This window comes from Haliotis rufescens, unplaced genomic scaffold (assembly GCF_023055435.1).
Source record: "Haliotis rufescens isolate VD_foot unplaced genomic scaffold, xgHalRufe1.0.p SCAF_4, whole genome shotgun sequence".
In the NCBI taxonomy this organism is placed as follows: Eukaryota; Metazoa; Mollusca; class Gastropoda; order Lepetellida; family Haliotidae; genus Haliotis; species Haliotis rufescens.
The window spans coordinates 450,899-522,987 of NW_025964112.1; the positions used below are offsets into that span (position 1 = coordinate 450,899).

General features: G+C 40.0%; 1 protein-coding gene and 2 long non-coding RNA genes across 3 annotated transcripts in view; 1 reads left to right on the plus strand and 2 right to left on the minus strand.

The window, feature by feature from the left end:
* Positions 1 to 1,055: 1,055 nt before the first annotated feature.
* LOC124150349 lies at positions 1,056 to 15,361 on the plus strand. The gene is made up of 2 exons (XR_006863244.2): positions 1,056 to 1,271; positions 10,638 to 15,361. It is a non-coding gene; the product is annotated as an uncharacterized LOC124150349 (long non-coding RNA).
* A 29,079-nt stretch (positions 15,362 to 44,440) lies between these two features.
* On the minus strand, positions 44,441 to 66,112 carry LOC124150364. Its single transcript, XM_048382408.1, has 9 exons — positions 66,054 to 66,112; positions 63,917 to 63,999; positions 63,484 to 63,600; positions 61,836 to 61,889; positions 58,993 to 59,211; positions 48,211 to 48,316; positions 46,924 to 47,099; positions 46,396 to 46,713; positions 44,441 to 45,156 (listed from the first exon to the last, which is right to left on the minus strand). Exons 2-9 carry the CDS (start codon positions 63,990 to 63,992, stop codon positions 44,498 to 44,500), a joined length of 1,725 nt encoding a protein of 574 aa, XP_048238365.1. The 5' UTR covers positions 63,993 to 63,999; positions 66,054 to 66,112; the 3' UTR covers positions 44,441 to 44,497.
* A 2,610-nt stretch (positions 66,113 to 68,722) lies between these two features.
* Positions 68,723 to 72,089, minus strand: part of LOC124150325 — an 8,056-nt gene continuing 4,689 nt past the window's right edge. Inside the window, exons 3-5 of the long non-coding RNA XR_006863237.2 lie at positions 71,446 to 71,621; positions 70,195 to 70,541; positions 68,723 to 69,592 (exon numbers count right to left, since the gene is read on the minus strand). This is a non-coding gene — a long non-coding RNA (uncharacterized LOC124150325). The remainder of the gene's footprint in view (positions 69,593 to 70,194; positions 70,542 to 71,445; positions 71,622 to 72,089) is intronic.

The following is a 72,089-nucleotide window of genomic DNA, read 5'->3' on the forward strand; positions in this document are numbered from 1 at the left end:
TCTGAGTGAGGTATTCATGTTTAACTGAGGCATGGTATCTCAGTGTGCTAGCACTATAAATCGGCATCAGTCCGGATAAGTATAAGCAGCCACATACACACACGTGCATGCACGTCGCTATATAAGTGAAATAATCTTGCACGCGACGTTAAACCCCATTTTACCCCACCTCACCTCCACTGTCAGCAAACCTCAATATCTTCTTCCATACGTCCTCAAACCCTCAAGTAATGTATAAAGTATGTCAAACATTAAATATGAACTTTAAATTAATAAATTAAATTAAATTGAAAGTTAAATTTTAAATTTTAAATGTCCTTTTATCTTGTCTTTAAAGTTACAAAATATAAATAATGCGATGCAATCATACCATAAGTCAATAAGGTTAATACAACAGCATATTATTCCAAAAACATTTGTAGATGTTCTTCCATTCTATTAACCTATTCTGATTCGATACAATTAAAACATATCAAATACATGACAACATATCTCCGAACTTGAGACGGGAAAGATCAACAATAATACCTGCTCAATACGGCCGTTATCATTGCCTCTAAAATGTTACTCATTATCACATTAGCGAATCATTTAATTTAAATAATGATTAAACGTAATTAAAAGTACAATTATATATAGTTTTATATTGATAGACAACGTAAAGCTTCAAAATGTTGGCTTTCCGGTTTAACAGAGTTCGTAGTTTAACTGGGATTCAACTGTCACTCCTCATGTTACAGTGTAAATGTCAAGCACCATCACCTGATCCCCAAACCGTAAAGCGTTCACTGAGAAATTAATGCCAGAGTAACAAAACGCCGTCAAAACATTAGATATTAAACTTGATTAATCTGCTATAAAATCCATTCCACTCCATACATGAGACTATTACTCCATTATTAAATATCAAAATGGAATATTGAAGACGTCGAGAGCTAACTAAATTTAAGCAGTGGACATCGAAGACATGTGAGTACGTGCAGTAACGAGAGATGCCACGACAAAATCCATACTCTAGGATGCTAGGAAGTGACAAGGGACGGACCTGGCGCAGACACAGCCTCTGCATCACGCCTATGAAGCTACCAAGTGACTGCAGCTAGCACGTGAACCAAGGGCGCGTTCTCTGTGTGGCATGACCAATATCGCTGCTACTGGTGGCTTGGGAGGCGACAGAGTGTCCACCTGTTCTGGACATATGACATGATGCTGCGGTCGTTGTTGTACTGTTGGTTCCTTTATTAGGGCATTCTTGGAGTAGGATTCTAAAGGTATGTATACAGTCATGGTGCTTCATGCCTCGGAGATTTGTGTGTCGTAAACAGTATTTCTGTTTTAGATTTCCTTCTGTTGCTATTATTGGTATTCTTTAAATGACAGATTTATATCAAGTAATGTGATCGTGGACATACTAAGAATTTCAGGATCTAGGAGCTGTGTCATTGGTGTCTGTGGCTATTTTGTCGTGTCGTTATTTCCACTGAAACTTTGCGGATTAAGTATATCAGATAGTGCCAATGCTGTATTTAGATGATTCTTCATTGGGATATCTGTATTACTTTTTACAACAATACATTGTTCACAAATACTCGTAAAATGCAGCAAACTTTATCCATGACATGTACATATGTTGTGTTTCTACAACGTTTAATATTCTTGCTAATATATGTTAATGAACGTAAGTTTATTTCTTGTCTGACGGTTTGTTTCTTGTGGTATAGCTTCATACGCCACCCGTTTCGTATTTGAATTAAAAAGTATATGTCATGCCAGATTTGCATAAAGACATACAAATATTTAGCTCACAAATGTGCAGTATTGTTTAAGTCAATCGGATAATTGTCTTTCATGACAGTGGTGTTTGTTCATACATCTGGTATGTTAATGGGGAACTATATTTTCGGAAGAGCGTTTGTCTTCCATGACGTCTTACTTTCAACCGCTGGATGGTGCTGAATATTCATCTCAAGTAAATATTAAACGTCCAGATAATTACTAGTCTATATTTACCGCCGAAACAGATTGGAAAAGCTGCAGTTATATAAGACAAAAGGAAAAGAGAGTAACCTCTGGGTGTGGAGAACTAACCAGCATGTGCTTGTATACCGGAGATCTGAACACATGATGTTCATTCAGAACACACCAAGTCAAACAGAGAACTGACGATGGTTCGTAACTGATGCAATCAATTCGGGTAGCAACGGAATGACATATGTGTCTACTGAAATAATGCTCCAAAGTTAGTATTGGGTACAAAAGATTTGTAGTTGATACAATGTTCTTTTGCATCGGAGGGTCATTTGATGCATTGTAGTTGTTACTGAGAGAGCAGCAATATGAAGAAGATCTGTAATGAAAATAGTTGAAAATATTTCACCGTGCTGTTAGTGTCCAATTCTCCAAATCCGGTCAATGTTTATCGGCCCTTAATTACTCAGGTTAAGATCAAATTATGTTTGGATAAATACAAACGACAGAACTATTTCAGTAATCACAGGAAATCTCTGAAAGCAGAGTCCATGGCCCGATTCCGACTACATCGAGAGCACATGCATATCTTGCTCACGGGTACAATGTAGATACACAAGTATGATCACAGTTCAATAGGGGCCGCTTGTTATCTACGTTGCAATAACGTCTCATGCCTTATGTATATATCATGTTGCAACCATTGTTGAATATTTACAAACCTACTTGCCTCTGATAACAGAGTAACTCAATGTTATCAGTCATTGTCATTCTTACGTGATATGACAATAAATATTTGTAAAAACAAATGCATAATAAACACATTAAAACAACCAAAGACTTAGATTACACAGTGATCGGAGGTACCACTGAACGATAAAACAATTCATTACACATCGTGTGTTATGCATATATACATTTTTATCTGATCACTGATAGACATTGCACATTTTGAGCTTCCGCTGTAAGCAGAAAGACGTTGCAGTACATTGTGTATATGCGTAGTATATAACTCGAGACAGCGAAGCGCCATATGGATAGGACAGTTATATGCTTAGACGGTGTATGAATCATTTTAGAAGGAAATTGAACTTGAGATGGACGATGAAGAAGGACACTCGGTTACTTGTACAACACCTATGTTGAATCTTTCCCTTTCAGGTCTTTATCACAATGCATCTAAGCCGTGTGACTTTACTTTATTTACTTGTGACGTGATGAGGCTTGATAATAGAGACATGTAGCCACCCCGACCATGTAGAACACAAACATTTCACTCATGGTGAAACATGTTTCCCATACCACGTGCAAGACGAAAGATTGTAGGCTCTCGGCATTGCGGAAGTTAGGTACATTTCTGGACAATAACATATAGACAAATATGATGTAGACATTTTAAACCTAGATGAGTTGCATAGCTTACATCTGTAGAAAAGGAGACAACGATAAATCATGCCTGTGGACAATTAGGGAATGAAATAGCGAGACTGCTAGGCTAAGCCTATGTTGAGCAGATGGCTTTGGACGTGAACAGTGTTGACATCTGTCCAGTTATATATGTCATGAGATATTGTTTTCGTCAAGTAAAGTTTAAATGGCTGTTTTAGTGACTCACAAATCGCCACGGAACGTATTTATAGTTAGGTGACAAAATAGGTTAGCCCATTTCACATCGGCATTACCATTAAAATCTTTTCAGCAATTTGGAGTCAAGTGCCGCTGCTGCCCTTCGACATCCGCTAGTAGAATTTCATGTCAGTCAGAGGAGGACGGTCGTTTAACCGCGCGACGAATCAATGAAGTCACATCATCCGACGTGGTTTTCACATGAAAGAGATTGTCCCAATCTTCACCATAATGAATACTGACTTCTTTGACGTACATGCATTTGGAATTGTAGCTTACAGAAGAAGCGTTGGTGCAGTGCCATGGTCATATCGAGCAATCTAACTTAGAACCATTCGATACCTTAATAAGATGACATTCTCCCCAGGGAACATCATATGCAAATGCAAGTTTTTTTTAGAAAAAGCTTTTTCCAGTGTTGACGCTAGAAGGTAGAGGCTTGATATTTCTCGGATAAACGAGACACTTTTATACAGCAGCGCTGTGGCTGCATGCATTTTTTTGGTTATCAGAAATACTCATCCCATCCTTCTTTGGGGATATTAATGATTATATTGACTTTTTTGTGCATTAGATGGCCATCATACTGCGAGGGAATATTAACGCTTGTGGCACGGTGTGAAGAAACTGCCGTGTCAATGCATGGAAGGAGGATTACATGCAGATTGCAGACAGAATTAACTACCTCACCTCCTACACCGGAGATAAACTAAAACAATTATTTCATGAAATATAGGAACCACTGTTCAAAAACACACAACCGAATCCCTTTATCTCGAACGAGAAGTGATTGTAATAAACGTCGACATGTCAGGATTAGAATACAGTAAATCATGGACCATGTCAGTCAGTGTTTAACATTTCTGAAATTACAAAACTTTGAGACGAATGTACATCAACTTACAACAATTAAAAGTATTTGGGTAAAATAAGCAGCGTCCAGATATCCGTACATAGTTATTGCAACATTCAAAACAATATAACACGTCAACGTGAGGGAATAATCAGTTAAACAGCCTTAAAAATATTGTTCATAAATACCAGGGAGAGGGCATTCTAAGTTGGAAGAACTTGTCCCCCAATCCCGTTCACTCCTTGTGAATAAATATTTTTAAATCAAAAAGAGATTCCATTAGGCATAAATGTCAAAACATTGGTGGAAATTTTGCGAAAGGATTACTGAAGATCAGTGATCATACCACATGGTCAGGAAAAGGGAAAGCATGTAAATCGACATTTTATGGAGAAATACATAGTCGTTGCAGTCGGAACAAATAAATGCATTCGAGACATAACGTATTGCACGAATAGTTCTAAATGTAAATACTTTTAATCAAGTACATTAAACATGACATAGCACAACATGCGTTCCATGACACTGAGAGATAATCAAGTGCATTAAACATGACATAGCACAACATGCGTTCCATGACACTGAGAGATAATCAAGTGCATTAAACATGACATAGCACAACATGCGTTCCATGACACTGAGAAATAATCAAGTACATTAAACATGACATAGCACAACATGCGTTCCATGACACTGAGAAATAATCAAGTACATTAAACATGATAAAGCACAACATGCGTTCCATGACACTGAGAGATAATCAAGTGCATTAAACATGACATAGCACAACATGCGTTCCATGACACTGAGAGAAAATCAAGTACATTAAACATGACATAGCACAACATGCGTTCCATGACACTGAGAGATAATCAAGTACATTAAACATGACATAGCACAACATGCGTTCCATGACACTGAGAGATAATCAAGTACATTAAACATGACATAGCACAACATGCGTTCCATGACACTGAGAGATAATCAAGTACATTAAACATGACATAGCACAACATGCGTTCCATGACACTGAGAGATAATCAAGTACATTAAACATGACATAGCACCACACGCGTTCCATGACACTGAGAGATAATCAAGTACATTTAACATGACATAGCAAAACATGCGTTCCATGACACACAGAGATAATCAAGTACATTAAACATGACATAGCACAACATGCGTTCCATGACACTGAGAGATAATCAAGTGCATTAAACATGACATAGCACAACATGCGTTCCATGACACTGAGAGATAATCAAGTACATTAAACATGACATAGCACAACATGCGTTCCATGACACTGAGAGATAATCAAGTACATTAAACATGACATAGCACAACATAAGTCCATGACACTGAGAGATAATCAAGTACATTAAACATGACATAGCACAACATGCGTTCCATGACACTGAGAGATAATCAAGTACATTAAACATGACATAGCACAACATGCGTTCCATGACACTGAGAGATAATCAAGTGCATTAAACATGACATAGCACAACATGCGTTCCATGACACTGAGAGATAATCAAGTGCATTAAACATGACATAGCACAACATGCGTTCCATGACACTGAGAGATAATCAAGTACATTAAACATGACATAGCACAACATGCGTTCCATGACACTGAGAGATAATCAAGTACATTAAACATGACATAGCACAACATGCGTTCCATGACACTGAGAGATAATCAAGTATATTAAACATGACATAGCACAACATGCGTTCCATGACACACAGAGATAATCAAGTACATTAAACATGACATAGCACAACATGCGTTCCATGACACTGAGAGATAATCAAGTACATTAAACATGACAAAGCACAACATGCGTTCCATGACACTGAGAGATAATCAAGCACATGTAAGTGGAGAAGTCAGGTGAATGTGCTTTCCTTCAAAGATGGGTACAGTGTTGGTCCAGTGAATTAATCGTGTCAAGTTGCTGTGCAGTGTTACGTCCCTTGTCATGCCAGGATCCGTTGATCGCGAGCTTTAAATTCCGGATTTGCCCCGATAACGATCTTTTGTCTATTCATTACATTCCCGTGCTCGTGGGATGGAACAACGTTGTCAACACCAATGACCATTTTTGTCTTAAAACGACGCAAACGATAGGCTTCTGTTTCATTTCACAATGGTTTTGACCGCCTCCGTTATCTAGTGGTAGATTGCCCGCCTGGAGAGCGGAAGGTCCGGGGTTCGATCCTCGGCCGCATCATACCAAAAGACGTTAAGATGTGGTTCTTCTTATTACCCTGCCTGGCGTTCGACATTTTAGGGGCTAAAACAATGACTGGTCGGCTCGGAGTCATTATACTGTGTCTGCGTGGGGTATTCATGTTAAACTGCGGCATGGTATCTCAGTGAGATAGCGCTATAGATCGGCATCAGCAGCTACACACGCACACTCTCTCTCTCTCTCTCTCTCACACACACACACACACACACACGTACACACACACACACTCTCTCTCTCTCTCTTTCACACACACACACGCACACACACACACACACTCTCTCTCTCTCTCACACACACACACGTACACACACACACACTCTCTCTCTCTTTCACACACACACACGCACGCACACACACACACACACACACTCTCTCTCTCTCTCTCACACACACACACACGTACACACACACACACACTCTCTCTCTCTCTCACACACACACACACACACACACACACACACACACACAATTGCGTATATATTGCGTATAAATGCAATAATCTCGGACGCGACGTTAAACCCCATTTCACCTTACCTCCAACAGAGGCAATATTATTCAATATGTTGCCTGAAGGACTAAAATAATAGTGTTATATTGTATATACATATGTCGTTGGATTATCTGGTCAAGACTGGACCGCCGCCATATAGCTGGAATATTGCTGAAAATGGCGTTAAACAACAAACAAACAAACAATACATATGCCTCTGCGTGTATGCATGTGTAGAAACCTGAATATTTCATAATGCGTTAAAACTGCAAAATACTTAATAACCTTTGATATACCTACGTTACAACTATACAAACAATGGCAGTGCTTTTTTTTCACGTTATAGGAAAACCCTAAATATTCTGACAAGGGTGTGGAGGGTGATGAGTTAGAAAACTACCAACAATCACAATATATATAAACAGAAACCTACATATTTACATGGGAAGGACATTTCAGAATATTCTGCGCAAGGGTGTGAAGTGAGTCTAGTTGGATATACACACTATTCAGAATCTCGTTACAGGGAACTGAGGGCGTTGACTTCTTATCTGCCGTGCAGGACAGGTGTACCAAAACGTGTTCACCTGATATAAAAAAAACACTGGAAAATAATGTACAAGTTAAAATAGGGACTTGCATCTGACAATAGTTCTGTCGACCGCTTCATGGATCGTTTGCATGTCAATAATAATACTATTTTACGTTCCTGGCTACCGATGAGCTAAGTAAATCTACTCATTTTAGTCGAGGTCTAGACGTAATAAGTGACTTGTGTCAAACTGAGACTTTCTCCCTGGGTTATCATGGTTAGGGTAATCAGATCCTGCCAGATTCAGATCATCCTGAAATGTGAGCTCAGACAGACAGTAGATTCACAGTGGATATTGAATGACTTGGATTACATTAGCTGTGACTGCAAAGTGTACCCGCTGGAGTCTAATGTTATCTTGCAACTTCCAACGCGAAATAGGCTGGTCTCAAATGGCAACCTATTACGTACACAACCCGAACAAACATGAACGATGTATAGCTGTGTTACCTCACATTCATACAGGCATGCTTAATATGGCGCTCAAACAACTATGACATACGTTTATGCGTGATCACTTAACGCTGTTTTTTTCTGTATTTTCCCCCAAAACACCAGACATTTTTTGTGTATGTTGTATCCAGTGCAGCAAGTGATGTGTTGTACTAGCAAGTTTACATCTCGTTGTATTAAATGTATTTTCCTAAACATACAGAACTTGGATACTTCTCCAAATTTAAAATGTTAAGCGTCTGTTATAAAATGATATTATAAAAAAGAATTGGTAATACTGACCAGGCGAGTACACTTACAATGGTTGTTTAAGGCTATTTTCCTAGAAGCTGTACATCCATAGACACATAGAAATATATGACGTCAACGCCAGACAAGAACAAGTCTCGATTATTCGCCGAATCAATTGGGCAGAAAAAAGCAAAGCAGCGGTGAAAATATATAAAAGTCTAGGTAAGTCACGCTCAAACTAAACCAAGTCTAGTTCCCTTGGTTCCCCATAAAAACAACAGAAGAGGAAAAATTCTTAGGAAAAAAATACAATTATTTTAAAGAAATGTTTTCAAAGACTAAGCGTTCTCCTACAGCCATGGCTGCCGTGACCGTTTGCTCTGTGACCAATTTATATCGGCCTTGACCGTTTAACCTGTGGTCAGTTTATCGGCCTGAACATAACTTCAATTGTAATATCGATATATTGAGTTCCTGTGACATTCGACAGGACATATCATGCTGAGCTGATAATAACTGCCAGTGGCAATGACTGCACTTAACAATGTTATTATAAATGTAATATCAGATGCTGGGTATTTATGATTCTGATTCTGAATCTTCGGCACTGATCCTAATTACATTGCCATACAGTCAACCCAACGTATGTCACTTTACTTACTGTCCCCCCTCTGCAACATAGCCAACACATCAAAATTGGGAAAATCAGGTGAGCGCACTTTTATTTGATCATGATGGTCATAACACCTCATTTTCCAGCCTATTAACGATGGATGGCACTATTGGTTTCACATAAATCGCTTAAAGGACATGGTTTGGGAACTATTCAAAATTGTTAAAACAGTTATAGAAGTTATGTCTGGAATAGTCTGCCGAATGAGCTCCGTAAATAAGAGCTACAGAACTTCAGGCATATCGATGAATTGATACTGTTGGTGTAAGAGCCATTTCCCTACCACTGATTTACCAAGCTGAACGGGATATGACAGAGACTAGTGAAACAGCCTAATCTGTTTCATATCTATATCTACATGTGACGATTTAGAGTTACACAAACCTATGCAAGACTATGAAAAGAGAGATGCCCTCAACATTCCAAAAGTCAACTTTCCCTTCATGTCGAGCAATATTCCAAAAGTCAACTTTCCCTTCATGTCGAGCTATATTCCAAAAGTCAACTTTCCCTTCATGTCGAGCTATATTCCAAAAGTCAACTTTCCCTTCATGTCGAGCAATATTCCAAAAGTCAACTTTCCCTTCATGTCGAGCAATATTCCAAAAGTCAACTTTCCCTTCATGTCGAGCAATATTCCAAAAGTCAACTTTCCCTACATGCTGAGCAATATTCCAAAAGTCAACTTTCCCCTCATGTCGAGCAATATTCCAAAAGTCAACTTTCCCTTCATGTCGAGCTATATTCCAAAAGTCAACTTTCCCATCATGTCGAGCAATATTCCAAAAGTCAACTTTCCCTTCATGTCGAGCAATATTCCAAAAGTCAACTTTCCCTTCATGTCGAGCAATATTCCAAAAGTCAACTTTCCCTTCATGCTGAGCAATATTCCAAAAGTCAACTTTCCCTTCATGTCGAGCAATATTCCAAAAGTCAACTTTCCCTTCATGTCGAGCAATATTCCAAAAGTCAACTTTCCCTTCATGTCGAGCAATATTCCAAAAGTCAACTTTCCCTTCATGTCGAGCAATATTCCAAAAGTCAACTTTCCCTTCATGTCGAGCAATATTCCAAAAGTCAGCTTTCCCTTCATGTCGAGCAATATTCCAAAAGTCAACTTTCCCTTCATGTCGAGCAACATTCCAAAAGTCAACTTTCCCTTCATGTCGAGCAATATTCCAAAAAGTTTTATAGTAGTTTCTTAGGGGACATACAGGCACAAGTGACAAGGATAATGTCCGATGCAATTCAATTTTGACCAGTACCTCATGTTCTCATGTAGTATTGTTTTCAGGTGACCAAACAACTCGCCCGTGTATTTGTTTGCGATGTGTTTGTGACGTGTGCCCACCTTTTCATCCGGTATCATCACTTTTCCACAAACGCATGCTGAAACGTTCTCTTATGATTATGGTAATAACATTGCGGCTGTTATTTACATCCTAAACTGACCTCTTCTACAATACGTCGATTGTACTTTTCAGGGTTTGCCTCCAGTCAACATGACTACCACTAATTTCCAATGATCTTCATAAGACCTACCGAGATGCTGTGCTACTCAGCTCCCACTGCTCATGATGTGGAATTGGCGACCGGTAGAAAGAAATCCTTCAGGACAAAGTCAGGCGATCAGAAGTTCATATTTGAGGAGGATTCTGGAAAAGTTATTATCAGCCAACCGGACGGGAGAGCGCTGCATCAAGAATCCCCGAACAAACCAAGGAATTACATAGGTTTAGCAGTGGTAGTGCTGATATGTTTTAATCCCCCGTTCGGCATCATTGCCATTCTTTTCTCAGTGAAATCAAACAAAGACTTTCTGAACGGAAGATTCGTCACTTCGAGGAGGAAGGGCAAAGCATCATGTGTGTTCAGTGTGATTGGAATTGTGTCCACTTTAACAACTATTTTCACTGTTATCTTTTGGCCAGCGTTCGCTAATGCTAAGGATGGCACATGATACCAACGTTGAGAAACCATTTGTAAACAAACTGTACACCGAGGAAGATGCTTGTGTTCAAATAAAAGCAATCGTGGTTGTGAATTCTAAATCAAAGATTGTGATTTGCAAGAGAGGATTATTTTAAGATGGATTGAAGGACGTTCGTGGGCGATAACCAAATCTCAAAATACGTCCGTGTATGACTTTTTCATGCTCAAAATGTTTACATGTATATTTTCTGTGTGATCAATGTTTTACCTTTCTGCCGGTCATCAAAAGTAAACACGTGACTAAGAAGCGGGTAAACGGGGAATATTTTCTTTCAGTGTGGGTACTCAAGTATTTTTAACGAAGATGCTGAATGTATGCAGCTAAGCTGTCATTGTATGCATTTCAAACGACGTCGTTGTTCCCCATCATTCATTCCATATTGGCGTTTTCGCTCCTTGTCAAGTTTAATCCTACTGCCAGTGTTTCCCGTCCCCCCTCTGTGATGTGATGTGGTGCACTGCTTACAGAAAGCCATTGTTTATAATCCTTTTTGAGTTGTGTTGTGTAATCCTGCAGTTAACCAACCTATTTGTTGTTGGGCTTCCATCAGTGTGCGAGTCTGAAATGCTGTTTGTAATCCCGCCTTCTCATTCCCATGCACAGCTGGTTATTGACGCACATCACTCAGGTTGCTGTTAAAGTGTGTTACAGAGAAATTGCCCACTCAAAATTATAACCGCAGGTGGCCAAATCGCCTGATGCATCGCATTGAACTTTGTTGAACATGAAAGCAAATGTTATCTGAAGTGTACTGAGAAAACAATATGTGAAATGCTGGACTTAACCGTAGATAACATCTACGTGACCTTTTGGGGATACGACATTTAGACAACAAGCAGGCAACGCTGAGGGCACCAATAGTGCACCAATAGTGCACCCCTCCTCTTCTGGTTCTTTATGCACACGAATCGGAATTTCAGTATCAAAAAGAAGGGAATTTGACCAAGATGCTTAACTTAAGCTAAACACATATCGATAATCTGATACCGTTTCAATAATGGCCAAATAGCCAATTCCTTTTCATTGATCTGCCCACCTGAACTAGATATATAAGAGACCAGTGGTACAGCTTCATCCATTTGATATTTATACCAATGTATGACGATCCTTAGTGACAACAAATATTCACAAGACTGTATAACAAGAGGGATTACTTCAACTTTCCAATATTCAACTTTCATACCGAGCGATAGTCTAGCAGGTCTTTCCTCATGTGTCTACACAACTGTGTTCACAACTTTTGAGGTACATTTGAGCAAGCTCAAGATTTTAAAGAGCGTTTTTCTCAAAAGTTGCTTGATCAGGGTAACAACATCCAAGGCCTTACTTTTTTTGGTAGACATGTGAAGGACATTTCAAAATTGTCCCCCTAAAATAGATCGAACTTGTGATACGCCACTCATTATTTTGGGTTGTGATTGTGTGTCTCAAAACCACTGCCTCGTGACAACACGTGCTGTGAGTCATGCCCCCATTATGGCTTCTCATAGTCTTAATTGTGTTTTCTGTCTCACCTAGGCCTCAAAATAGCAATGAATGTGTTGAAGCCTGAATGCAATTATTAATGTTGTGCTCGAAACACAAGATATCCGTAGCCTGAGCTTGAACATAGCTTGATTTGATTACCATATTCAAGCTAAAATCGGTTGGTTTTAACAATATATTGTGAAATGAATGGGAATGTGGGCTACAATCTTAGTGTTGTAAAAACGTTGTTAAAAGGGACGGGATCTCTGTGCCTGAGTACTTTTATTGATAAGTATTCTAGTACTTGTCTTTCTCAAGTAACCACGTGCCATTCGGCTTGACCCAATAATAGCTAAATATTAAATTTAATCAATACTTACCAAGTATTAGTATTTTCTGCATATTAATGACCAGGCAGTTTCAGCTATGACATTATCCATTGCATGACGTCAAGGCATTCATAGCACTTCAGATTGACGACACGTACATGTCACAACAAAGGGAGCGCCATGGAAACTACTGATTTCTTTGGTATTTTAAAATGTTGATGTACTCAAGAGCGTACGCAAATCTGAAAACATATCTCCCGAGAGCCGTATTTAATAAACCCTCTTCAGCTGTTCCACATTATCATCTATTACAAATAAGATGCAACAAATCGAATATGTATATACTCTTTTATGTCTTGCATACGCCTTTGTAATTTCAACTTAAGCTGTGATAAATATCAAAGTCATTTTTTCGTTTCTATTTGGGTCGAGATGTCTGTATATGTTTATACTCCAAGATACAAATTTTTGCTAAAAAGCTGGAGTGATATGACCCGTTCCACATGCATATGGAACAATGTTTCGTGGATTTAGAATTCACAAATCGGAAGAAAGACAGCACGTTTGTAGCAATGCTATGTTTTTAGGTATAAAAGCCTAATGTTGCCACTTTGAGTATATTTATCGGGTTTTTTTCAATTATTTAATATGCTCTTTGGAAATTCGATTTTTTAAAAAATAAACATGAAATAACGAGAAACTTTTTGAAATAACAAGCAAATAATCAAAGTGACGATAAAAAATTCGAAATTTCGAGATTTTGAAAATTATTTATTGGGTCAATTTACTTACCTTTACTATGGTGACATGTAGTGTTAAACCCGTTGCAATGATTAGACAGTGAATCATAAACACATGGTTATGATAAAATAGGAATCCAAAATGGTGATGATGTAAAGGTTTTGGTGACTTACATTTGTCACTACATCAAGGATAGTTTAACATATCGGAGTTTATTTCTTAGAATCGTCCTGATTTGTGTTGAAAATTGTCAATGTTGTGGACATATGCTGTATTTAGCTCACAGCTTTAGAGCAAGACGTCACTTCCTGGCTTCTAGATTTGTGTACACAGTTATAGTTGTATTTGCTGCAACAACTTATAAGTGCTATTTTAGAAGCCGAAGTAACAATGAAGGCACAGCCGTAGTAACAATGCTGACACAGCATTTCACCTTCTTTATTCTGTCAATACGACGTTTCTTCACAGATGCTCGTACCTTTATCAAGGAAGTAATTACTCGCTTCATACATGCACTAGCATATGTACTTTCTAAGTTGACACCTATTGTATTGTATTAAGTACAATGGTCGCACCATTCTCTGGATATTTAGCAGATACAAATGTAGACATTTTTCAATAGTTTTTATTAATCATCTAAATGACAATTTATATCTTTAAATCATTGTCAAACGCTGTGTTTAATCTAGGAATTCCCTACTGAGTGTAAGCTGTTCATATAATTATACATTTTTGACAAATACATCAATCACCATGTAAGTTCGTTATTTGAAGTGCACATGGGTATAAGAGTTATTTAAACTACTGGTCATGTCCTCTGTTACCCTGCGTTCATGTTCAACGTCATACAAGTATTTGTCCACGTATGGTGCTTTTCACATGACAGATCGTGTCCCGACATACATATTTTAGATTCAAGATAAATAATATATTGTCAACAGGTACTCATATATACTTCAGAATATTTATCCAATGTTATTTTATAATTTTATAAATAAATTGTATGGATATATTTATATATATAAATATATATATATATATCTCGCAGAAAACACATCATATGAACCTCTACAAAAGGCTTCTAAGTATATCGTCATCAAAATATATATGTACCTTTAGTTCTTCAAGTGGCATGAGGGGCGGTGGCACAGCGTATTGGTTAAAGCATTAGCCTGTAACGCCTAGGGCACGGGTTCGATTCCACACATAAGTATTCTTCTTCTGGAAATTCTTCTTTCCATGATATTTATTCAATGGTTCGAGGATAAGGAAGAAGTTGTGAAACAGTAACTGGAATTATATATATTCATTGACAAAATAACGTTGTAAAGTCACACAAAAAATGTGAAAAACAATTAATCTACCGAACCAGTAATGTGAGGTTTGGCTTTGACCAATGGGATCTGTTTAGGCACTTATTCGAGACTGATTATTCTCTAGCCTTGACGTGTTATATGAATGGAAAGCCCTTTGAATGGGAAAAAGTGGAATAAATTAATCAACATATGGTTAGTGCAGTTTGATTCTGTACTTCAGACTGTGTGACTTTCTGCCTTCACAATCTTCCAGTTCATCTTTCTATTGGTATGAAAAAATCCCTTATATTTTATAACATGAATCACCGGGCTATTTTGTATTGTATTATCATTTGTATTATGAATAAACCATATAAAGCACACACACAGGGTCATTGTCTTATGTTAAAGGTTTTATTGGGATTACTTCGGGCACGGGTGGCACAGCCGTCTAAGGCGCCGCAATTCGCAATTCAGAGTTGCTTCCCTTGGGTACGCAAGAAACCAATGATTGTGGGGTCGAACCCCAGTTCCCCCGATTATGTTTCTAGGTTTGTCAGCACCATATGCGTGCCTATTGGTTTCACTACAGTGGTAAACGTCTGCGACCTGCATCGGCTTCCTACCTTATTAAGCTGACATGCCGTGATGTAACTCGAATACTCTTAAATCGGCCTTAAACTCAACTCACTCACCCGCATACACATGCATGCGTGCATGCACAGATACATACATACATCTGAAAGTATTGAATCGATATAGAACTGAGCCGATGTGTATCAACTTGAGCCAATTGTTGCGCATCTTGATGTTGCCGACTCAAGTGTAAAACAACGTTTATTGTCAATCCCAAATTGTTCACATCCATCTTAAGTATTTCTAATTGTACAACCATAAAACTGTTGAGTTCATAGGACACGAAACATATGCTTCATCCGCTGTTTACAATCACGGGAGGGCGGTGGGGTAGCATAGTGGTTAAAGCGTTCGCTCGTCACGCTGAAAACCCGGGTTCGATTCCCCACATGAGCACAATGTGTGAAGCCCATTTCTGGTGTCGATGGCATATTACTAACATCGACGTAAAACCAGACCCATTCACTTCAATCACAGGAATTTTTTTTGTCACGTTGTGAGTACAACCTTTAAATGATCATGTTTTTTCGGCCGTGAAAACATTTATGTGCTTCATAACGAATACATGACACTAAGCCCCTGATGCTGAGCTGGAGTAGGACTGAAGTTAACATGCTAATGTAAGTTGCTTGGAAAAAAATATATGTTCATAAACGCGCTTTTACAAAATGATAAGTAAGTCAGCTGTGCCTTTTCTATACTAAGCATGGGTATTCTAACAATATGTTCTTGCAACTCTACAGCAGTATGGTATATATAATTTTTACCAATGTTTTATACGCCATATGCAGAAATATTCCAGCAATTTCACTGCAGCTTGTAGATAATGGAGTTTGGGCCATACAAACCATTAGTTGACATAGCAGCCCAAGTCAATCAAGTCAATCAAGTCATCAACGCCGCCTACCCGATTCAATTTAGTTGCATCTTCCGACAAGCAGAGGAGGACCATCTTAATCCGGGTGCCAGTGCCACATTGGTTCAGGGAGTCGACAGAACCCATTATGTCCCGTTCTCTTTCAGTGAGACACATGTGATGTTTCTTATTAGCTATACATTGCTTTTGCATGAATACCCTTACCAGAAGGTCATACATGGCGTCGTCGCAGTTAGAAGGAAAGCTTTCAAAGACAGCTGAAGACCCGGGAAACCGTAAATGACTATTCACGGGAACGATCTAGCCATTTGCTAAGCAGGAGTCGATTTCCGTGCCTAATAAGAGAAATGTATGGGCATTTAGCGCTGTTATATAACATACAATAACTGATGGATATGTGTCCAGACAGCCACACGAACTCATTTACCTCATGCTAACATACTGATACGCACAGCAGACAGATACATTCGTGCTGTATAGCCACCACGCTTTATAATAACCCTTTTCTTTTACCTTCCAGGACGAATTCTGAATCATCAGCACTTTGTGACTTTGGAATGTGCTATTCTGTTGAAGGTGAGGTGAGGTGAAATTGGGTTTAAAGATGATTGCACTTATATCGCGACGTGCATGCACGTGTGTGTGTGTGGCTGCTTGTACTAGTCCGGACTGATGCCGATTTATAGTGCTAGCTCACTGAGATACCATGCCGCAGTTTAACATGAATACCCCACACAGACACAGTATACTGACTCCGAGCCGACCAGTCTTTGTTTTATCCCCTTAATGTCGAGCGCCAGACAGGGTAACAACAAGTACCATCTTTTAACGTCTTTTGGTATGACGCGGCCGGGGATCGAACCCCGGACCTTCCGCTCTCCGGGCGGACGCTCTACCACAAGACCACGGAGGCGGCTTATTCTGTTGAAGAGACATCAAGTCAGGTGTTGTCACATTAATAGATTAGGAGAAAGAATGATTAAAAGTTTCGAAATGTGTAAAGTAAACTGTTCCCTTATAATCCGAGTAAGGACGGTTAAATCGAAAATAACTTTTCTAAAAAGTTAATTAATAATTAATATAAAAGGAACTAAAGTAGCCGATAACTAACAAAATATACAGTAGCTTGCTGGTGGCAAAGGCGGTCCCCAGACAACCTATATTTGCCCTACAACCTCCGCAAGAGCCAATTCAATTACACCAATGCTACAGACCCCCTGTCACGTACGCGTCGTGTTGCCCCAGCTGCATCTCCCGCGACGGCGACGGCGACGGCGACACCAGAACCACGAGTTGTCCTGCAGAACGGATTATGGCGTGTCTCCTCGTTAATATATTGTCAGCAGTGCCCTACCACACAGAGACAGAGATACATCTGAGGCTGCCTAGACGTGTCTAGACAGGGTTTACACAACTCAGTGATCTTCTTGTCAGAAGGATTGATTTAGTTAGTCGGTAATATCACTTATATAACCCATCACATCGTCTACCACTTTGATCATTGTCGCTCAGGTTGCGAGAAGAACAATATACAACCTCATTTGCGTTATGTATCAAACAGCGTGATGTAGAATATCATATCTAAAAACACAATTAGGTGTTGTCTACTTCCTGTGTTCTTGCCCGGGTTCCGGTGTACAAAACTGGCTTACCGCTACGACTGTCGTAAGTCTGTGGTGAGGTATGGAAGTTACGCTCACCTTAGCGCTAAGATCGCTTTGTACAGCGGTACCCTGGCTGAAGCATTATGGTTTCCGTATCCTGGATCGGGGTTGTAGACGTAAATACATTGCCAGTACACAAGAAACTTGTATTTGATCAAAACATGTGTGTGTGTGTGAAGATTTTGTCCCCTAAAATGATTGCAAAATTAATTAATTATTCTTCAGACTTGTACATAAAGAAATTGCCTGCTACAAAAATGTCACAGGTTCAACAAATGGGTTTGTAGCCAAATGTCAAATGGTGTGTCTTTTATTTGGAACAGTTAGCTAATTGATGTTAGTTTCCTATTTGTTTTATTCCCTAATGTCAGATAACTTGCGGATTCCCAGGTGTCCAATTGAAATGTCAAATGTATTTATTTGTTTCCAATTTACTGACGTATATCGTAACGATGTCCCAAAACATAAAAAAATGTTAAAAAGTTTGATATTTACTTAAAACTTGTACATCTAGTCTAAACAACAGACAAAAGACATCTCTCACTGAACCTATTGGTATAATTTATTGACATGTTTGCTTCATGGTGAGGGAGTAGACATGTTTCTTATGCGGGTAAAATGGTCTTTAAAACTGATACAAAGCAAGCCTTTTTGCTTTAAGTTCAAATTGATGAAATATAACAGCACTTAAGTCCAAAAATATAATTTGAAGTGCATTCTAACTCACCACTTTCATGTCAATATTGAATACTGACTTGGACGACTTGCTTGTATTTCACAGCTGCTTTTAATTATCAGAAATGAGGTCAAAACAGGAAAATCACATCGAGTGGCAGGGCAACAATCAACGCCTCGGTCTGCGGACCTCCCTGTCCACGTGCTAGTCTGTAAATACACGAGACAGGACAGAAAGACAGCCCAGTATTGATTTTTATGGAATGGTTCGTGCCATTACTTACAAAGCACCAGGCATGACAACAATCTGCCATTAAAAAATTCACATTCCTGAGAGGGTAAAATCCGACATGTAAGAGCTTCAAGGAGATGAAGTACAAAAACACAAAACAAAATAGACGCCTTTGTAAAAAACGTTTTTACTGAAAATATATTTCACATCGTTTACCTTAATGACATAAATTATTGCCGAGGTGTAAAAAACAAACATTGTGTTGGAAGGGAAGTCTAAAGCAGCTGAAATACAAGATCAAAGATTGAATCTTCTCCGTGACAGTTAAGTATGGACGCGTATAGAAAGAAATTGATTAATGAACCGGGTTGGCATAGTCAGTCACATCCTACGGTCTTTGATAACATTTTCGCGATTCCTTTCTTATCTGTAGTTTTTCAAATAATCCATTAAAGAAGAAGGATTATTTTACATTTCGACCCAACAGCGCATATTTGAACAGTGAATTCTTTTAGATCAGAGCCACTTGACATGAAAGATCAGGTGCAACTTTACAGGCCGCCGTGGTATGTCGGGAGTACTGCTGCCCGGCGCCTGTATCAAACACTTACGTTTTACTTGCAACGATGTGTGCAGGTAAAACGTTGTTCCTGACAGGTGACCTCATTTGCATTTATCGATCGTGATACCAAGTGTTTGTTTGTTTGTTGTTTAACGCTACAATAACCAATATTCCAGCTATATGACGGCGGTCTGTAAATAATGGAGTCTGGACCAAACAATCCACTGATTGACATCATGAGCATCGATCCACGCAATTGAGATGCGATGACATGCATCAACCAAGTCAGTGAGCTTGACCACCCGATCCCGTTAGTCGCCTTTTACGATAGCAAAGTCGCCTTTTACGGCAAGCATGGGTTCCTGAAGACCTATTCAACCCAGGATTTTCACGGCAAGCATGGGTTGCTGAAGACCTACTCTACCCCGGGTCTTCACAGGCCGGCAAGCATATGTTGCTGAAGACCTATTCTACCCCGGATCTTCACGGGTCTGATACCAAACGTACCATCGATAACACTTTCCCTCATACTTAAAATGTTGTTGGCACAAGCTATCCAAGAAACAACAGAATCGCCTTGCTCAAATATTACATATTTAAATTACTTATATAATATTCAAACATACAACATGGTGTAAAATAATAGCACAGTTTGCTTTGAAACCTATATACTTCCAATATATATTTCACGCCCAAAATACTTCGTAATCTTCCTTTGGAGCATTTGAAGCACATTTCGGGACACTTAATATTTCTCAGAGATTTCTAAAATCAGTTTCAAACACGTCGAGGTCCAGCATCACCACGACAGCAAATGTTCCCCTAAGGTCTTGGATCAAGGCAACTTTCGTGCTGCTGGCCATCTAGTTTTTAGAAAAGATGCGGATTGGGGAACAAATCCAGCTACAAGGCAAAGGTAATTGGTTTGAGGTTGAATTCGTGTGACAATCATCTCTTGACGTGGCGGATTACCTCTTCCCTTCCAGACTTAACTGAAAATAACGTATTAGGAAAGCTCCACACGGGCAGAGTGGGTTAATCCCATTCCTGTCAGTATAAATCGACTTCCGAAGACCTGTACGGTAATGTCTATCGTAATATGAAAAGGACAAATCTATTTTGCTGACGTTTCATGCTTATTTTAATAAGCTTATAAGTCTTAGCATCTAAGGTTCCGAGCATTTGGTTTTTGTTTCAGAAAATAATTTGTTACATAAAAAGCTGGGGAAATGCCTAAGGTTTTACAAATCGATTCGCGGGGCTTCCAGAATGTCATGTAAATAGAACATCGTGCTATGAAAATAAAAACAATTGTTACCTTGAACCAGAGACCATCAACGTATTCTGTCTCTCGCAAAAACATCCCTTAGATAACCTCTCGCGTTATGCTGTATGTCAAGACCACAAATCTGAAGGTGTTTACATAAAAATGACGTATTCCTGAAATGCGTTTGATTACCACAATAAACCTCCACAGATAATGCTATGATGTCATGACATATGCGTTTTTGTCACAGGATAATACCTTTGAACAAACGTTTATTAACCAACATTACATTCTGTGATGACCTGAAGGGGAACCCATGATGTTCACATCGTCAACGGAGCTTTCAAAAATGACACAATGAATATTGACAAGCATTTGTGTAAGTTAGCAACTTCACAAATAACACGATGCCAAGGTACCGTCCTTTTGGAAGGAGTAAACCCGAGTTATGTCGCTTTCGCAGCAAACTAAGATTCAAAGCCCTCAATTATGTTTTTAAGATAATTCTTTTTGTAGATTAAGGTAGATTTACCTCAATGACGCAAAACAATGTCTAAGTTTGACACAAGGCACTATGCAATTACCCCGTCTAGACCTAGACTGGAAATGTACACCCTCATCGTCTCGCTGAAACTTGTTAACCTCGTCATTACGACTTTGACTTTGTCCAACACAACACAAGAACCACCCCTCACATGTGTCCCGTCAGAATACTCCTAGTTTAATGAACCCGTGAAGATCCGGGGAAGACTAGGTCGCCAGCAACCCATGCTTACTGTTAAGGCGATAATGCTTGTCGTAGGAGGTGACTAACGGGATCGGGTGGTCAGGCTCGTTGACTTGGTTCATTCGTATTCCAATAACGTGGATCGATGTTCATGATGTCAGTCACTAGATTGTCTAGTCCAGAATCGATTAATTACACACCGCCGTCATATAGCTGAAATAATGCTGAGTGCAGCGTTAATCAACAAACAAAAACAAAAAATCATTGATAATGCAGTGATTGATTTCCATAACATTAGGTTAAAGAAAGCCAGAATTGTTTCACTAAACTATACCACTGATCTCGGCAGATAGCGGCTCTTTGAGATTGGAATCGAACTTGTACACGTATAAGGTGATATGAGGTGAAATAGGTTTAACGTTGCGTTCAAAATTATCTCACTTACATGGCGACGTGTGTGTGTGTGTGTGTGTGTGTGTGTGTGTGTGTGTGTGTGTGTGTGGTTGCTTGTACTAGTCCGGACAAATGCCAGTTATTCCAGAGATACCATGCTCCAGTTTCACATGGATACCCCGCCGTTGACGGTATAAGTCCTTGTTTTATCCCCGTAATGCCGAGCACCAGGCAGGATAACAACAAGTACCATCTTTTAACGTCTTTTGGTATGACGCAGGCGGGATCGAACCAGACACTTTATCCACTCGACCACGGAGGCGGTTTTTACATGTATAAGATTATCACATCGCACATATGATCCCTTTAAGCTCCAGACACTTCTGATACTAGATTCCTAACGAACGGTATATGCACTGGCGGTGTACCTGTTGCCCACAGATGTTAAACAATGTTGACAACAGCTTGAAATTATGTTTACATCATTGCTCATGTCTTTTTCACTCGCATTTTTTGTATTATGCCCCAACCTGTAGAAATGTTGAAAATGTGATTATTGTCCAAATGTGTGTAAGCATCTATACCTAGAGTTAAGTTCGTTTAGATATTTCATATTGTCCATAAAGACGATGGGGCACACGTACCTGAGTCATTCAATGGCAAGGTATTCACTTTCATTTCTCAGTTGTCTTAACAACCTCAAGATACGGGTTCTGCAGGTGGTAGCTGAACATGTCGCCAAGATGCCATGCAGTAACCGACTTAATTATAAGTTCGAGAAACCAGTAATCAGAAACAGTTGAACAAATACCTGGTGACATGCCTACTCACATGGACAATGGTCCTTCTATCGATTTTTGACGTATCCTAACATATCACGTCGGCTCCAAATCTATGTTAGGTTACGAAAGACTGCTTTGATCACACCACCTCAGTGATTCCTTAACACTGCCCCATGCCCGTACTTCCGGTGATTGCCTAGACGTAGCTGAAAAAAGGTTTATGATCGTTTCAAACGTCCTTAATCCTGGCAGTGAGGTGCATTGTGAAATAACCACATCAAAACAGAACAAAATAGACAAACACCTATTGTGAAGCTAAAATGATTGTTTCAGTTGATTGTATGAAGATTGCCCCCAGTGTTTTAATTGATTGGGTAAGACACGTCGGCCAAGGTGATTCGAGTCAACATTTACATGAGTTCGAGTTTACATTTACCTCAGTTCGAATTTGAGGTCGAGTTACCCCTTAAGTGAATTCGAGTTCATGTTCACGTGTATTCAGAGCAAAATGACAGGTATAAAAATGACATCTATGGAAAGTTAAGAATATCTATCTCTGCAGAACAACATCGTGGCTTTGGACAAAAGTCACTGTTGACAAAAATATTTATTCCCAAATAAAATTGTCTGGATATTAGGTTTCCTCTATTCTGAGTAACTCGACTCCTTCATCAGACTGTTGGAAGACCTGAACATGAGCATAACAAGATGTTCCAAAATATAAAAAAGCTAACTTGCTTGAAAGATGTCCTTACACTCCCAATGTCGTAAACACCTTACACTCCCAATGTCGTAAACACCTTACACTCCCAATGTCGTGAACACCTTACGCTCCCAATGTCGTAAACACCTTACTCTCCCAATGTCGTAAACACCTTACGCTCCCAATGTCGTAAACACCTTACACTCCCAATGTCGTAAACACCTTACACTCCCAATGTCGTGAACACCTTACACTCCCAATGTCGTAAACACCTTACACTCCCAATGTCGTGAACACCTTACACTCCCAATGTCGTAAACACCTTACTCTCCCCATGTCGTAAACACCTTACACTCCCAATGTCGTAAACACCTTACACTCCCCATGTCGTAAACACCTTACACTCCCAATGTGGTAAACACCTTACACTCCCCATGTCGTAAACACCTTACACTCCCAATGTGGTAAACACCTTACACTCCCAATGTCGTAAACACCTTACACTCCCAATGTCGTGAACACCTTACACTCCCAATGTCGTAAACACCTTACACTCCCAATGTCGTAAACACCATACGCTCCCCATGTCGTAAACACCTTACACTCCCAATGGCGTAAACACCTTACACTCCCAATGTCGTAAACACCTTACGCTCCCAATGTCGTAAACACCTTACACTCCCAATGTCGTAAACACTATACACTCCCAATGTCGTAAACACCTTACGCTCCCAATGTCGTAAACACCTTACACTCCCAATGTCGTAAACACAGAATCACCCGAGGCGTTTTGTGTCTCAGCCAAAGTATCCAAAAGCACGGTCCACAAGAAGTGCCGTTTAATTCATCCTTAATTGAATAACAAACACTTCAAAGCCAGCTGAGGTTTTTGTATCACATCATTCAGTAGGTAGCCTAGAGCTGAAGTGTACACGAAAATAAAGCTTAATTACTGATTTAGTCGCTGAACGGAGTCGCCCAGACATGTAATGCTGCTTAAAGCTCTCTCAAGAGGAGTCTATTTACGGTACAGAGATTAACGGAGGATGATAAAAGTAATCTCACGTGCTTATTTGATCATAGCAACAGCAGGCGCTTGGCTACGTGGTGCTTGTACGTCGGTGTCGGATAGATGGATAAACAGATAGACAGACACATAGACATATAGACACAGATACATCGTCACAGGGAGGCAAACAACGGATGACAGGTGGAGTCGGAAGTCCAAACACGAAACTCAAAACTAAACAGATCGATGGGTAGACAGATGGATGGACAGGCGAAAGGCAGACAGGGGGGTGGATAGCGAGGTGTAGACAGGTGGATGTATAGCGATAGGTAGACAGGTGGGTGTATAGCGATAAGAAGACAGGTGGATTGATAGTGATAGGTAGACAGGTGGATGGATAGCGATAGGTAGACAGGTGGGTGTATAGCGATAAGTAGACAGGTGGATGGATAGCGATAGGTAGACAGGTGGATGGATAGCGATAGGTAGACAGGTGGATGGATAGTGATATGTAGACAGGTGGATGGATAGTGATATGTAGACAGGTGGATGGATAGCGATAGGTAGACAGGTGGGTGTATAGCGATAGGTAGACAGGTGGATGGATAGTGATAGGTAGACAGGTGGATGGATAGTGATATGTAGACAGATGGATAGCGATATGTAGACAGGTGGGTGTATAGCGATAGGTAGACAGGTGGATGGATAGTGATAGGTAGAGAGGTGGATGGATAGTGATATGTAGACAGATGGATAGCGATATGTAGACAGGTGGATGGATAGCGATAGGTAGACAAGTGGGTGGATAGTGATATGTAGAGAGGTGGATGTATAGCGATAGGCAGACAGGTGGATGGATAGCGATAGGTAGACAGGTGGATAGATAGTGATAGGTAGACAGGTGGATGGATAGCGTCAAAGGTAGACAGGTGGATGGATAGTGATAGGTAGACAAGTGGGTGGATAGTGATAGGCAGACAGGTGTATGGATAGCAATATGTAGACAGGTAGATGGACAGGCGATGAATAGATAGGTGATGGATAGACAGGTGGATGGATAGCGATAGGTAAACAGGTGAATGGACGGATAGGTAGACAGGTGATGGATAGACAGATGGATGGATAGCGATAGGTAGACAGGCGATGGATTGACAGGTTGGTGGATAGTGATAGGTAGATGAACGGGCGGTGGATTGACAGGTGGATGAATAGCGATATGTAGACAGGTAGATGGATAGGCGATGGATTGACAGGTGGATGAATAGCAGTGGATGGATAGCGATATGTAGACAGGTGGATGGATGGATAGGTAGACAGGTGGATACATAGGTCGCAGGTAGACAGGTGCATTGTTAGAGCTATGTAGACAGGTAGATGGACAGGTGATGGATAGACAGGTGGATGGATAGCGATAGGTAAACAGGTGGATGGATAGCAATAGGTAGACAGGTAGATGGACAGACGATGGATTGACAGGTTGATGGATAGCATTGTAGATGGAAGACATACGGACGGACACATTTCTTTAAGATAAATTCTATATGTGTAAACTGTCTTCACAATTTAACAGAATATCAAAACGGAAAAACGACGGTGGTTGATGGGTGCTCGGGTGGAGGGGATGCATACATGGATGGCTAAATGACAAAACCATTTCCCTATTCATAAGTGGAAATGGATAAACACTTACTCAACAAATAAACTACGTATAAAACTGAGATATGAATAAATGTACTTTGAGTGATGTGGCCTTACATGTCCTCTCAGGAGGACAATAATTGTACACTACTTCATCCCCCTTTGAGGATACAGCCACTAACCATCCAAGTCACAAATCATACATTACCAATATAAAATATAGCTATCTACATAATTCAAATTTTATCGATAAGTTACATTTCTTTAAAAAACAACAACAATTAAATGAGAATTGACAGTATACACATGCCAAAAAGTTAAGCGCCACCATAATCATAGTCTCTTGATTTCACGTGTGGGAATCAGAAATACGAAATATGATGATGTATGACTGAATTAGGCTTCCATAGTTTCATGAACCCAAATTTGTCCAGATACCACAAGGAAAGCGTGCTTTACGTGTTGCTGCAGTTCCCCTACCTTATACATAGTGAAATTCAAGTTTCAGACAGTTTCCTTTCTGCTCATATTCTTGATATAGATAAACTTGCTTTGGGACAACTTTTGCATCACATGAGGTTTACATATACGGCTTATAACAATCGTACATCTCGTTATAATAGTCATCATTAAGTGCCAAAAGTAACAGCTCACAAATATGGTGGTTGGCGCTTAACTTTTGTGCATGTGTATATTAAAAAGATCCTCATTTGATGATGATTTGAAATATTTATCCCTTGTGATGGAAAAATCGACACAGCCAAACAGGACATGCCTGACCGTGAGTCATTCATCACAAAGGATACAAAACTTAGGATCCTCACCTTTCAATAAATATTCATGTGTATACCTGCTATGGCCAATACGACATCATCGTATTATAACCTTTTTAAATCTGGACTGACAACCCAAGTAGGTGTAACAGATATTTGGTTTAATTTCATGCTGTTGATTGGTTGGCTGTTTTGTTGTTTAACGCCTCACTCAGCAATATTCCAGCTGTATGACGGCGGTCTCAAAATAATCGAGTCTGGACCAGACAAGCAAGTGATTGATATTATAAGAATCAATCCACGGAATTGGGATCGATAACACGCATCAACCAATTTCCTATAATTTATTTACACCTACTTGGGTGTCCCACTTCTTTTGCATTTGATCACGGATGTTAGATCTCATCTCGGGTTATTAACCAGTTTATCAGTTATTAATCAGTGGTGTCACAGATTTATTGAGTTCTGCTTTTACAGCAGCATCGGCCATTGAATTCCCAGTGATTCCAACATGGCTGGGTAAACGATGTCGTATTGGCCAGTAGCAAGATCATTAAACAATACAACAATTTTCTATTAACACATACACAGACAAGTCCGTTATTAACCTGAAAAACATGGGCCAATGTCTACCATAATTGATAGTAACATTTGACTTGCATGTGTGTGTGTGTGTGTGTGTGTGTGTGTGTGTGTGTGTGTGTGTGTGTGTGTGCGCGTGTGCGTCTCTGTGTGCGTGTGTGAGAGTGTGTGTGTGTGGGGGGGGGGGGGGGGGGGTGTATATGTGTGGTGTCTCTGTGTGTGTGTTTGTGTGAGTGTGTGTCTCTGTATGTGAGAGTGTCTGTGTGTGTGAGTGTATATGTGTGTGTGAGTGTCTGTGGGTGTGGGTGTGGGTGTGTGAGAGAGAGAGAGAGAGAGTGAGAGAGAGAGAGAGAGTGTGTGTGTGTGTGTGTGTGTGTGTGTGTGTGTGTGTGTGTGTGTGAGTGAGTGTGTGTGTTAGTGTGTGTGTTAGTGTGTGTTAGTGTGTGTATGTGTGTGACGGTTGTCTCAGGGGGAGCAGGGTACGCTCACGTCTTCGCTAACACCTGGTATGGTGACTATTTGATAGTGATCTACACATGCTCATGGTATGTTTAGAATCGTGCAGTGAAGTCTGCCTTTAGAAAAGATTATGGACATGGTTTTTGCCGCTCTTATTCACTGAGAAAGCGCGAACATCATTAAAATGACCACAGTGTGGTTTGAACACAATGTCGAGATGTTCACACCAAACATTCTATTATAAAACAAGGGGACTACTTGTTGACCTTTCAGATCTCTGTCCGCGTTAAGCATCACGTCCGTATTGTTAATGACGTTAAAACATGTACGTGATGCGATTATTATGTTGACATTTGTAACAAACGGTGAACGTAACACAATTGACATTATCGCTGATCAAATTAGATGAGTTATCCGAACAGAACACTTCACTCATTGTTCTGTTTCGCCATGCTGGCTACGAATTGTATCATTGCGTTGTCCATTGCGGAAATCAATGACGTCACGTGGTTTGGCTGGTAATTGTCTATTTCATGCTATGCCGTGTCACCATGGTCACGTTGCCAAGCAACGTAATGTCACCTTGTCACTTGTATTGTAGTCTTGTGACACGAGACATTTTGTCAGCGAGGATTTCGCCAGAGTTTTACAGAGACGTTGTCCCGCAGGAACCTGTATCTTGTGATTACGTCCACACAGCGGTATTGTGTGAGCCTCGCGGTGACGGAAGCGTTTATTGGTATCTCAACGTGGATTTGTAGTTTTACTTTCATCTGAATTACTATTTATCTCAGAATGTGTGGCTTTTCTAAATGGCGTGATGAGAATGATCAGGATGTTAGAGTTCTTCCCGTAGGGTTTGTGCCAATGTCAGTATGCATGTAAGCAAATATTTTTAATTAAACGTTTTGATTTATCCAAAGGACAAGCAATGCAAATCTCAAAGAAGAACAAAATACTAGCAATACAAATCTAAAAGAATAACGCAATATTGCTTAAAATAACATTCAAATGAGGGGGAAATTAGGGTTGTGGCGATGATAAGATGTTTTGACTGAGGCTTGAAAGAAATAGGATGTGGTGAAACTATGATAGATTTAGCTGTCATGGTTGTTGTCTCAGAAGAAATATTGTATAATATCACACACGTAAATACAATCAGACGGTGTTAAATATATGTACATATGTACATTATAACCTTATGTGTAAGTGGTACATGCGAGTAGTCATGACTCAATACGTCTAAAACCGTCAAGTGGACCGAATCTCATTGTCATTGAACGAATAAACACAAGGAACGCAAGTGGTGCTACTTATTGAAACAACATATGGAGTAACTAACAAGTATGATGAAGTATTACTACTCGTCTGATATGGGCCAAACACCGTTCGTTAGAGTCACCAAATTGGTAAAAGTCAACTAAACGACCTCACGCTAAGCTGATACACCCGCCTCCCTGTCTCGTACGTTTTTAAAGAAACGAGTGGAATACTATGGTGTCTGATGAATACCAGTGGACCTTCTATAGTGTGTGATATAAACTCTTAAAAAATAGGGATACTCGGAAATAACATAAACGTGAAAGAGATATTAGTGTCTGGTAATAGTTGTAGGATAATAATGAACGCATTGGGAACACATCACAACCGATAGTGAAATAGATGTTTTGATCGCCAACGGTCTTGAAGGGCGATCGGGGAAAGATGGGAAATTTCAAACTTGACTTTTTTAGATAACAGTGCGCAATACCGCCACGATGTGTCACACATTCACGCACTCGACGAGGCATGCAATGGCCATTTGAAGGAGTCTGTTCAGCCAACGTAGTCGACGGCCTATGACGTTGACGCACACGTCTCACTTTGTGTCTCAGACGTGTTCAGTGGGGGAAAGGTCTGGGCTCATTGCTGCATTCTATAGATGTGCTGCTGGAGGTGAACATTGACGATTCGTGCACAGTCAACACGGGCGTTGTAGTCCTGAAAGACAAAATGTCGACCTACACGACTTGCAAAACGGGACAACAAAGGTTTCAGTACGTTGCCACGAAAGTACTGTCCAGTGACGCGTCCGGGCACAATGTGGAGTGGATTCGCTCAGTCATGGTGATGTCATCCACACAATACCCGATCCACCGCCAATTCCGTCATGACGTCTCAGGCTTTCATTGGCTTCGCCGTCGCCGTCGCCGTCGCCAGACGCGACAACGCCTATGAAGGAAGTGCAAAGTGAATCGGGATTCAACTGAAAACATGACAGCCACATCAGAATCTCCCCTTTGTGTGAATGCTTAGAGATATCAGATATCAGATGCCTTTCTATTGGGAGACAGTGGATATCCTTGCAGGCCTTTTCTCCAAATCCCATGGCAATGCTCAGCAGAGATACAATGACAGCTTGTGTTCTACAAGAGTTACAATATTTTACATTTAATCTTGATTTTTTCATCACTTTAGTAGTGTGTTCAAGTGCTCAACAATAAGAAATGTAAATTTAGTTTTACATCGATCACAGTGCAGAAACAAATAAGAAACGTATCCAGTTACTAGTAATATTGATGATTCAAAGAAGCAAACAGGTTGCTTCTAAAATGTAGATTTTAATATGACATGATGTATTTATGTATTTGAGACAAACAGTTCTTGTTTTTTCAACAAATAAGGATGAATCCACGCCGCGGGTGTCAGGTTGCCCTTGCCTATGCTGTTCTCCACAATGTATCCATATTACTGAATGAGCCGCTACAAGATGACAACGACAACCCAGGCGAAAAGCCAACAGTGGACTCATATGGTGGGAGGCATGATGGACGACGCATTAGAGATTACATTGCCAATACTTTCTTCTCAAGCTAAAATATACAAACAGAGAACACAAGAATTTAAGATGGTGACAATGAGTGGGTGTGTGAGTATGGTTTTACGCCGCTTATAGCAATTTTCCAGCAATATCACGGCGGGGGACACCGGAAATGGGCTTCACACATTGTACGCCCACGTCTTCGGCGTGACGGGCGAACGCTTTAACCACTAGGCTACCTGACCGCCCCAATGAAAATGAACTGCAATCCATTAATGTTTTTAGAAACATTTTTTAAACGTCAGGTATTTATTCCTGAACAAACAGGCTTTGGGCTCGATGTTGACGCTACGGTAGATACATTACGCCAGATCCGGCCTTATAGACCTAACGGCGGTTCACGAAATTGTGTTTAACATTCTACATGCGTGATTTTTTAACGGCTTACAATTTCGTGATATTGGTTGATAATATTCATATCTCGCAAATAGTATATAATATTATACAATATTGGCAGTTTTGTTTAGATATTGTAGACATGGTAGACAAATATTCTTTCGAAAAAGTTCAAAGTCATGTTAAAATATGGAAAAGGTTTATCCCGTGTCTATATAAACAGACGACTTTTCGAACGTATGAAAGAGTGAAGTAGACGAAGTTAAATTCCATAAATACAAACTTAGATCAGCACAGATTTTAGCTTTTATGAAATATTTTACTCTGAAAGCACTTACTTGGAAGAACTTCCGTTCCACAGCCGCTGAAACTAGCATAAACTAAATTCGAGAAGAACCCTGATAATGGGGGCCCCCCTCCGGTCTTTCTCTGTTGCAGCCTGTAGTCCGCGAAGGTTTTCTAGGCCTTTCATGTTAACAGTATTAACAGTTATTTAACGGCTGGCTACCTAACACGTGTTTAAATATTTATCATGACGTTAAAAAGCCGGGTTCAGAGCAACAGGGCCGAGATAGTTCAACATAGTACATTTTACTCCGTGTCACTCTCGTCTACCTGGAACTGGACTTGGATTTATAAAAAAAGATCAATCGTTAGATTTTAGACAGTTACATAACCAGCAACACATAGTAGTGACGCCACCAAACAAATGGAATGAATGAATGAATATTGTTTTATGCCGCATCAGCAATTTTCCGGCTATTCACGGCGAGAACCAGTCAATAAAAATTCAAGCATATATATATATATATATATATATATATATATATATATATATATACAGCAATCATAAAGGTATGGTATCAAAGATCACATGACATATCAGTCATATGTGACAGTAAAAGAAGAAAAACTTATTATTGTGGCTTAAACCTATATTTTGTCAAAAAGATGGGTTTCTTTCTAAAATTCTATATTCGTATGTGCCTATATTTGAGTAAAATAAAAAATAAAATATGTTTGCCGTAGTAAAACAGCATTCACACAGTCTGACAGAATGTGTTTCATGGTAACTTGACATTGCCAAGGAATACACATGGGTGCATCTTCTCACTGTTAAAGGAAAGCGTGAATGTCTGAAACGACATCGGCTTAAATAACGTCATCTCTACGACAGGTGACACTGATATTGTTATGACTAATGCCTGGTTGAATACTTACAGCTTGTTAGTAGTTTGTTTGTCCCAATGTGACTGCCAACACTGATTTAGATATTGCCTGATTACTGGCTTACAATCATAAGGGAGCTTAGTGTGTGTTACTGCTTGCTCAATAGTAGCTTTTGTCAACATGGCTTGCAAGCCAACGAAAGAAAATATCATTATCGGCGGCTGATAAATTCGGGAGTCGTTCTACAATCTTCAAAAAGGGATGATCAGATTTCTGACCATTTATCGTCTTCCAAGCGGGACAAAGAATCACACAAAAAAAATTAAATTGTCTGTTCTGAGAGTGCGTAATATGTTGCAAAGCTAACGAAATAGTCTTTGCTTCTGCAGTGAAAGTAGAGCTTCCATCATGAAAGACGAACTATCATTTGTAACTGCAGCAGCTGATACCTTCTCCTCTTCTTTAAAACCTTCGGTATAAATACATGTAAAAGAGGGGTAGTCATCTTTAACTTCGCGACAAACTTGGTGATATTGTTAAGAATTGGTATTGGCTTTTTCCAGCCTTGTTGAGTCACAAATTACCATGGGCTGTATACATTGTCATGGCGGTATATTCGACAGTTGCAATTTGGCAACAGAAAGAAGATTTGAATAAACATCTTTGATGTGAGGTTTCATGCGAATTCCAAGTGGCAGTATTGCATTTCACTTTGTTAGATAGAGACCCACATACGGAGGTATTGTCACATTGTCAAAGGCTTGATTAGTAGGATTTATTTGAGTTTAGTCATATATTGAAAAGCAAACCTACCCCGAACCTGTTACATTTTGACTAGTTTCATTTGCCTCAACATTCAGACTTTCACACAACCCAAACACAACCTCAGACCCTAATGGTGAATATTATCATGTTCATGCAAATCTTATTTACGAATCATTAATAAACAACTATAGTCCAGCATCGATCTGACTCATGCTCTGTAGAGATATGCATGTAGAAGTGTTTCAATATCCCCGACCCAATGAATATTTGACTAAACTTTAAGAATATCAAGTGCCTTGATATAAGATGTAATACCAAAAATACCAAAGAACAATTAAGGATCATTATGCATTTCCGCTTATTACAAAAATGGAAACATGTTTCGGTTTGTGAAAACTTAAAATCACTTATGACCTTATAGAGATCTGCCTATGCTATGTTATGTAGTTAGTATGCATGTTACTGCCTCAACAAGACACATTAAATTCAACACACAAAGAACCATGAGTGGTTTGATTCAGCACTTTTGCGAGACTGTTGATGTTAATGCTAAACAAGGTAACTGAAAGAATACACCCATTTCTTGATCAAACATATCTGATACAGTCGATCAAACACGAACTTGGAACTGTCTATTCCGCCCATGGAAGGTAATTCAATATACCATATGTCCATGTGGTATCAAAGGCCTTCTCTAAATCAAAGAATATAGTAACTGCATCTTGTTTATTTATGAAGGCGTTACGAACAAATGACCCAAGTCGTACAAGATGATCAACTGTACTTCTACAACGTCTACATCAATATTGTATATCTGTTATTAAGTTATTAGATTCAAGATGCCAAACAAGTCTATTATTAATCATTCTTTCCATCGTTTTACAAACACAGCTAGTCGGAGAAATTGGACGATAATTTGTTGGATTGGTATGATCCTGGTTTAGGATTGGAATGGTGATTGTTTTGTGCCAGGAATCTGGAACGTACCACGTTCCCATATGTGGTTAAGTATACAAAGAAGTACTAACACAGATTTATCAGGTAGATGCGTCAGTAAGACCTGGTAATGGATCTATTCATGTCCAGTTGCAGTGTCATGGAATTTATCAACTGCTGCAGGCAGTTCATCGAGGGAAAAAGGATTCATTATAACTTTCTGAAATTTCAGATGAAAAATGTATATGCTTTTAAAATTCGGGAGTGTCATTAGAAGAAGCACCCTTGCTGCTGTTTCCCCTAATTTATTTGCAATATTGATTCCAGAAACAAATGCACGCCATGAAGAACGCTTAATTCATTTCGTTGTTCTGCGAGCGTTTGCTCTTAATAGTTTTTATTTGTTAAGATGAATCGATGATGGATAAACATTAAAAAATGTCTTGGTTTTTTCCTTTGTTTTCTAGCTTGTCTGCAATCATTGTTGAACCATGGCTTTCTAATACGGGGAACTGTGGATGATTTAGGAATAGTGTTCATTTCAATATTGATAAGATCCTGTGAAAATGATTCAATAGGGTGATTTACATTCTGATACTATTCAGATAAAAGATTGTCAGCACATACCTTCTGGAATTGAGTCAAGTTAGCTTTATTGAACCTTCATCTGGAATCTCTTCAATAGGCATAATGGTTTTGAGGAGCGTTGGAAAGTGGTCAGTTCCACAATGTTCATCATTTACCGTCCATTCGAAATCATTCAAAATCAAAGGATCTGCAATTGTTAGATAGAGGGGCGAATGTGTCTGAGTGGCCGGATGCAGATAGGTATTCGAATCATCATTAAAGATACGCAGTTTGTTGTTGTTCAAATCGCCAGTTATAATGAAGGGCCTGAGGAGTTGATCAGTTAAATTCTGAAATGTCACTGGTTGCGGAGAAGATGAAGGTGGAATATATAATGAGCAAAGTGTAATTGCAATATGTAATGTTACCAACACCGCAACAGCGTGAAGAGTTAGTTAGTTTTGAGTGGCACTGGACTATGAAGTATGTTTTGTCTAATCAATACGGACACACTATCTGACGTTTTGTCAGTGTTGATGAATAACTATGATAAGTATCACACCTATCAATATCTGTTTTATCAGTTCCTTCAGGAATGTGTACTGAATACAGAAAGCTTTTGGATTAAACTCTTGTTGAAGAAGACCGAATTCAATAAAATAAGCCCAAAACCTCTACAATTCCACTGTATCATGTTTTGTAAATGATTTATGATTTGGGTGCATTAATTGGTGAGTGACCATGCATTGACCTTTTGTAGCAGACTCCCCAATTCAGTTGAAGCCATTGTCACAGATGGTCTTCTGGTAACAGAGTTATATGACTCATGTCATAGAAAGGATGGAGCAAGGTTCTTAGCTTCAGTGTAGCTAATGTTATGACATTATATATATATATTTTTCCATTTGCCTTTTCCATATTGGACACTCTTTAGACGAGCATGGATGCTGACATCTCAATGGATTTGGGAAATATACTTCAACTTGAGGATTGCCATAAGCTGCTTTGATGGATTTGGGTGCAGTTTGGGGGATAAACGAAAACTGATACGCACTGGTTTGAATCGCTAGTTCTGATGTCTAGAAAATCTCTCCTTTATCTCTCAACTCAGATACAATGTAAATCTCTGTCGTATCCTCCAAAAGATTATCCTGATCCCTAATAGTTCCTTTACTTGAATTGAGGCACCTATTGACAGAAACTGAAATATTCCAGCCAATATATCAGTTCGAAGCAACTTAGTTGATTGCTGTCTTTTAGCACATTCTGTACAAAGTGATCAAGATCTTATGCGTTATATATTTTTGACATCACCTGCTGTACCATACACTCCTTTGGAAATAGCAAATGGGTTGAGATTAATTGGTTGCTTCTCTGGAGACTCAATAACCAAAAATCTTGGCCAGTATTTATCTTGTTACGGAGGTCGATGAATATCATCAGTACTTGGTTCATTGTCAAGCTAACGTTTTTCCCCGAGGTGGTTTGCAAGATCCATGTTGTAGGGTATAATTAAGGATTGACTGTGTATTTTTTTCGGTTCATTGAGGTATGAATGAAAAAACCGATGTGCAAACTGTATGAATCCGCGTAGTTGGAAAAATGCTAGTTAGAAATGAAACCTGAAGACATGAAAGTTGAACCGAGGCGAGCGGGAAAAAAACAGGCGAGCGAGCCTGCACGTTTGCTGTTTCATTCATTCTCAGCCTTCTGTTTCAGAGGGTAGTTTGGACAATGAATATGCCTGAAAGTCGCTAAATGACCTGTGCATGACGATACACGTGAGCAAAAAGGGAATTCCATCGACTGTTATATTGGGATTCCCCGACATTCCGCAGTAATAAAAGTAGTGTGCCTCGGTGGGCGTTGCTTCATTTTTTACATTCATTGGGAAATGAATGCAATAACACGTGACCAATTCAGCTAATCAGAATGCAGGAATTACAGTGAACACAACGAAAATGTAATTATTGTTTCGTCATCCCAGATCCCCACCCACCATGGAGTATCATAAAGACTATAAACAAGTGGTTCTCTGACTTATAGCACCAAGGCTACGGGTATGATATACTCTTCTGTTAAAAAATCAACAATTTATCATTCCACCAGATTGGCCCATGAGCCAACGGCTTCTGGGCATACGACTCTAGTCAAAGTACATACTCGTAAACGATATATTTCAAATTAAATGAAGATAACAGATTCATAGAAACGGTTAACATAACATTTTAATTGTGACAAATTTGTGCAATACAATTTTAATGCACAGGGCTTAGCGTGACCAGCCGATTGAAAGAACCGGACCTTTTCTTCTGAAGTAAGGGTCGAAGTGGTGTATTGGGCAAAGGATGCTATTCCTGGAATCAGTGCCCTTAACCACCAGACTACCCTCCTCCACCAACACGGGGGCGCAACTTCCGGCAAACGGGTTGCCCAACTTAATCGTCAATTACGACAAGCAATGGGTGCTGAGGCCTCATTCTACCCCGGTTCCACACGGATTTGAATGGCTGACTGTTGTTTCCTGGCGATTGGAACATTTCGCATGCATGCATGCCGCTATTATTGGCCACGGGAGTTTCATGAACAAATGAAACGGGGGTGTTACTTTTTCCAATGTTTTTAATGGAATGCTTCCTGAAATATTTTGACATTTGTTTGAGCTGATCAGGATTTATATGTGGACTTGATGGAACATTGTCATTCGACTTGTGGACAAGGTGTGTATGCACAAAGTGAGTTTTAAGTCGTTTTGACGCCTGGAGCCTTCGGCTATACACATTTTGTGAGAGTGAATGGTTTGACTATCTCAATACGATTCCTGATACACCATTGGGCGCAAGATTTGCGCACGCCGAAAGTGTGTGTTGATGTGAAACAGTTCATCATTCGCCAAGACATTACTCACGGACACGTTAACCACGACTGTATCAGCTTCGATACAAACTGTTACCATCCGGGAACCTTCAATACCGCTTTGGCAACACTTTATAACCATTTGTCTATTTACATGTGTGTGAAGCTCAGTTCTGGTGTCCCCCGTGATATTGCTGGAATATTGCTTAAAGCGGCGTAAAACCATACTCACTCACTCACTCACTATTAACATGTTGTTTCCACCATGATCAAAGGAATCCATGTTGTTTCGTTGTGAGAAAAATGCCGTTTCCGGTTATCTACTTATGTCATTGGGATGACAAGCACGACACAGGCCTATGTCATGAGTAAATGCTTAAGTTAAATGAAACGTAATGAACTAACATTATCTATGACACTGGCAACAAATACATGTACACAAAAAATTCGTCAAAATCGTTTCATTAAGTCTCCTGACTTTGGATGAATGAAAATACACTATAGTGTGACCTTCCATATGTGATCATAGCGAGGCTACTGTCATACATTCAAGACGAACGAGGTCAACCTTGTACGTCACATGTGCAACGTACGGACTAGGTATCTCGTGTCCATGTCTTCAGCATGAAACCATGGCATGCCATCAGGAATGTCATTGATATTGTTCAGTTTACATCACTGGCATATAGTTGTTTTGAGACGGGATACGATGACACGCAATCACTCAAGGCAGACATCCTGACCACCCAACACAGACCGCCATCATATGGCTATACTATTACTAAGTGCGGCGTTAAACACCAAACAAACAAACACTTCCCATTTTATGCGCCTCTTAGGCCAGTATGATATTCTGTTAATATATCTGGCTAGCAATACCCAAAGCTTCACATAATAAATCAAAATCGACCATTATCTAAAACCATTTGTGATCGTTTGTGAGGTGATGACTGATTATATCGCATAGTAATTGTCCTCTCAATACTCGAATTACCGAGTATTAGTAAAAATCACGCAATATTGATTCCGGTTTTTAAAGACACGAAATCTGCAAGATTTATTTATTTGGTACAGAAATACTTCCCCGCAACCGGTTATTCCTTTACCACGCATTCAGTGCGCAAAACCGGATGTAATCGTACGCAGTGAATTAGCAGCCACGAACACTTCCGGATATGCCCCCAGACTAACGGTAAATGATGGATGTCAGTGAAATCAAACCTCACCAGTTTCACACCTCTCTGATCAGTAGTTGACAAGCATAGTTGTTACATGCGTGGCGTGATTCATCCTAAGGCTCAGTCATTGCGTCAAAATCAATACGTTCCACACAAGGTGGGATATCGAGAAGGAAAAACATGAGATCGTGTACTGTATCAACAGATACAGAGTGTGCAACTGCTGAGTTGGTATTGTTGAACCTCACTGGACTCACCGTCTACTCATGTGCATCTTTGACTCGGGGTCAAGTGCTGCTCGAGGATTAAGACTTCTATGTGTACATGTCGGGGTATGTAGTGAGTGATTTGGGTTAAAAGACGCTTTGAACAGTATTCCAGTTACGTCATGGTGGGTCGGCTTAATGAGATTAAAGCCCAATGGGTACATGTATCAGATGTTGCCAGTTATGAGACGTCCATTACCATGGGTGTGACATGGGTGTGACCAGAATATGACATTCGAACAAGCGATCGTCACGAAAAAGGGACGCAACTCTGCACGGGGAACTGCGGCGCCTTGGACGACTTAATCCGCCATGCCCATGGACCAGTTACAAGTGGAGTGAGTGAGTGAGTTAATATTTAACGTCACATCGGCAATATTTCAGCCATATCGTGACGAGAATTAATACATTAATAACAACTAAGTATATATAATTTATAAAAAAACCTGTCAGTTACAAGTGGAAGTTGAAACTGCAAATAATGAATATAAAGTACCCAACCCGTCAGTATAGCAGCAAATAATGAAAGGGCTTTCTAAATTAAGTTTAGGACACTTATATTGTTGTGTAAAAACAGATCCACATAGATACTCAGTATTTCGTACAACGATGATTAAAATCCACTTAGATTTGTGAATATTACAAGCATAAGCATCCTATGCAACGTTAGCTGTAATATTGATTCCCACATGCATGAAATAACATGGAGATTACACAGGAAAGTAATCGCTACTCGTCGATAATTCCCCATGTTTGTTACATTATCCCATCAACTCTGTGCGAGTGCAATATCACCAATACCGGGAAGCGTTCATAAAATACTCCAATGACTGACAGGATCACCTTGAAGCTGTCAATAACGAAGTACATGGGTTATGCATATATTCGGCATGATCAGCTAAAATAACAGCTTGTATTCCACGCACCACCTTGCAGTTGACATGTAGCACATCCGTAGCCAGCATATGACGTTGTCTGTTTATTGTTTAACGCCGCACTCAGCAATATTCCAACTATATGACGGCGGTCTGTAAATAATCTGGACCTGGAAATCCAGTGATTGGCATCATGAGCATCGATCCATACAGTTGGGACACAGCGAGCCTTGACCACCCGATTCCGTTGGTCGCTTTTAACGAAACAATTCATCAGTTGCTGAAGACCTATTCTACCCCGGATCTTCACGGCAGGCATGGATTTCTGAAGACCTATTCTACCCAGGATCTTCAGGTCAAGCATGGGTTGTTGAAGACCTATTTCACCCCGGATCTTCACGGGAAGCATGGATTTCTGAAGACCTTGTCTATCCCGGATCTTCACGTCAAGCATGGGTTTTGAAGACCTATTCTACCCCGGATCCTCACGGCAAGCATGGGTTGCTGAAGACCTAGTCTACCCCGGATCTTCACGGCAAGCATGGGTTGCTGTAGACCTAGTCTACCCCGGATCTTCACGGGTCGCATGTGAAGATGAGAAGATCCGATACAACGTAATCGTTTGGGAATCTCACCAACGCTAACTGAGACTCGGACTTCCCTTATAGATGGAAGCAGCTGGGACTTGAACCTTTAAAGGAATAACGACAAATACAGAAGCAACCTCTTATTCCACTGATGTGATGTCTGAAAGTGTTTGAGCATTTAGTATTTGTGGTAGCAATTCAGGCAAGGAGTAGGCATCCCAATGGGTACCAGTTGTGTTCGTGCTGATCTGTTTCCTTGTGCATATGAATAGGAATTTCTGCTCGGATTAGCAAAATCAAAAACACGGCAATTTGTTTAAGAAATATAAGTTAGGCTTCTGGTATATCGATGATCTGATATCGTTCAGTAACGCTTAAATAGACAGTTCCCTTTAACTGAGTTACCCACCTGAACTAGAAATACAGGAGACCAGTGTTAGTTAGATCTATACATAAAAATTCAGAGTGACAAAAACTGTAAACAAGATTGTATGACAAGAGGTATGACAACTTTCCAATAGTCAATTGTCACTTTATGTCGAGCAATGTTCCAAACGTTTTTTGTAGACATGTAGGGAACATTGACGCTTCAACATCCACCTTTGGCGTCTACATTTCACAAGTTGTGAGGTACAATCGAGCATGAATTTTCTACGAAGATTTCAGAAAGCGTCATACGGCTCTTGCTCAAAAGTTGGTTTATCAAGGTTAAAACATTGAAGGCCCTAGCAACGCTTTCAGAAGGCTGTTTGGTAAGCGAAGTATTGTATTGTTGTTGGTTCAGGTGAACAATTGACTTGCCTTCGCATGTGTTGGTGACGGATGACGCAGGTGGGGCAGGATACGCTTAACTTGCCACCACCTGGCTTCATAACGCATGCGCATGTTATTGTCGGGATCGTTCAATCGACTCTGCTTTTAGGAATATTGAAGGGTTTGGTCACTTTCATGTACAGCGAAAGGACTGGGGGTACAATTAATCTCATTTTACGAGTGCTTCGATCTATTTCAACGCTAATGCTCACGAAAGGCGCAATGCAGAATACAGAACATCTGTACCAAGTTCAGGGATCAATTTGATCAAGATAGTATACTAGTCGCACCCAATTAAACAGTGATTGAAAGCAGGAGCATGTCAGCAATCAACCACCCGACCCCCATTTAAGTGAGTGGTGTGGGTGATCCTGGCACAGTAAGGCTGGTTAGGCTCATCATCAGCTCAGGGCCCTTGCCCCCTCTACACGCAGCCCAGACAGCGAAAGGGACTTTCCCTTGGAAGCTCTGCAAAAGTCGAACCCACAGATAACTGTTTTGAGAATATTAAGACTCTACAACACTGCAGCCTTCTGCATTACCCAGATTGCCAGAAGGGCGGGTATTCCCCCAATGTCAGTCAAAATATTGGGAGGTATAAGACCTAAGGCACCAGGAACAATGGGGGAGTCGGACAACTTGGTACTTGTGATGCTTTCGTCACATATTTACCGTGTCTTTTCTGAATATTGTCCCCCCTGAAGATCCGGGGTAGAACAGGTCTTCAGCAACCCATGTTTGCTGTAAAAGGCGACTATGCTTGTCGGAAGAGGCGACTAACGGGATCGGGTGGTCAGGCTCGCAGACTTGTTTGATACATGTCATCGTATCCCAATTGCATGGATCGATGCTCATGATGTTAATCACAGGATTGTCTGGTCCAGACTTGATTATTTACAGACCGCCGTCATATAGGTGGAATATTGCTGAGTGCGGCGTTAAACAACTTACAAACAAACAAAGTGAATATTGGCAATCACATTAGTGTCAAAAGGTACAAACAATTCAATGATACGAACGATTTCACTGAATTTATTAAAAGGGACAAAATCAGGTTTGATCTGAGGATGGGTACGGTCCTATTCCAAGGAATTTTGAACATACCTTCTACATATTCGTATCATGAATGGATCTCATTGCATGGCAAAGACGGTAATAAATTGTTCGAAACACTCCATCATGTCGCATAAGATACTGAGTTTGAGTCACTGCCTCACCGTTTTACACAGTGTCACACTCGGCGTGCGAGCGGAAGCCATGATGTTGAAGCAGCAACCGTCGTCCTCACGGTTAGTATACATCCTACTCGAGTCATCACTTGACCCGCTCTTTATAACTCGGTTCACTTGTAGCCTCGGGAAAGATACATATGTAAATGTCAAAAGCGGTCTTTTTAATACACGTAATTAAGTTTGAGGATGATTAGTTTCCAGATTGTCTAAAAAGACATTTGCCTCGTGTGCGTGCTTATGTGAGTGTGTGGAACAGTGACGTTATTAACAGGAGCATTGTACTCTGGATACGTGATTTTTCCATCTAAATGTGTAATGAATAAACCTTCAAATTATGAATGACATATTTTAGTATTACATCTAAATGTTTGATGTATTCATCATAAATAATAAATATTAAATCAAATGCATTTACTTTCAACCAAATAAGACATTGATCTTAATAGTAATGATTCCATGTGTTCGCGAAAAGTTAAGCGTATCCTGCACCACTAGTGGCACCCATCACAAACACATGCAAAGGCAATTGTTCACCTGAATAAACACGGGGACATATGGTACAAGCCAAAATAGGGAATTGCATCGCACATACTTTTTGTCATTGAAATGTCCTCCACATGTCTACCATAAACTTTTTGAAGGCTTTACTGAGGCCTTGAATGTTGTAACCGTGATCAACAACTTGTGAGGCATATCACGCTCTTTGGAATCTTGGTAGAAAAAGCATGCTCAATTGTATCTTGAAAGTTGTGAAATTTAAACACCAAAGGTTGGAGCTGCTGGAATACTGCTCGACATTAAGGGAAAGTTGATTATTGGAAAGTTTACGTCATCCCTCTTGTCACGCAGTGTTGTGGTAAGTGTTTTGAGACTCCGAATCTTTGTGCATAGATCTAAATATGAAACAAATAAGGCGGTCTCACACGTTTCCTGTATTTCTAGTTCAGGTGGGTTAATCAATGGAAAGGAATTAGGTAGATGATGGTTATTGAACGATATCAGATCATCGATATATCTGAAGCTAAAATTAAACTTCTTGGCCAAATAACCTTGTTTTGACTTGTTTTGACTTGTTTTGAGCAGAATTCCGGTTTTAGAATTCCGAAATCCGAAAGAAGGGAAGCAGAATTGGTGTCTATCGGGATGCCTACTTCTTGCCTAAATGTCTTATCCCAAATTTTACATAGATGTTATCAATGAGAAAGTTCAGCATTTCACAGTTGTTTTCTCAGTAAACTTCAGAAGTCCAACCACGCCTGATCCTCTTAATGTTTGTATGTCATAATAACTATTGCCTTGGGGTATAACTGATCCTTGGTTTATCGGCCCTAATGCAGTCTGCACACAGTGGAACATTTCTATGATATGCGTAAGTAAGTGATACACTGTATTGATACTGAAATACTGTTCAAAGAGGTCTAAGAAACCAATTCGCTCGTCTCAATTGAAATTCTATGGTTTCACTCATATGACAAGCATGAGATACACCAGGGTGTTCATTGAGTGTATATATGAAAAAAAACCAATCGAGTTACAAAAACAATTATGTCTTAATATAATAAATATTCAAGCAAATGTTTAAACGACACAACAGCGTACAATGGAAAAAGTGTCATATAACATTAGGTTGTTTTGAAAACCCAATGCAGTTTCTAGCCAGCCGTAAACTTTGTTACCAAAAGGCGTCCATACCCAGACTAAGAGAAGAAGTACAGTTCAAGAAATACCGACCATTATGTCGGATATTTAGAACCTTCAATTGACAAAGGAGTATCTACCTAAGTCTGTAATGGAGACAACATGACAATATGTTCTACTTCTACTCAGATTCCAGTTCTTATTCAACAGATTCGTGATTTCTCTGGCGAAAATCATGTTATGGTTGAAACATAATGTTTCTTTAACTTTCCACATAGTTGCCTCAGATTTACTTGTTTAAAAAGCACGTTCAGAATGGCCAGTGCATTCCTTGCTTAGCAAGAATAATACCGTGACGTCATCATACTGGTTAAGACATCAATAAACAGACAGGCTAAGGCAAGTGATTTTATGTTCATGCTCAAGCATGATTTTATGCTGTGTTGTATACATACATCACCTCAAATTTTCAAGATATCATCACAAAACTCATGGTCAGCAATACGACAGTAGAGAGACACAAAGGCTCTCAGTGACCAGTGAAGCCCTGTGGCCGGCACATACAGTGATTTGCCAAATATGGCGTTGTACATGTGGTAGCCGATACGCCAGGGAAGAAAGAAGCCATGGACCATACTCTGATCCTCCACAAACACATAGGATGATGCAAGGTGGCCGTCAACGACAACGGTTCCTGCCAAGGTCGTCGGTGCGTATGCCCCTGTGATTACTTGTTTTCTTATGGCTGTCACTTTCACAGGAACAAAAGATCCATTCGTCATTTCCGGGCGGAACAGATAATCGCCGACCTCGACCTTTGACGCCATCCGAGTTTCTGGTGAAAGGCTCCAAACTGAAGTCACAAAAACCACGTGTTCCTTGCTCAATGTCAAGGTAGGGCCATCCTCAGTGTAAAGTATGACGTACTCTACGGGTGTGTGGTCCAGTTTGTGCATCATCAGGTGGACGTCACTGAAGGAAATCCGGCCCTCCTCGTCCATGACCATCACTGTGTCACCGATCATCAACTCGCGCATGGTTTTCGTTCTGCCATTCTTCATCTGAACCAATGATGATGGTGGAAAGCAACCAGCAGGCAAACTATGGTATTCTTCAAAAACTGAAACATAATGAGCACCGGATCTAATATAGCAGCAACGTAGAGCCATAAGGAAGAGTATAACATTCAACTCCCTTTGTTCATACAGCAAAACTACCCTGTGGTCTCTTAACCAACTTTACAATATGTCCAATCATTATTCTACCATGAATTTTGAATTTACTCGATTCTGATTGGTCACTCAGAGGCTATTAAATCACAATAAACCCCCTCTGATTGAAACAGCTGGGGCCGTATCACCGAGGAAGCTAATATTCATAGAATAGTACTATTTTCAGTCATTGTCGGTAGGCATATTTAAATAATTATATCTACAATAACAGATTATCCAAATGCACAGATGCGGTTACTACAATATTCAAAGGATGTGTGGCAATACATTTCGTGCAGAAAAACACGACAGAAATCAACAAAGGGAATGTATTTACGTTTTGGAGACAACAAAGAGCTTGGAATTTTGGCGCTTTTCTATATATGACTGTGACGTCATATCTTTTGCGTCACAATGAGCGATATGACGTCATAACGTTGACGTGCGATGTAGAGCGAAAGCCTTGCAAAGCTTGCTTTGTTTTCTTTAGTGATGCCCACCTCATGCTTGCTTACCAAGTTGCCGTGCTTATATGCTTTCAATGCCTGTCATATGTTCGAGTGAAGTATTACGGTGTAAACAAACTGCTTGAGTATATACAGCACCATATTTTGTTCGGTGATTCCGTAATTCAGATCGATAACCGACTCAAAACACTGAACTCAACCCATGCCGCTTCACTCAGTATATTTGCTAACACCAAAGAGTTCGCGTTTTATTTAGTCAAGGTAGAATGGAGATAAACATACTGTGTTTTCAATGTAGAGCTAGGTTACCTGTAGATTTAACCGCGCTAAATTTAATATTTGAAACCTCATGCTGCGCGTTCGGTACCAAATTCAATTTAGCGGGGTTAAATCCATAGGTAACCTAGCTCTACATTGAAAACACAGTATGTTTATCTCCTAATTATTATCTCCACACCATTGCAATAATACAATACGTCTTTGTTTGCCCTTGAATGACGAATTAGATATTTTAGCACCTTGTCATGTTCTTTGCTACGAACACAAACAATACAACAATTAATTCCTGATACTTTCCTCTTCTTTAGGTATTTCTTGGAGGTCACAGACAATACAGTATATCATGTAACATATGTCATACGGAGCGAGTAGGCAACTATTACATCATATAGTCACACTTACAATGTAGAGCATAACTGCACCCAAGTACGGTGATGTCGTGTTGAAAGTTTTCCTTGCCGCATGGATCTCTCCATATCAAAGGGGAAAAGACAGGTTCGCCATTTTTGGAGTAGGCAAACGGTCCAATGTGGAGTAGAGAACAAATGTCGTAGTTCAAACCAGAACAGTTGAAATTAGTGAAGAAATATTTTTCTATATCAGAGGCGTTTGGTGAATTTGAAAGAAGCGGCAGATGGTGCCCTGTATAATTGTCAATGGTTAGGTTAAAAATATCCTTTGTTTCATAGAGATGATACCGATGGAAATTCACCATTGCACCTGTAACCAACAAAATAAATAGCAAATTCTTAAATGTGTTCCACTTATTATGAGAATTATGTTTCGATTTCTGAATGTGATTTTGTGTGGTGCAGATGCACTTTAGAATGTTTCGTCATATGTTGATTAAAGACACAGAAAGAGATGCAGAAAGTCATCAGCTTTATAATTTGGTAGATTCAGTATTAATGACTCGTGAATGTGACGTACCGTCTTCCATGTTGAGAGGGTGTAGAGTTATATACTCATCCCGATCTGCCCTGTTTTGTTCATGCCACATCCCGAGTGTGTGAAGGAACAGATGCATTATCATGTCCTCACTGATGCAACCGTCGTCGACAGCAACCTCCTGCATCCCCCCTTGTCGACCGACATATGACCAGCATCTGGAGAACATAGTGTAGTTTACTTTAACACTTGCAAAATCAAATTCGAGGAAGAATTGGTTATTGTTTCCAAAGAAAAATACTTAGAAATTCCATGTTGTTTGCGTTTGTGGGGATATAAATGTAAAACACGGCATGCACTCTTTGTGGATTTCTACAGTATGCAATACTTCACAGAGTGCTCATTTAATCCTTCATTCAGTGCAATGATGCAAGGCAGCCTACGAAAGTAGTCCTCTATTGGACATAGTTAACCAATCAAATGCAATGAATCACTCGAATATATCAGAATGGACCCTTCTGAATATATCCATTCAGGTTTATCAAATAAAAGCGACAAAAAAACATATCCATGATCATAAAAAAAACCTCTGCTAGGAGCAGGGTACATTGTACGAGTCCGAGTAGCGTAAGCATTAGACTAACGTGTTGTCTCTGAAAATATGTTTTTCGATACAAAACAAATATCTCCATTTGATTTGAACCTTGAAAGTGAGGAATATTTAGACTTGCTTCATTTAGGGCTTTTGCACCACAGAAAAGGCAGGATGGAAGGGGAAATAATATGGTTCAGGGACTGTGAGATAGACTACAAAAGCATGTGGTTAGGAATCACCGTCAAATAGTGATGGTGCATTCTCCCTCTGCCCCACCAGTGATACACAAACACACGCAAAGGCAAGTCAAGTGGTCCCCTGAACTGACACGGGAACATATGACACAAGTCAAAATGGGGCATTGCATCGGACATCATTGTTATCATTGACATGTCAAATTTGGAACCAGCAAAACACACGGGAGCATATGGTACAAGTCAAAGTAGGGAATTTGGAAATGACCTTCAAATTTCTATCATAAACTTTTGTGAAAGCTTTACTGATACCTTGACTGTTGGAACTCTTATCAAAGAACGTTTTAGCAAGAGTCGTATGGGGCTCTCTTAAATCTTTTCAGATTTTTGCTCTTATCCTTTTATAGTTGCATATGTAAGCTTATCAATGTTAGCATTGCACGCTTTAAGCAATATCATTTGCAAAATACTATACACAGACGTTCATTTAATGACTGTTAGTGCTTGCGTTAGGACCAATTCTTGCAAGTCAATTCTTACCCAGGACCTTTCCGAAGCATTACGTAATCAATGTCTCTGTCAGTATACGGACGGAAGAAGTTGTTACCTTCGAGCCCCATATTCGCAACGATGTGTTGAACTGAATCTAAAAATATACAATAATCAAAACATTTACAAGTAAGTATCTGCCAATGAATAAATATTTGATAAGAATGATATATTTGGAAGTTATAAATGAATGCTGATCGACGTGCCCACATGAAGCTTGACAGACTATACTCGTGAGTTATTCATAACCTGGAGGAAAGCCCTTTGAAAGCGAGGCTCTGACCCAATTTCTACCCTCGTGAACCACCGCTTGCACAGATGAATGTCGACGTCAATATCAAAAGAGTTATTATGTGGGTCACAATGGCAGTGTGCTGTTGTATGTATTTTCCATTTTGTTCCACGCAAGTGACGGCCACATGATGCATATTTTATTCCATTCCAAAGAAACCTGAATGGCTACGAAGAGGTTTTTTACAGGCTATCAACCGTGTGAATGTGATGGTAGTGAGTGGCTTGCGACACAGAATAAGAAAGTGTGCAGTAGGGTTTTCGTCAAGGGGCACACGAGTGAAAATCGGGATAGTTTTAACAACCAACCAATGGAGTATTGGCAAGACTCAGGTACATTTTGGAACCAAGAACCGACAAGATCCACGAGCAAGCGTTGCCCCAGATCGAGTATGGTATGTCAACTTGACCTCCTAGTGAGCCGTAAGTTGAAATTTGCTAATTTTCAAACGTATCCCAAATATACCAGTAATTGTTTTCATGAAGTATGGGAACATACGCTCAATATAATCATCCGCTTACTTGAAAAAACATTTTTTTGGTATTTTTCAAACTTAAATAGAACTTGAAACAGACGTGTGTCAGCGATTTAGAGTTATCTTCCTTTGATGTGAGGAAAACAGCTCCCATCAAATACTTCAGAGATATCGAAAGTCTTATAAATGTAGTATATGAGTGGTGTCAGAGAAGGGTAAAATATATTTTTATTATTTCACTGTATACTTGTATTCAGATTTTCCAGGACAGATCAACACCCTTCATGGAGCTGGGTAATACATCATCAACATCATCAAAAGAAGAGACTTCACTTGAATTGAACTTGATGTATATGAAGTCTCAATTGTCAAATTTGCATTTTGGTCAGTCATTAAAATAACAGTAGGTAAAACGCACAGGCTGCTTCCAGACCTTATGAACTTGATCGGGTACAATACATGCTCCTTTTCAGTACTTGGTGTGAACTACTGGAGCAGCAAACGTTCAGATCGTTCATATGGTCACTGCTACTTCGTATATTGCATTATATGCATATAATGTATACTCGTTGTTGTATATAAACAAAATATATATCTTAATTCCATAGACTTCATCAATCATTGCCATAAATCAAGAGCAACCTCTAGTTACAGATGTTAACAGAACTGTAAAGAAATTAGATGTTTATCTGTAAATAAAGCGACAAAACCCTTTCCATATCCAATAGAAATCTATGCATAAAGCAGAGTCGATAGTGCGATTCCAACTATATCATGAGCATGTGTTTATGACAAGTATAGATTAACTTCCTAACAGTAAGTATCTGTAAACAGAACTGTTAGCAGAGCCCCACTGGTAAAATGATATCGATTTCGACACTTTACACAGCTCAGATCTGAACAAGTATAAGTTTATAAGTTAATTGAATGGTAAATAATACCTCCTTCTTAACCCGCCTTGGGAGGTTTTATCATCATCAAAATGATTTATATCATAGTGTAATCATGTTACACGTTCTAACTGAAGTAATCTCGTGATATGAATGGAAAATCAAATATTAGAGCAAGAATGATTTTGAACCTGTTGCTTTTCGCAGTATTTCTAGAATATATTTTGGGAAGCGGGCTTGATGTTTTTTTTGTTTGCAAACTGATTGTCTCTTATCAATATGAAAAATTTTCAATGTAAAAAGATACGTGAATGTACGTAAAACAACAAATCTGTTCGTGTCCGTATCATGATTTTCAACGAAAAATAGTCATGAGTGATTACTTTTAGGATGATTGCATTAAGAAATGTTTGTCAGAAAGAAATGATACATGACAATAGAATTTTATGACATGATATTGCAGCCCATCAGTTTTGTTGTAAGACACATATCAATAGTTTCAGTAATTATAAATATTTTCAAACGAAACGTTGTGGAAAAATGCAGTGACAGCCATTGAATGGACTGGAACATTTCTGTCTATGAAAACGTATTTTCGAAAAAGCAGCTGAGTGGACCATTCATCATAATCCAAAAAATCGCTCGCATGGGATGTTTCGGTTTGGAGACTCTCTTGGCTAAAGCACATACACTTTTGTGATGTTATTATGATTAATTTTCTTCTCAATGGTTACTCTTCCTGAAATAAATAGGGAAAATATTCCATTTAAAGAAAAAATGGCCTTCGGTCCATTTCACAAGTACGATTAAGTTGAAAGTGGGACACAACCCTGTCAGGCAGATCGCGTTTCAGTCTTTTATTTGATAAATAATGGTAAAGACATGTTGATTAAATCTTCTTAAATGTTCAAGTTTAGATTGCCGCAAACCGAGGGCGATTTCCTATATGATTTTTTGGAAATGTCCTCCACATGTCTACTATATAACTCCTGAGCAAGAGTTACATGATGCTTGAAGTCTTGGTAGAAAAAAACATGCTCGATTGTACCTCTGAAGTGCTAAAATGTAGACACCAAGGGCTGGAGCTGCAGGACTATTGCTCCACATAAAGGGAAAGTCTTGTGATACAGTCAGTCTTGTGGAAAGTGTTTTGTGACTGAATCTTTATGTAATGGAGAAACCATGACACTGAAGGAATGGTTTGTCCAACTTATAAACCGCTATCCATTAATCTATGTCATTTTTGGAGCTTATTTTTACGCGGTATACGGGTCGCAAATAAGCGCGGTATAACGAGACACGCTTTATAACAGTTGTTATCGCGGGCCGCTGCGCGGACTGCACGTGCAGAAGGGGGCTGTACGTGCAGGAAGAACCGCGTGCGTCGTACCACATGGCATTGTGTCGTTGACTGTTCACAAGAGAGGATGTCTGACGATGACGATATTTTCCTTACTCAAAGTAAGTTAATTGATGAACATTCTGCAGAAAAGGATGAGGATGACTTTTGTTTCCGTTTTGGTGACCCTTTGTCAGGTTTTACAATTGCTCCCCAGGTTTTACAATTGCAATTGTAAAACCTGGGGAGCAATTGTAAAACCTGAGGAGCAATTGTAAAACCTGCTGAGTGGTCTTACTACAAAAGAAAGGTCGTCTGGGAGATGGTTATAACACTATGATAGGTTAATAAGTATAGATCCAATTAAGAACAGATGAAGCAGTCGCACTGGTCTCCTTTATTTCTAGTTCAGATGTGTGAATCAGAAGAAGGGAATGGGCTTGCTGATGGTTATTGATGTACCTTAAGCTAAAGTTAAACTTCTTGGCCAATTATCTTGTTTTGACTTTGCCAGCCGAGCAGAAATTCCGATTCATATGCACAAAGAGGTGCACAGTTGGTGCCAATGCCTACTTCCTGCCTCAATGTCTTACCCCGAAATTGTACATATTTCTTTCTCCATAAACTTCAGATAGCATTTGCTTTCATTCTGTACACATTGTCCTGAACCACTGAATATAATAGGTCTTCATCAATCCATGCTTGCTGTATAAAGCGACTATGCCAACGGGGTCGGGTGATCAGGCTCGCTGACTTGGTCGATGCTTCTCAGCCTAGTCCAAACTCGATTGTGTACAGACCGCCGTCATACAGCTTGAATATTGCTGAGGGCGGAGTTAAACAACAACAAAGAAACACAGAATACCGATACGTAACTGTATCTGTGCTCACCACGTTTGCGTGGTAAGCATGATACAGAATTATAGGTATGTGTAACATTAGATGACATTAGCTTTTATTTTTGACAAATTGACACGAACCTCTGAAAATAGATATGTAACTTCGCTGTGATAGAATGTGTTCATTACAATTCTGTTTCCCCTTTTTCATTTTGGAATTATACTTAACACACTCTGAAAGACATTCATCAGTTTGATCTGTTCTATTTTTCACAAAGCATGGTCAAAAGAAATCGGTAGCCATATTGAAAGTCTGTTTCGAACCGCTTGAACTAATTCAGGTGTCATTATTGGTCGAAACAAGTATGTGACATGTCAGCATCGCTTGCCCAGTAATATGGTAAAACATGTCACATGACCACTACCACCTACACATGTATCAAATGTCGTTACATTTTAATCAAAATATATCAGTAACGACTGACAGTGTCGGCCATATTGAAAATCGAATTCAACCCCTTTTTGCAATTCAGAAGTCACCCTTGGTGGACATGCAAGGTGAAGAGAAATACATTAGACGAATGATGAACGATTTTGTGTACTTAATTTCCGATCAAGATGCCTTTAACTTGAAACTACAGAAGGTGATCATATCAGTTACCACGTTTTAGGCCTTTGGTTTTTCTAATGTTGTCACATCCACAGAGAATCTCAGCTTAATCCATCAAGCGATTGGAAAAAATGGGCGACTTGTGACCACATACACTCGCATGGCCTTTCAGGGCCGGTTCACACAACAGGAAAGTGGTACCTATTATGTGAGATGGATGTAAAGTCCCTCCAGCGCTCGCATGTAGCTTGGGTTATTTAAGTGGAATGCATACGGATCCACTGGTCGGGGAACAAATAAACAACATTTGAGCAGATACAGTATCTGTGAGTGAGTTAAAATTTAACGTCGCATCGGCAATATTTCAGCAATATAGCAACGAGACCAAGTTAATATATTTACAATTTAGTTATTTATGCAAAGTTTTATTTAAAAACAATTTTTGAAACATATTTGAGCATAACATGACATGTATACAGTTTAAAAACACAGGCTATAGGCCACCAGTAACCAAAGCTAGGCCACCTCGCTGGGATCATGGGGACTTACAGTACCTCTGCTTCCTGCATGATACCCCTGCAGGATTTACGTCATCACTTTTGCTAGTGGTGGTTGTGCACAATTCTAGCCAATATTAAAAAATACTCAGCAATGAGTTGGCTTAAAAACACTGGTTTATAATAGTTACATCGATAATGATAGTATATACGTATTACATGTCACACAGGGGGACAATAATTTTACGATACTTTAACCCCCTGGACAGAGCCTTCAATAATGTCAGTTGATAATAGCATCACACCAAATTTAAAAACAAGCATCTAGTTATTCACATACATATCTAAAATATATTATACAGACCAATTTCTTTCAAATAGGTGATAATAAGATGCCCGCTGACACGAGAAAATAGATCTTTCAGATTTACGCTTTGATAATGTGAATCCTTTGCGATTGTAAAGTCCACACAGTCAAGCAATATATGTCTGACCGTGAACCTTTCATAACAAGGGATACATTTAGGAGGTTCGTCCTCATCTGTTTTAAGCAGATATTAATTCGTGTGTAAACCGACTGTGGCCAATACGACATCGTCGTAAAACGACCTCGTCATGTCTGGACTGACAACCCAAGTAGGTTTGACCAATTGTTTGTTTTAATTCGTGAAGTTTATTGCTTCCTACCTGGGTGTCCCACCTCTTTTGCATGAGACCCCGAGTATAACTTTTAATAGTTGGTTTGAAATCGCTGTACAGGATAAATAGAGGAAATAATGGTTCGTCAATAGCTGCATTAGCTGCAGCATCAGCTACCTGCCTACATGACTTGGTAGCCAGCTAAAGACAATGTCGCATTGGCCAGCAGAAAGATCATTGAAAAGTTCTAAAATGTCTAGGATTAAAGGATGATTTGAGGAGACTTAAGTGCCTGAAGGCATGACAATAAATCGGAGAAGATGATGACATCTTTAGATTGGTTTTGATGTTTGATATAGGTCAAAGCTGTTAAGATAGCTTTCCCCGCAGCAGTAAAACTTGAACTAGAATCTGGTATTCTTGAGGAGACAGTTCTGGATCCAATGATGGTGGCACTTGCAACTTTTCCACCATCCTTGGACCGTCTGTAAAACTGGACCTGTGAGAATCACATTGAGTTCGCAATTGATTGTACACTTGTTGATAAACCAAAAGATTTGGGTTAGAGTGAGGTCTACGTCTGGCTTCACCATCTGCCGGGATATAATATTTAGATCTATTTTAGCTGCAGTGATGGAGGTTGAATTCGGATTCCAAGTGGTGGAATCAAGTTTGACACAATTTGAAACAGGTTTTCAAACTGTGTGTGGAAAACGCAATTGTAGGCTGGATTTGATTTACTAGTATTTGAATGCAATTTAGTTATGTATTGCAGTGAAAGTTTACTGTGGCGCTGTTCGAGTGAAGGTTTATCAGCCTCCACATACAAACTGTCCGGGGAGAGTCTTAGGCCTTGATGGTGCATAGAGTCAAATTTTTCTAAATTACTTTTGCAGGCTCTGTCATAGACAATGGAACCACAGTCTAGTTTGGAGCATATAAACGATCTGTACAAGTGAAGGATGGTTGTCTGATCCTCACCCCACTCAGAATTTGAAACGACTTTTAACAAGTGGAGAGCCTTCAGGTACTTTGCCTTTAGATATTTGATGTGTGGTAATAATGTCAGATGACGGTCAAATATGAGGCCCAGGAACTTATATATACGACAAAAGTGAATACAGTTTGTTTCGGGTTTAGAAAATGTGATGCAGTTATCTTTGGCCCTCTTTTGAATCTTGTTAAGACACAGCTGTAGCTGTCTTTCTATTGTATTCATATTCTTACCACGACAAGAAATGTTGAAATCGTCCACAAAAAGTGAACCATCAACGCTATTGTTGAAAACTTCAGTGAGACTATTATTTTTTATGCTGTAAAGTGTGACTGATAGTATACTCTCCTTGAGGAACACCCTGATCTTGATCAAAATGATCAGACAGGGTAGAGCCCACTCGTACTTGAAATTGTCTGTTGTTTAATAAATGAGATATGAACTGAGGTAATCTGCCCCTCAATCCAAATTCATGCAAAACTTTTAAAATACCATGTTTCCACGTTGTATCATATGCCTTCTCTAGATCAAAAAAGATTGATAAAGTATGTTGTTTATTGATAATGGAATTTTTAATAAATGATTCTAAACGCACCAAATGGTCAATGGTACTTCTGTTTTTTCGGAATCCACACTGGATGTCACTGAGTAGGTTCTTGGTCTCCAAGTACCAGACTAATCGATTGTTGACCATGCTCTCCATGGTCTTACAAACACTGCTAGTTAATGATATTGGACGGTAATTGGATGGATCTGTATGATCCCGTCCAGGCTTTGGAATAGGAATAATAATAGGATTGTGCCACGAAGGAGGAAAATTTCCAGTTGTCCATATTTCATCAAATATATTAAGTAACGTTACCAAACATGAATCCGGCAAGTCTTTCAGGAGCTGATAGTGGATATTGTCGGCTCCTGCTGCAGTGTCATGAGATTGCCCTAGAGCAGTATATAAGTCATGGAGTGAAAATGTTTCGTTGTAGTCCTCACCATTATCAGAGTTAAAACTTACTTTTTTCTTTTCCTGCTGTATTTGTAACCTCTGAAATTGACGATTATAGTTTGATGGTTAGGAATGGTTTGTTGGCAATTTCGGATTTAGTAGTTAAAAGTGGATTACCATCTTTGAGATGGTGAACTCCAGATTTGGATCCTTTGCCCTTAATCTTTTGAATCATGTTCCACACCTTGGACATGGGTGTGCGAGAATTGATTTTGGGTACATAGTTCCTCCAGGATTGATGTATATTCTGCTTAAATGTACCTCCCGCTATGGCGCCCGTGATTTTAATGTTATTCAAATTGTGGACAGTGGGATGTCGGCGGAAATATTTCTCAGCTTTTTTCCTATTTTTTCTAGCTTGTTTACAATTATTATCATACCATGGTTTACGAATATGAGGGTTTGCAGAGGACTTAGGAATACTTTCTTCTCCAATAGCATTTATTATATCTGAAATGAGTTGTATAGGATCAGGAACATTACTGAAACTTTCAGGTTTTAGTTTTTCAGTTACGAGTGTTTGAAATAAAGACCAGTTGGCTTTTGTAAAGTTCCACCATTTTGAAGGTGCTTCGTCAGACGGGTTAATAGTTGTAAGTAGTGATGGAAAATGGTCCCTTCCATAAAGGTCACCATGGACCGATCATTCAAATTCACTTAAAATATTTGAATCTTTCAGTGAAGATCTACAGCAGAGTATGTGCCAGTAGCAGGATGCAGACATGTGTTATTACCATAATTGAAGATGCATAAATCATTGTTTGAAATATAAAATTCAAGGAATTTTCCCTTATCATTTGTATCAGTACTCCTCCATAGGTTCAAAGTAATACGGACAGCAACAGCTTGTAGAGTAATGTTGAGTGACAAATGGCTATGGATTATGCCTTTCTTCACCAGGATAGAAGAACCTCCTGTAGCTTTATCACCAAGAGGGTAAAACGAGTGGTAAGAGCTGTACTGACGGATAGCAAATAGATCTGTGTTTTTAGGAAACAAAAAGCTGAAGGTTTAAAAGCTTGAATTAAAAGTTGTATTTCATTAAAATTCTTCTTAAGACCTCTGCAATTCCATTGTATGATTGTTTCATGGTGGTGCTTCCCCAGGAGAAAATGTCACGCTATCGGTTTCATGTGGAGATGGAGTTACCTCCATGTCCAGCGGACCAAAGGAGTTATGGACCTCTAAAGGAGAGGTGGCCTTTTGCGTTTGCAGCTGTTCTTTCTGCTGCTTCTTTTTCAATAATTTCTGTTCCCTGTTTGAAAGTTTAACTGGTTCTGGTGTTGGTTAAAAGTCTGAGACTCAACATCGTTTACAGTTATGCGTTTGGGAGGAGTCACAGACAAAGGTGTCACAGCTGGTTTAGCGAGTGAAACAGTAGGAAGTTGCTGTACAGACTTAACCCATGTCAGATCGGTCTGGCAGTCGATAGAGGCAGTGGTGACAGGAGAACAAGAGACAGCAGCAGAATAAGACATGGCAGAGATGGTTGCAGTAGCACCAACAATCCTCTGTTTTGCTTCATGGTAGGAGAGATTGTGTTCGACTTTTACCTTCATTATTTGTGATTCGCGTTTCCACACAGGGCAGAATTTAGACGAGGCCATATGGTTCCCACCGCAGTTTGAACACTTCACATCCATGTCCAAACGCTTGGCAGGTGCAGCACCGGAGTGGATTGGGGATGTACACCTCCACTCCAATGCTACAGTAACCGGCTTTGATTGTGCAATTTTAGAACGGGCGAAAGTGAAGAGATAGTTGTTGGTCTCTACAACCAACCCATCCTTTTTTACAGAAAATCGTTTGACAGCTGTGACAGATTGTTGGGCAAGTTCTTTGACGATTTCATCCTCGGTCATGACGGAAAGGCATCGAGCCCTGTCGCGGACAATTTCCTTGCATGAGTTCAGTGTCCCGTGTTTAGAGACAGCAATCTTGATATGTACAAACTCTTTTAATATCAAAAGATTGATGGATTGCTGTCTCTGTGCACATTCCACAAGGACAGAACCTGATCGAAGCTTGGTGACATTTGTAACCTCTCCACAGATATACCAGTGATGCCTTTGGAGATTGCAAACAGCTTCAGTTTTATGGGTTCTTTGTCACAAGCTTTGATAATTAAAAAACGTGGCCAATATTCAGATCGGTTGGTGGTATTTTTATCAGGTGAATTGTCAGACTCAATATATCTACGTTTTGAACCAGGCTGTAGGGAAGCCATGTCGAAAGGAAAGAGATTCAGCACCTCTTTTCCTCACCCACCATGGAGTGTTTACAAGGACAGTCTTATGCTGCAGCGGATCTTCAAGCTGCAAAGACCGAGGATAGAGGGGTGTTATACTGCAGCAAATATGACGTGAAAAGCTAAAACTATCCACCAAATTAGAGGTCAGGCTGGTTCGGCCCATGACAATCAATTGGAGACGTACATAATTCGGAGGTCAGCATCACCAGATTGGCCTATGAGCCACCGCCTTCTGGGCATAGGGCTCTAAGCAAGTTTTATAGATTCATACATATATATTAGACATTTTGAATAGATTTATTTTTAAATACCAAATGTTTGTGCTAAATAGTTTATGCGCAGGGCATGACATGACCAGCCGATTGATAGAATCGGGTCCATTCTACCGCCCGTCCAGGCAAAGTTCGGGTCGAAGTGGTGTGGTTGACTAAGAAGCACTATTGCAGGCTCCGTCGCCCTTAACCACTAGACTCCCTTCCTCTGCCGACACAGGGTCGCAACCCACGGCAAACAGGCTACCAAATTCGGTATATTTTTACGATATTTTTATATATATAGTGCGGTATATAACTGTATAACAAATTAATGATGTGTTACAAATGTTAAATTTGGGATAACACTTTCTGTGTAACGAACAGATTCTAGTATTTTTTTTTGGTTGAGTCCCATCCGGGATTCGAAACCACACTGCCAGAAGGAGGCAACCCCCAAAAGTACTAGAATTTGCACTTTGCTCAGAAAGTGTTATCCCAAATATAACATTGGTTACATTTCACCACTCTCTAAATGGCACAGTGTATTCATAATAATGATATGTGTGATATTTGAATAACAAAATACGAAACAAACTAAACAATTCCTGAAATGATACGGCGGTGGGGAATGAAAAGGGTTATTGCTTGCACAATATCCTGCTTGGTGTGTACAGAGGTTACAAATCCTACCTGGAACATCAGGTGAAAAGGCAACAGGCACCGGTAGACGCCAGTACTGAATGGGGATGTCGGGTAAGCTGTCGGTAAGATTTGTGTCGATTCCGACAAAAGGAAATATATTTCTTTTGCCAAGAATATTCCAGCTGTAGAGTTCTTTGAACACGTCAATTGCACGTTTTTGACCAAGATTCAACTTCATATCACCCTCGAACAGTTCATGCAGGATTCCTAAGGTGAAGAAATAGAACTAAGAAACAATGTAGGCTATTCTCATAACAACGGTGATGTTTGTGAAGAATGTGGATATTCTCGGGTTGCCACTCGATACATGTACTTTTATATCATGTAACCAAGTATAGAAATATATACTGAACCAAATTAAAAACTTCAAAATCCTAAAATTTTAACATTTTGACCAGTTATCATTGTTGGCCCTTATTGTGTATTTAAACAGTTATGGCCACGTATTGTCTTCAGATAACACCCGTTTTTGTGCAGGTGAATCAATCAAAATCATGTGCACAGCACTATAGTGGAAAAAGTGTTTTTTCACGTGCAACTGGTCACGTGGCCATAATACCGCACGTGTTTTCAGCCGCACGTGTTTTACTTGTTAGCAGTCATTAAAAAAAAAACACACAAGAAAACAAAAGTCTTTACGGCCATTTTCAAATGTGCAACGTGAACGTGCCATCTGCACGTTGCAGACGGGAATGTCCGTAGCTGAAGTCGCAAGGACGATGGGTTGTAGTTGACGGACTGTTTATGATTTGCAAACGCGTCTACAGCAAACGGGTACCACCGCTGATCGCCCTCGGCCAGGTAGACCACGTGAGTCGTCACATGCAGAGGATCGTCAGATTGTCTTACGCCACCTCCGTAACCGATTTTTGACGGCTACATCAAGCAGAAATGAATTGTTTAGGGGTAGACTGAGTGCGCAAACTGTTCGAAACCGTCTGAGAACTGCTCACCTTCAAGCACGACGGCCATACTGCGGGCCGATTCTGACTCAATTACACAGACGTCAACGTCAATTGTGGGCACAGCGACACTTACGATGGACGCGGAATGGAATTGGAATCAAGTCGTCTTCAGTGATGAATCCCGATTTAATCTTCGATTTGCTAATGGTGTGGGATGCTTTCTGTGGCAATGCACGTTCCAGGCTTCTTGTCATCCGTGGCAACCTCAACGCTGCTGCTTACCGCGACCAGGTACTGGCACCAGAACTTCTGCCTTTTATGGCAGCACATGGACCCGGTTTAATCTTCCAACACGACGATGCCAGACCCCACACAGCAATTTTGACAAGGAATTTCCTTCAGAATGCTGGAGTCAACGTCATGGACTGTCCGTCTAGGTCTCCCGACCTTAATCCCATCGAACACGTCTGGGATGCTCTTGGCAGAAGTCTGCGCACTCTCCAGAATCAACCAGAGAATTTGCAAGATCTTGGCATCATTTTGCAGCAACAATGGCGTCGTCTTCCCAATCATGTGTTCACAAGCATCACAAGGTCCATGAGGCGTTGTGTGGCAGTTGTCAACGCACATGGTGGCCATACACGCTACTGAACTTGTGTGCCATCAGATTCTCGTGCTTGGGACTTATGATTTAAACTGTTGATGTTATTACCGAATACCGTAGGTGCTTGGAACAAATTATACTTACCACCGTTAAGTAAAATCCTTCTTTGGACATTTGTCCGTTGTATATCATATATGGGATTACTTTTAAAAATGTGAAGTTTTTAATTTGACTCAGTATATTACTGAAATACTGATGTGGAGGGTTAAGGTCCCACAACAATTAATCCATCTATTCGAGGATTGTTCTTTTCGTCCTGTACTTAGTTAAGTAAGTAGGTGCACGGCTTGCCAAGTCCTGAGGCTGCGTTCCTTTCGCGCGCAAGAAACCCATGATCTTGTTTCCAGGTTAGTGAGCACCTTTGTTTGTTTGTTTGTTTGTTGTTTAGCGTCACACTAAGCAATATTCCAGCTGTATGACGGCGGTCTATAAATAATCGAGTCTTGACCAGACAGTGATTGACATCATGAGCATCGATCCATGCAATACCATGACATGCATCAACCATGTCAGCTGAGCCCGACCACCCGAAGCCGTCACTCGACTCTTACGCCAAGCATGGTTTGCTGAAGGTGTATTCTAACCCGGTTCTTCACCGGTCTAGTGAGCACTTACTCTTGTGTTTGAGCAAAGTGGTTGAACCTCAATCTCATTAAAATCAGATCTTAATTCTCGCTACCGATAAACAAAGATCTGAGGACACCCCATTACGGGTCACGTCAGACCGACCTTGCGCGAACTTTGACCGACCAATTGAATGACTGACAAGAAGTCGACATTAGCCAATAAGAAGACAGCTTTTTCGAGCTTTACTGCGCTAATTTCAAATTGGCGACTTCACTTCGAAACACATTTTGACAAATTCTCGATTAAAAATTTGAAACCTGAACAAAAGAATATTCTGGAATGGCTAATAGATGGTCCAGTTGTAAGGTTTAGTCGTTAAGCCTGTTACTATCGTTCGGAATACCCCGTGTTAAAGTTTTCCAGGTTGCATGATTAGAAATCACATTCCGACTGTCACTTTCATGATCTGATAAGCGACGCTCTGATTGGTCGGATGAAAGGTCGTTCTGACGTGACCCCTTATGGGAGGTCTTCAGATCTTTTTTAGCGATCTGATTTTAATGAGATTGGGTTAAACCTCTAAGATCTGCAAGGCTTTTTCCCACTGGTGACACGCAATGATATAACTGAAGTTTCAGGGCGGTGTAAAATCCTAGTTCCTCATTCATGTAATACTTGGTGAAGTACCATCTTACCTTTTAGTCGGTTTGTTCGAATAATCTTGTCGAGAGGACGCTCAGTGTTTGACGCTAAAAAACAAATGGGATTCAAGCTAATGTTGTATCCTAAGTTGCATGTACCTAATGAAATTTATCATTTCATACCTCATGTTGGAATTTATGAAACTGTAATAAACTCAACAACAAAAGTTCCTGTGACACCAATATTTTAGTGTATTTTTCAAACAAGTAAAGTTTGGTTTTCAATATTGTCACAGAAACGCAACTGTTAACGGGATTCCATATGCATTGTTTAGCATCGTGCTGACAACAACCACTCAGAAAAACAACAAAAATACGCAATTATTCTACATTACGCCTGTCCGAAAATGAGCGTCTGCGAGCCATGGTATGCTTGAAGCAGGATCGAGTCAACGTGATGTTGCAAGACAATTTAACGTCCACAGAAACAACATTTGGTGTTTATGGCAACGTTGGCAACAGACGAATGCGGTCAGAGACCATCCTCGGAGGGCAGGCCACGCGTAACCAATAACCGACAGGACAACTGGATTCGAACAACACACCTACGAAATCGATTCAAGCCAGCAACAGTGACTGTAAGAAGCATCACTGGCCTTCGACGAATATCTTCACAAACCGTACGTCGCCGCCTCAGATGTGCAGGGATTATCGCCAGAAGACCCGCCAGACGACCCATTTTGACAGGAAACCACCGTCAGGCACGTCTACAGTGGTGCAGACAGCGTCTACGCTGGGCGGCCATGCAGTGGGGACAAGTTCTATTCACTGACGAGTCTCGTTTTCGCCTCAGCCAAAGCGATGGACGGATTCGAGTGTACTGATGTCGAGGTGAACGTTACGTCAATCATTGTGTCATGGAAGAAGATCGGTTCGCTGGCGGCAGCGTTATGGTATGGTGTGGGATAACAGCAAGACAGAGGACCCGTTTGATAGCGGCAGAGGGAAATCTCAATGGACAGCGCTACCGCGACGAGATCATCGGCCATGTTGTTCTACCGTTTTTGCGTCGTCATGGCCCAGGCATTACCTTTCAACATGACAACGCCCGGCCTCATATTGCTCGACTTGTTCAGGATTCTCTTCAACAAAACAACGTGATTGTCATCCCATGGTCGGCTCGCTCCCCTGATCTCTCACCAATCGAGCACATGTGGGATGAGATGGATCGGCGCCTTCGACGTCAACCACATGTTCCACAGACACTCCAGGAACTTGCTCCAGCAGATATGGACAGATATCCCACAGGACTTTGTGCGACGCCTGGTCCATTCCATGAGACGAAGATGTGTTGCTTGCATCGCAACCAGAGGTGGACACACACGCTATTGATTTGTAAATTGACATTTTGGCATGTTCAGGTTTTTTTAATGAAATCACGCATTTTCTGAAGTCAGTATGGCAAATTAAACCATTTGAAAACTTACAGGCGTCTTTTATCTGTTGAAATCGAAATTGTTTCAGATTTGGTAAAAAACATAACTTTGCATTAAATCTTATTCAATGTCACAGGAACTTGTGTTGTTCAGTATACTGAATGAAGGCTTCTTCGAATCAAATTACTGAGAACTTTGGAAAAGCGAAGTGACAGGTTAATAAACATAAATTCAAAGAGAATTGTTAATTTTGTAAATCGACGTACGTTGGCAGTAAATGTTTCCCTGTGTCTTGATGAAACCAAAGTTGCATTCACATCTTTCACCAGACCCATCGGTAACACATACCTCGTTGACTCCACATTTTGTGTGACTGCACTTCACTGCAAGTCAAAGTCCACGTATTACAACACATTAAACTATTTATAAAATATTTATATGAGGAAGTGATATGCAAAGTAGCGTGTTTGAGTCAATGACTTATACAGAACACTGCAACTTGCAGTGCAAAGGTTCGACCCTTGGCTCATCCCAATTTCAAGGTTCGTTCTACATGAACCATTTTTAACAGTCTGACAGTCTACGAGTTGTTTCATTTTGGTGTCCGTCCATGTGAGGTTCACAAGCCATGTTATAACTTACAGCTGTTCAAAGTATCGTTAACAAAGCCCCTGATCACATTTCAACTTTGCACCTTACCGTCTCGCTTCTGAATTGCCTGAGGTCTGCACCCAACAACCAGTACAAGAACAACAGTAATTATGAGTAACCGCATGCTTCTGCTGCAAATGATAAAATGAGGTTGTAAGTAACGTCTCGCATTTCATGCCGATGTGAATAACCCAAACAATAACGTTTCGAAACCCCGGTGACTAAATTAATACTAGCCTACCAAATACTTTTCAACCGGGGCCAGTGTAATAAAGCCAGCTTCATATCATAATTAGTAATTTACGTAAACTTGTATATACAGAAATTCTCATTATCAACATCACTAAATAACCACTCACCTCAGTAGATTTAAGAATTGACGACAATATGGGTGCGTCCATGGAGGTACAAACGTAAAAGACGCAGTTCACACTGTGCAGTTGCTTAAAAGTATACCTGATCAGAATAGACCATTGTCTACATGAAATCAAATCTGAATATATCCATTCGCCATTTATTGGGGCATAGGTGGCTAAGGCGCCGCGATTCGCTGTGCAGAGTTGCGTCCTTTTGGCACGCCAGAAACCTAAGATTGTGGTTTCGAATCCCGGTTGGCCCCGATTATGTTTCTAGGTTTGTCAGCACCATACCCGTGCTCGAGGGTTTCACCGAAGTGGTAAACGTCTGAGACCTGCATCACTTCGGGCTTAACACGATACAGATATTGTGGGGTCCTGTCCTTTCGCACTTTTGAAAAAAAAGGAAAAGGATTTTGTACTGGATTCTGATTTTGATGGGAAGCCAATGAAGGATTTTCCTGACGGGAGTGATGTGTTCCATCTTTTTGGTTTTGGTAATCAGTCTTGCAGCAGTGGCGGGTGCTACCGTTAGAGTAGGATATGTTAACCCTTTTCGAGAACATCTGGCGTCATCACTTCAATTTCAATTGGTACATTCGCATAATTTTCATCACCATATTGCGCTTTACGGAATTATTTCGAAATGTACTCTGGACTGATTATTCTCTGGTGTTGACGTTTTGAATGTATAACTATAAACTATTTCATGCCAAAACTATCATTTATGCTCATGCTTAGTAACATGGAGATGGAGAAATTAAACAATGTCCTTCACATATTGCATCCTTGACGCCCTTGTGGAATATATGTCCTCATCAACCTATGCCGGTCCTAAGGCAGGTGATCAGAGTCGGCGATGGCGGCGTGTCATCGTCCCGACGACGTGGATATGGCTCACAATATCACTCACTGCATCTTCTGGACCAGATTATTTACAGACAGCCGTCATAATGATGGAATATTGTCGAGGGGGGCGTCAAACAAACAAACACACACTTGTATCCGAGGAGGGATTTTACACCGGGCCTTCGGATCAATTTATTCACTGGACTACCCAACCATTTGGACAAGAAGTAGGCATCCCAAATTGTGCACCCTTTCTTTCTGGATTGTTTTCTTCATGCATTAGAATCGGATTTGGAATCGCTTGAATTCGCAAAACAATATAATTTGGCCAAGGACCTCTCAAGCTTCAGGTATAGAGATGACCTGATACCGTAAAATAGCAAATTCTCTTCCACATGTACCCATTTGAACTAGAAATACAGGAGACAAAACACGCTCCACAAGAGGAATTACTTCAACTTTCCAATAGTCAACTTTCTCTTTATGTCGAGCAATAGTCAAGCAGCTCCAGCCTTTGATGTTCACATTACACAACTTTTGAGGGACAATCGAGAGAATGTTCTTTATATAGAGATTTGAAGGCACGGCATATTACTCATGCTCAGAAGTTGTTTCGTCAAGGTTACGACATTAAAGGCCTCAGTAAAGCTTTCAAAGGTTTTTCATGTGAACAATTGACTTCTTTTGCATGCGTTTGTAACGGTGCCAACAGTGGCGCAGGATACTCTCACCTTTTTCCAAACACATGGCATCATCATTATTTGATAGTGATTCATGGACACATGCTCATGTTATAGTCGGAATAGAGCAATCAGCTCTGCTTTAAGCAAAGATTTTTTCAGGAATGTGGAAAGGGTTTTGTCACTTTTGATTAAATAGTTATGCAGTGACATTGCTGTAACATAGCATATAATGGAAATTAACATGTCTATATGTTAAAAGAATCTAGAGAATCCCAGTGTTAATTATGCCTTACCCACCTGCAGCTTCCAGCGGCGTTACATAATGTTGGGGGAATGTAACAGGTGTGTTTAAGATCTAGCACAGTACCTTATCATGCTATTTAACAAACGTGGTACTTTTTGATAGCCAAAAATGGGTCAAAATTGTATGATTACATTACCAATTCTGCTTTTACTCACGTCGTGGTAATTGGTAGAGCAGATTATAAAATATTTCTGTTATAACCGCTGTCGTCGTTGTGATATTAGTATTAACATTTTATGCAATGGTTTTTTATCTGCATGTAGCTTCAAATGATGTATCTAAATTAATCCAAATGATCTGACGTATTGATTTCAGGATACCTCTTATTATATGGCATTGTATTTTATTGTTGAACAATGATTGTAACCGTGTTACACTGTTTTTGTTGAGATTCGATACACGCTCATTGCATTGTATTTGGGCTGTGATTAGTCGTCATTGATGTAGTACTATTTAACGTAAGTAGTCGTCAGGATGTTACTATATTTAGATGCTAGTGTGACGTGTAAACGTCCGGTATACCGTGGACTTAGGTGGAATTTTTCTGTGATGTTCTAGTGCCGCCAGACTCTTAAGGGAACTGTGTAGAAATTTCCAGTAGCTAGTATGTCTCACACACGTCGCTCACACATGTTCACCTGAGAATACATCAAGACCAGCTTTCGTGTGAAGATCACCACGTATTCCCTGCCTAAGCATATCTCGGAATCTTGACCACTGTCGCCGCTGGGTGAATATACTATTATCACTGGCGTTTGCTGTCAGCACTGTATTTTTATATTTCATGCTGAACACCGCAATCATATTATTTATTGCACTACTATTCTATTTTGTACTGCCATTGTAATTTCTGTGCAGTAATTGATTTATAAACCTAGTTAATTTTTGATACATTTGTTAATTGTATACCACTTGTATGTTGTTTGTTGGTTTCGCACTTAGTTCTTTAACATACAGATTTCTGGGTTAATATATTGTTTCTTTTTGGGAATCGACACGTAACACTCTTGACTTCTGATTTTTTTAATATAAGCCCTATATTGGGCTAGGTTTTTTTCTACATCGGGTTGTTTTACTAAAAAAATCCCTGTACAATTAACTTTATTGATCAAGTTAAACCTGTGAAATTGGCTGATCCGCTTAATGTTATATAGTGTGTTTATCATACGTTGACAGAACGTAAATTTGAGTGAATAATTTTCAATGTGAAGTTTACACGATAAATGGCTTTCAAAACGCACGAGCGGTCGGTCACACGACCGCGAAACTGACGTTCATACATGCATGAACGACACAGTTTCACGTTCATACATTGTCACGAGACTGTATACTTGAAATGACGTTAATATTGACGGACTATTTCTACAATCCTGGGGGGAACACCTGGGAATTCCCTCGCAGAAGCGTTAGTTTCTGATGATTTAAACTCTTTAATCTTGAACTTAGCGTTTAAGCATATAATAAGTCAGAGACCATCCTCGCTACGACCCATCTTAGTGAACAGTCTACAGCAAACTTTAAATGTTCCTCAGAATCTATTTGACACATCTTTATAATCATCTTTCAGTGATCGGCCAATTGATCAATGATGACTTGAACTTGTACTTGAACACTTGTAATCGCCACCGGTTCATTGACAACTTGAGAAATCTTTCCCGTCACGTTTGATGTGTCAGCCATTTTGACGTCCTGTATTTGACTTAAATGTATAACGCCTCGCTGTCAAAGTTACTGACTTACAGAGGTAGTTCTTAAGAGATCTTTTGCATCTAATGATGATGTTATTGAAATATATTTGCAGTAACAAATTTACAAAATATGTCCTGTAGTGACATTTGAGCAAACATACTCTCATGTCAACTCTCCTTTTGATGAACTATTCTATTTCGCGTAACAGTTGGTTGTAGTATGGCTGTCTGTGTAAACATTGAGTCACACGTAGTAAATATAATTGTGTAATCGAAGTATAAAATAGTGATATCAAAATTATAAGACCTGAGTTTCACTTTGTGTGAGTTCATTGGAGTATGAACCTTCATAGAGTGAGGTCCAAAATCATCGCAAGCTCCGACGTTCATACAGTTTGGACCTCACTCCATAGGTTCATAAAGTCAATTTTTACATTGTAATTATATCGTTTGTAATTAAGTATGCTCTTGGTGGACCTGCGTGGGTTGTGTGTTTGAGGTAGGGGTTCGTGGTTCCTGTGTTGTCTTCACTGTGTTTGTTACACTCAAAGTGTAGCCTCACTATGCTTATGCATCTACAGATTTTGGCTAATGGCGTAGGAAATATATTTGACTTGACTTGTCAGATACCAATTGTTGGTGCTTGTCATTTCCATCTCCTATCTCAGTGTCAGGTGAACACTCCTCCTTCGAGTCTCAGAGCCGTAAATAGTACATTGGAAGAGCCGATTCTGTTTAGCTGGAAAGATGTAACGATTTAAAAAAAATAGAAACACTAAAATACTAAAATACTGAGATAACTTAACAGTGAATGCGTGGGTCAGTGAATGTTGTGTAACGCAATAATCAGTAATATTTAGTTCAATGATGGAGACCAAGAGAGAATGGAGTTTGGATCAGTATCGAACAGTCAAATTGGGGAACGATTACATGTGATTAGCCAAAGGAACAGCGCCCGAACACCTCATCCATTTTAGCTTTTTCTTGTAAGGAGAATAGGTCACCAGAGATCAATACTAGCTATTCCAACCCGGTACCTCCATGGAGTCATAAGTATGATGGAACCTATTATACATCTGAACAAAAATCAAAATGATATGCTAAAAAGATTGAAGATTGTAATTTTGTGTGTGTAAGGTATACGGGGGCAGTTAATACATTTAACCGATTTGTCATATACAGTTCTATAACGTGCTTGACAACCCGTCACAGACTTCGTGTTCAACTACTGCACAGTAGATTGTCAGGAAGGCCCTCACGGACCAGTGGAGACCAGGAGCTGGAACCTGAGGTGACCTTCCAAACACAGCGTTATGTATGTTATACGTCAACCGCCATGGCAAAAAAAAGCCCGTGAGCCACACCCTGATCCTCCATAAAGACATACGAAGAGGCAAGATGACCGTCAACCACCATGTTTCCTGATAGTGTAGAAGGTGCATATGCTCCTTCCATCACTTCCTTCCTCACAGACACCACCTTGGTCGGACTAAATGTCCGGTTTGACATTTCAGGGCGGTACAGGTAATCTCCAAACTTTACCTTCTTAGCCATTCTCGTCCAAGGCTGTGAGTTCCAGAATGAGGATACATATACGATATGTTCCATGCTTAATGTTAATCTCTGTCCAATTTCCGTTTCGATTATGACATAATTGACATACGCCTCATCCAATTTGTGTATCATTAGATGCACATCACTGAAGGTCATTTCCTGATTTTCATCCATCACCATTACACTGTCTCCGATCGGCAGATCTTTCATAGTCTTTCTGTCACCATTCTCGAGCTGAACTGTTGCGGACGGCGGGACACAACCAAGGACCTTGTGATACTGGTGCCATACTAGGTAAACATACAGTGTGATAGTGTGTGAATTGGATGAATGTAAGGACACGTAGTAATGCATGACGAAGTCGGATTCGAACCACAGGCCAGTTGATCACAAAGGTGACTTTGCATTACGAGAAGTAACGTTTTAGATCTCTGTTGTCATAAACAAACATGAATGACCTTACAAACACGAGTTTGCTGCAACACATGGATTAAGATACCCTATTTGAAGTTTAAAATGAAATTTTGAAGTTGCCTTGCGATTTCCTTCTCAGTAATTATGGCGTCATAACCCATACCAAAGCAAAGATTCTATCATATTCAATCAAACATTCCGTTTTAGTCATTGTGAAATTGCTCAAAGGAGTTTTCCAATCTCTAACGTTTGTTAATCGTAAATGAATAATTTCCACCTCTCCATGTATATCAATACTCTCTAACGATCTAGATAAGGCAGTTATATGAAAAAATGGCATCACCCAGAATACACTTTCATGCGAAACCTGTTAGATAATAAAATCTCATATAGGATTTCCCAAGTCTCAATGTCAGTAAATCGGGCGCTGCAATATTGATTACTGGCTGCGATATATCACTTCTGTAAATCAACTCACGCTGATAAATGAACATATTGCATAACGTTTCGAGGTCTTCGTCGCCGGTGTTGGAATTTGAACAAGGCCCTCGCCACTGTTTGGGGCTGAAGACTGGAAGTCCATTACTGGAGTAACTGAATGGCCCGATGTGCATTAGGGAGCACACGTCGTAAGGGAACAGTGTTTTATCTAGGTGGCATTTGGAATTTATTAGCTCTTGCTCATAAGAGGTGATATTTCGATTTTATGCACTTGGAAGATGGTGTCCGTTGTAGGATGAATTTCTGGGTTGATGCCACTCTTGATCACCGGCAAAATGTCTTTTGCTTCCATTAGATGATATTTGTGGAAATTTACCATCGCACCTGAAATACAGTGCAGGAATTTGCAAAAGTTGCCTGGTAATATAGCATCTAAATCACATCTTCAATGTGTATATTTTATTCTAATTCCTAGCACCATAATGCATCCTGCTCAACAAGACTAGTGTAAATCGAATGCTCCCATCTTTTATCCTCCTCCTGCTTGATAAAAACACCGCATCTGCAAGGAGAGTGGAAGGTCAGTAGTTCGATCCCCTGGCCGCGTCATACCAAAATGGCATCTCAGTGGTCTAGGACTACAAAAAACCGGCACAAGCCCGGTTGGTTGGTTGGTTTGTTGTTAAACGCCGCACTCAGCAATATTCAAGCTATATGACGGCGGTCTGTAAATAATCGAGTCTTGACCAGACAATCCAGTGATTAATATCATGAGCATCGATCCACGCAATTGGGATCGATGACATGCATCGACCAAGTCAGGGAGCCTGACCACCCGATCCCGTTAGTCGCCTTTTACGACAAACATGGTCACTTTTTACGGCAAGCATGGGTTGCTAAGGACCAATTCTACCCCGGAATCTTCACGGGTCGGCACAAGTCCGGACTAGAACAAGCAGCCGCGCACACGTGCATGCAATTGTCAGCCACATTTCGCTTCATCTCTGCTTGGAAACAAATACGTTTGTGTAATCTTTGGTGATGATTCCGTAACTGTTTTCGTTTATTTACAGATCGCCTTGACATGGCTGGAATATTACTGATAATAGCATTCACCAACACAATATCTTCACCTTCTTTTCGTTCTTTAGGAATTGACAACAAATCTAGCCTTTCTCATAGGCTGTGCATGTTTCTTTACCGATTGTTGGATACAATAATAAGGCAAATAATGTATACCGTAAGCATTTACTTATGCAAGGTATTAACATGTGCAGGTGAAATGTACCTTCTTCGATATTTTCTGGGTGGATAGTGATATACTCGTCCCTGTCAGCTCTGTTGTGCTCATGCCACATGCCAAGTGTATGGAGAACCAGATGAGTGATGATCAGTTTGTCCTCGCATCCCTGTCCGACAGAGAGTGTCTGTCGACCACCCTGACGACCTACGTACGTCCAGCACCTGTCAGAACATCCATAAAAGAGAATGAGAGAGTGCGTTGAATATAATGTTACTTTGCATATACAAGCAACTAAACGTTTTCTACGTTCACATGAAATCTCTAATCATAACAGTCCAATGTACTGTTTTACATTATTTCTGTTGAGATTCGGTAGACGCTCATTGCATTGTATTTGGGTAGTGGTAAGTCGTCAGGAATGTAGTGCCATTTAATGTAAGCAGTCGTCAGGAAGCTACTTTATTCAGATGCTAGTGTGGTGTGTTAACTTTCCGTTACCGCTTACGGTGATAGCGTGTTATAGAAACATGTGGTATGTTCCAGTGCCACTAGACTGGTGAGGGCACTGTGTAGCGGTGGCTCCAGTGTCTAGTTGAACTGTATATGTTGTTGGATAAGAGCATGTGTACGCATCTCTCACACTTTTAATCACATCAAGACCACTTTCATGTGAGGATCACTCATCATCC

Bases quoted from the DNA above. Each gene is read 5' to 3' on its own strand.
- LOC124150364 (XM_048382408.1), bottom strand. From the start codon at position 63,992: ATGCGGTTACTCATAATTACTGTTGTTCTTGTACTGGTTGTTGGGTGC. The intron at 63,601-63,916 runs GTAAGGTGCAAA...TTTGACTTGCAG, and splicing joins GGCAATTCAGAAGCGAGACG to TGAAGTGCAGTCACACAAAA. The intron at 48,317-58,992 runs GTAGGATTTGTA...GTATATTTTTAG, and splicing joins CTTTTCACCTGATGTTCCAG to ATTCAGTTCAACACATCGTT.